The 72,089-nt window shown below is 39.0% G+C and overlaps 3 protein-coding genes across 4 annotated transcripts; 1 reads left to right on the top strand and 2 right to left on the bottom strand.

Moving 5' to 3' along the window:
* LOC109728770 (protein RCC2 homolog) lies at positions 9,198–21,473 on the bottom strand. Its single transcript, XM_020259292.1, has 16 exons — positions 21,115–21,473; positions 20,114–20,175; positions 19,982–20,049; positions 18,082–18,203; positions 14,408–14,513; positions 14,216–14,267; positions 14,007–14,124; positions 13,869–13,899; positions 13,661–13,684; positions 13,359–13,483; positions 12,598–12,679; positions 11,968–12,090; positions 11,824–11,877; positions 11,671–11,740; positions 10,519–10,552; positions 9,198–9,904 (listed from the first exon to the last, which is right to left on the bottom strand). Exons 1-16 carry the CDS (start codon positions 21,344–21,346, stop codon positions 9,528–9,530), a joined length of 1,680 nt encoding a protein of 559 aa, XP_020114881.1. The 5' UTR covers positions 21,347–21,473; the 3' UTR covers positions 9,198–9,527.
* On the top strand, positions 49,102–53,224 carry LOC109728642 (septin and tuftelin-interacting protein 1 homolog 1). 2 transcript variants are annotated; one of them, XM_020259101.1, is made up of 2 exons: positions 49,102–51,804; positions 52,817–53,224. In XM_020259101.1, the coding sequence occupies exon 1, from the start codon at positions 49,216–49,218 to the stop codon at positions 51,799–51,801; it is 2,586 nt and encodes an 861-aa protein (XP_020114690.1). In that variant the 5' UTR covers positions 49,102–49,215; the 3' UTR covers positions 51,802–51,804; positions 52,817–53,224. The 2 variants fall into 2 exon arrangements, with proteins under 2 accessions (XP_020114690.1, XP_020114689.1); XM_020259100.1 differs by having other exon boundaries at positions 52,423–53,224.
* Positions 59,710–67,876, bottom strand: LOC109728884 (probable ribosome-binding factor A, chloroplastic). Its single transcript, XM_020259421.1, has 4 exons — positions 67,393–67,876; positions 62,749–62,922; positions 61,182–61,377; positions 59,710–60,003 (listed from the first exon to the last, which is right to left on the bottom strand). The coding sequence occupies exons 1-3, from the start codon at positions 67,774–67,776 to the stop codon at positions 61,237–61,239; spliced, it is 699 nt and encodes a 232-aa protein (XP_020115010.1). The 5' UTR covers positions 67,777–67,876; the 3' UTR covers positions 59,710–60,003; positions 61,182–61,236.

Raw genomic sequence — 72,089 nt, 5'->3', positions numbered from 1 at the left:
GATTTTGGTTTCGTTTTCACACAGAATATAATACATATATAAAGGCTCACATTTTTTTTCACTGTAATTATTTTTTTGTTTCAGAGCCTTCCACTCTAACTCTAAAAATCAGTTATGAATACAAAGATTGAACAAACTTCTAATGTAGAAGCTTCTCAACCTTTGCTTGAAACAAGACAAAAGAGTATCTCCTCAAAAGATCCACACAAATCACAAAGTGATGTGGCACCACAAGCCATTCAATTGAATCAATCATTTTGGTGCATATTTATTATACACTCTATTTGGTCCTTTCAATATTTGTCCTTTAGTAACTATGTTAAGCTATTATACATGAAAGAAATGTAATGAGGTACTGTTACTTATATTAAAAGAAATAAGAAAAAAAGGTAAATATCTCACAATATTTTAAATTTCATATATATATATATATATATATATATATATATGAATTTTATAAATATGCAAATAATCACACTTCTCCTATCCTATTTGCTTTACAGCCTTATAATAGGATAAAACATAGTGCTGATCCACATCGTTTTTTAGTTTATTATTTAATGAATATTGTGTTAATTTTTAGTTTTTGTCATTAATTTTTCAACCTCTTCTTAAATGTGTGGTCTATTTATTTTTGTTTTTTCAGTTCTTCTTTTTGAAAAAAAAAAAAAAAAAAAATCTAATTCCTCAGTTTTAGTTTACTACTGCAAAGATGGTAACTGCTCCGTCAAATTTTTTTTTTACAAAAAAACTGGCAACCAAGAGAGGTATTTTTAATTACTTTTATTGTTTATTAATTAAAGTATTAGTGATATTTTGAACTTCAGAGGAGCATGGATAAATAAAAAGAAAATATTTTGGCTTTATTATTATATTATCTTTATATGCTGTTGAAATGTTGACACCTATGATGTGAAGATTTTTAATTAATTTATGCACGCATTCTAAAGTGCCACATAAATCTAGCGACGCGTCAGCAATATGTAAAGGCGACATTATAAAAGACCTGTAACACTCTAAGCTTCGTGTGAGATTTTGGACAAAATACATTACGTGCAATGAGAAAATACAATGAATATATATATACATAATATTACGTTGTGCATATCATAATGAGTCGTTTGCGATATCTTGTTTATGATCCTACCAAAATATTAAGAGCAGATTCTTGTATACTTTTGTCTTAACTTGATCTATTTATAAGAACCTTAGTACTAAATAGACCGTAAACTAGAGGTGAAAACGGTCGAATACCTTCAGATTTTTGACAAAATTATATTCACATTTATTTTTTTTCTATGCGAATTCGAATGCGGAAATGTGTCAGGATATCCGCTAAAAACAAATTCAAATTTAGATAAGAGTAGAATTTGTATTCCAATATTATTCAGATAATAACATATACTAATTTAGTTCACATATAAATACGAATTAAACTTTAGGAAAATAAGATGTATAATGCAATTAAAGGTTCACACGTATGTTCAAAATTCATACACATATATTTTATTCAATAAACTTTAATATTTTAACAAATATAAATATAATTTTAACATGAAAAATTTATACTAAAATAAACAAAAAACACGATAGAAAACCTCTTTATCTCCCTACAACATATATTTACATCTCTTTTATTTCTAAGGGATGAAAACGGTTAGATATGGCCAGTTTTTCTTAGAAACAATATTTGCATCCATATTATTTTATTTTTCTCGAATAAGAATTTAAATACGAATATATATGGAATGTTAAATTTTGATATTCACATTCACATTCCCGTTAGGGTTTGTCCGAACCACTTTCACCGCCCGCCCTAAACTACAAAAAAAATTAAAGCTTCTATCGATCGTTTCTAGAGCAAGTGGCAAAAGGCTTGGTGGTTGATACCCGAGACCCAAGTTCGAATCCTAATTGATTCATATTTTTAGCTAAGTTTATTTCTAAAATGAAATAAACGAAGCGGGTAGCGTGCTACCTATCTCTGAAAAAAATAAAATAAAATAAAATAAAAACTCATCCATAAAATTGTCCTTAAAAAGAGAGAGAGAAATAAAAAAAAAAAAAAGGAAAAAAAAAAAAGAAGTAGCAGATAAGCCTGACAGTTGAGGGGTCCGGCAGCAACGAAGCATTCGGACTCTAGTGGCAGACTAACCAACTTTTCCCACATGCATAGAAAGATTATTTGCCGAGAGCAACTACGGTGCATTTCTTATAATATATCACAAAATAGTTGATAAGAAAGTTTCGATGCAAAAAAAAAAAAAAAAAAAAAAAAAAAAAAAAAAAAAATCAACATTTTTTATGACAACATTCAATGTCTGATTACGTACGTGATTGACTATTTCTGAATTAATTTTCATTTTAGCTGTGGTTGTTCTGCTGTAATGTTATTTAACAAAAAAAAAAAACAATAATTTCCAGCTCTAAAAATAAAAATTTTAATCCGAAGCTTCCCTTTTTGTTGCTACAACAAAATATTTTAGAGCAGACCTCAACATAAAATATTTTCCAAAAATCTTATATCGACATTATATTATCGAATAACACTACATCCTACAGCAAATATTATTTTGTGGTGTTTTTTTTTTTTTTTTTTTTTTTTTTTTTGGGTGTGTGCCCAAAACATTATTTATTTGGCAGGTGACTAGAAAGAGTCACTTTAGATGATCCCATGAGTTGTGATAATGATGATGATGGATATATAATGAATGTGTTGGCTTCACACTGAAGGAAGTGTCAGTTTCAAAAACATGGTTTTTTTGTCACTTTGGTACATTAATTATTGTATTAAGTACTAATTAGACAGGAAGGGACATGTTTAGTGATTATAGCTTTTAAAAAAGGCCCAATTATTGATGTATTTGGAATCAATTAGTGTGCTAATTATATTAGTCATGGTTTTAGGAGAAAGTCCTTGTCAGAGAGTTGGGAGGCAGTGACAGCTTACTCCATGTTGCTTGTGAAAGAAGAGAGAAAGAAAGAGATCTAGAATACATCAGTTATATTGCTGATGTGGTGTCACCGATTAATCAGATTATTGTTATTGAGTTCATTCGTCCCATCATAGTTATTAGAAAAAATATTTTTATTGTACTTTTCTCTAAAATAAAGAGATATGATTGGTTGATTATAAATAGTATGGTGCGACTGTTAAGAGAAAAAGAGAGAGAGAAAAGGAGAGAGAGATTGGTCCATGAGAGAACATAAGATCATGTGTCATGTCTCATTCTATATTTTCTTTTTTTGCTTTTTCTTTTTGACATGGGTTGAGTTGGAAAATGTTCCTTGTACTTTTCTCTTAAACAAAGATTTGGCATTAATGGGAAATTTTATTTGGTACATCTAAACAATGATTTGGCATTAATGAGGAATTATATTATTATTATGATAAGTTGGATTTTCTTATTTTGGAAAATGTGATCAACCACCACTGAGCTAGTCTAGTGGTTGTTGCCTGACTTGTCCATTAAGATGCCAAAAATTTGACCCCCTGCATGCATTATAAAATGAAATTAAGACAATCGAGCTTTCTAATTCTTAAGTTAAAAAAAAAAAGAAAAAGAAAAAAGAAAAGATATGCTCTCGAAGAACTTTTAGGATACTGGGAGCTACTCGCCTTTCATATTTGCTTTTAAAAAAGTTTGAATTATAAGATCTACCCCTCTATTGGTTTTTCGCTCGTTATATATACCATTCGATCGGCTAATCTCTGGTTTTCTTTTGATTAACTTTATACTCAATCTAATCTCGGGTTAAAATGGAGAATAAGTTTGAAGGGGAAAAAAATGAAACTTTAGAAAGGTAAATTTCATCGTTTAAACTTTTCGAAGGGCACATTAATTAGAAAAGGCCAATGAGTCTTTTTGTAGAGATTATGGTTTATTTTAACATTAGACTAACAAAACTTAATCCTATAGATTTATTTGAAAGAAGCTAGAACTCTTAAGAACAAAAGGAAGGGTTTTTTTTTGAAATAATTAATGATCCCTAACTTTTATTAATGTATCAAATTGGGCCCAAAAAAACAATGTCATGTGCACACTACATTAGAGTTATTTTTGACAAAAAAAATAAGGGCTAAGAGATTCTTTTCCAATCAAAAAAGATGTAGGCATGTTAAAATAAGTTTTGTTCTTGTATCTTTATGTGCATAGATTCGTTTAAAACTAATGCCAAATTGAAAAATGAGACTAGAACATTACGAAAGAGTACATAGAGAACAATTACATTTAGGATACGTTTGGTTCATGATTAGAATATGAATGAAAAATGAAACTGAATTTCATTGGAACGGAAAATGGAACACCGAATTATCTAAAAATATATGATTCATTATTGGAATGTAAATCGGAAAGAGCATCTAAGATTTTGAGAGAGAGTTTTGATTAACAAAGAGAGTGAATGAGTGATGAATGAAGAGGAGAGAGAAGTGTTCGTGAGAGAGGGTTTTAAGTGGATTACTTTGGAATGGACCAATTCGAAATTTAAAACCGGATTTTGCCCCATTCCCATTCCAAGATGGAATGGGTCAAAATTCGATTACTATAAATAAATAATAATTATTGAAATTAATGAATCCTATACTGACTTTACAGTCTAAAATAGATAAACCAAACAATCCCTAAGCATATTTAAATAAGTATTTAAATTCATACCGACCGTCCCTAGAGCAAGCGGCAAAAGACTTGGTGGTTGGTACCCGAGACCCAAGTTCGAATCCTAGTTGATTCACATTTCCAGGTAAGTTTATTTCTAATGAAATAAACGAAGCGGATAACGTGCTACCTATCTCTCTCTCAAAAAAAAAAAAAGTATTTAAATTCATATCCACTAAAATACAGATTAAGAACCCAACTCACACTGGCCATCCCTAGTGCAAGTGGCAAAATGCTTGGTGGTGTTGGTATCCGAGGTCCTAAGTTCGAAGCCTAGTTACTTTATATTTTTAGCTAAGTTTATTTCTAAAAGAAATAAACAAAGCGGGTTGTATGCTGACTTTCTCTCTCAAGAAAAAAAGAAAGAAAGACAGAAAGTAAGAAAGAAAAAAGCCAACTTACTTCCAACTTCAAAGAGAAACCATCAAGGGCTTTCAGTAAAGAGCCCCTTTCAACCTCAAAGTTATGTAATGGAAGAAACAGCTTCTGCTGGGCCCAAAAGCCCCTAACCCATGCAACATCAACAAAAACTTGTATCTAATTTGGGATAGTAGTTTGTTGATCTTGATCTATCAAAGTTCTATATTTTAACAAGTAAATTTATTGTCCACAATTAGCTTGCTTGAATCATCAGGTTTAGTCTCTAAATGGAGCCCATAAAAGGGGAGAAGCACTTATCTTATTTTGAAAGAGCACTTTTTTATATCCATGCGAAAGGATAAGAAAGTGATTTGTGATCTGCAAAAAACAGAGTGTTTTACGAAGAAATTAGGGACTTCTCACCAAGAATAAATAGATAATCCGGATCACTCAAAAGCCTATAAGTCATTTGCAAATAAACATCGGTACAACGGTGCTATTTTTATTATTATCTTGAAAGATATATACGTTGTATTTAACTTGAATTTGATCTTTTGCGCTCTACCAATAACAAAACAAGCTTTGGGAATATCAATTCTCTTTGCGCACACTTATATGATTTCATTAAGAGCCTATTTGGTTCGCAGAATTTTAAATTTTTACAAAGAGTTATTTTTTTCAAATTATTATCCTAAAATTGAATTTCACTATTATATCACTTTTTAAAAAAAAATTCATATCTTGGAATACCTAAGGCAATATCATTATGGTGTTTGGTTCAAGAAAGGAAGTAACTAGGTTATATTAATAAATCCACCATAATAGCCCTATTGATAGAGATTGATAGTATACATTATTTTATTTTTAGTCAATTAAAATAAAACTTATATGAAAAAAAAGTCAAGAGAGGAAGTGGATTTTGAATTTCAGAGTCCTAAAATTTTAAAAAATACAACAAATTAAACAGAGCCCAAAGTAGGGGTGAAAATGGCCGAATAGGGTCGAATATTTGATAAAACTATATCTTCGTCGATGTTTTTCTTCGGGTATGAATTCTGATATAAATATGTATCAGATGCTAAATTTTCATTACCATGTCCACTAAAAATGGATTTGAATTCGTACATGAATCAGATTTGTGAGCATAAATGAAATACAATACAACTAAAGTTTTACACTCATGTTCAAATTTTATGTACCAATACTTTATTCAATAAATTTTAATATTTTAATAAACATAAATATAATTTTAATATAAAACTTATGGTAAAAGAAATGAATATATGATAGAAACCTACTTTATGTCCCTACAATACATATTAACGACCCCTAATCTCATAGTAGTGAAAATGGTTGAATATGGTCAGATTTTTTACGAAATCATATCCATTTTTATTTTTTTCGGATGCGAATTTGAATACAAATATTGCATCGAATGCCAAATTTTAACTCTCGCATTCGCACGCTATCGAATATAGTGTCGAACTCATTCGAAGTTTATCTTAACCACTTTCAACCCTATCCTAAGGCGTAGCATCCGCTTTCCATGGGTGCCCTACATTTTTTCTATTCAGAGCGACGAGATTATTATGCGATATCGAAACTTGACTCGAACTCCTTGGGTTAACGCAACCAAGATGAGGTTGATTTTGTTCAATTTCCCCCTCTATAATTTAGCGCACTCTCACTTTGTGTCACCTCTGGTTTAAAAAATCACACTTAACTATAATTTTATTTTATTTTAATTTTATCTAAAAATATGTCCTTAAACATGATAGTAATTAAAGTGATACTTTTTCATATTCATTAGTGTTATACTGCACAACTACCATGTAGTTTGCAAAAGGTATTATTTTGCTATTCTAGTTGATGGTTTAATGACTATTTGATGGATTAGCTGTTACTAAATTTATGAAGTTTGGAATCGCGGGGAGATTTGAACCCAAGGGTTGCCTATAACTTTTAGATTTTCATTGATAATTTTGCAAGCTTTGACTGCAACAGTTGCATAATCTTTTATCTCTTACAAAAGGCTGCTGGTTTGATGCCTTTTTGGTTGCCCACTTTGAGAAGTTGGGTTAGGGACTTGAGCCAGATCTCTGATAGTAGGTCACAAAAGCAATGCAAAAACATATTTTTTGTTGTCATTTCTCTAGTTCCACTAGAAATCTGAAAGGTGTATTCCTATATGTTTTTACCACAAGTCGATTTTGCCTAATAGCATAGACGAAGATATCTGAGCTAGGAAGCCGTGATGGGCCGACGGTCTAGAAAATCCAACCCAACATGACACAACCCACATTTGAGGCCATGCCGAGCCTGGCGGGCCTTTGGCCCATTTAAGCAGTGGTGTATATAGGGCTGTCAATGAGCCGAACACGAGTGAGATAGGACCGGCTCGTGTTCGGCTTGTTTAATAAATGAGCCAAACACGAGCTAGCTTGTTGAAAAATCGAACTGAAAAATCTATCTTGTGTTCCGCTCATTTATTATCGAGCCAAACACGAGCTAGCTCACGAACAGCAACTTAGATCGCCAGCCTTATTACTAGGTATAAAGGTGAAAACTATAAATAAATAATTAGAATTTTAATCTATAACATTTACAAGATAGAGGTTTCTCTACATTTGAGTTGCCCTAAAATCCAAATAGTAGAAATATATATACAGATACATATATATTCGAGCTTTATTGAGCCAAACACAAACGAGCTGACCTCAACTTGTTTATTAAACGAGCTGAAAAATTCAGTTCGTATTCGGCTCGTTTACTAAACGAGCGATTCGATCTTAAACTTATTTCGAGTCGAACATGAGCCGGCTCACGAGCAGCGAGCTGGATTGGGGAACATTGTACCCCCCTCCCATTGCCCATTACCCTGTGGGGATCAGTTTCAGCTTTCAAATTGAGTCATATGTCATTACTATTTAAAATCAACCTGACCTGGAACCAGACTCAGCCCATTTCATAGGCAAGTTTCAAATTCATCTTCTTTTTGACAAATACATTCCTACACTCTAAACTTGTGCTTTTATTTTCTGCTTCTGATGATAATGCATTTTTGAAAATTAAAAATGACATTTGTGTTACCTATACTAACACCATTATCCAACCAGCCAAAAGCAAAAATGTCACACCAAATCAACCATCAATCTCTCTACCACTTTAAAAAGATCAAGACATTGGGACACTATTTTAATGCTGTCAAAAACATTTATTTTGATAGTCTCCACAGTGTTGTAAAATTATTTACTTTATTATTGTTAACACATTCTTTTCTTCTTTTTTTCATATTGTGGTATGTAAGAACCACCACAATATTGTCAAATTATTTACTTTACTATTATTAACACATTCTCTTTTCTTCTTTTTTTTTCATATTGTGATATGTAAGAGTCAGTTTATTGTATCAGAACTACGCCCTATAGAAGATGACAAGTTTCATCCGTACAACAAAACTCGATTTCGTATGTAATGAGTGTGAAGTCGTGAGTTCGTACCGTACGCAAACTCGCCGTCTCGTGAGATGGTCTCGCGCTTACTGGCCGCGTGGACCCCACTAAAGTCGGAGATTGTGGTTACATCCAAACGCCTGCGATCTCTAGTTACAACAACTCGTGAGTTTGTCACCAAACTTCCATCCAAATTAATACGCCCTAAGTTTGTCAAGAATATCAATTACTATAATATTTAAAAATATATATATTTGCAAGTAAATTTTAAGTAAAAAATTGCCTTCGATGCGTAAAATGAGTGGTGTCAATCTCTCTTTATAGTCATACTGCTGTATTGTGTTGTTGTGCATGCCTTTGTGCATTCTTTTTCGAGACTGTAGAAAGAACAAGAATAGTAAAAATTGTAACCTTCAAATATTGTTGTTATTTTTTGTTTAATTTGCCATCACCTTTTCAATTTTTTTTCATTTTTTTTTATATGAATAGTTCCAATAAATTAGAGACTAGATTATTGGTTCATATTTAAGCACTAACCACCATTAAAACAAACACTAAACAAAAAAACAAAAAAAAAAAAACTATTAATGGAGCTGAGTGATTTACTCTTGTCTGAGAAATATAACAAACATGACACCTCATATTCTAACACCACTAGAAACAGCTTAGTGATTTGTAATAACTAAAGATGATTATATGTAGAAACTCATCGTCTTACTCAAACATGTAAAGCCACCAAACTTGAGAATGTACCTCTCTCATTGAATATTTTACCAAGTAAATGGCAATTTTCAGAAAAAGAACGAAAACAAGCATTTTGCCGAAATGGCACCCTAAATAAATGTAACACAGAATAATAAGAACATTTTACAACATACAACCATGAACTTCAGAACCTTCCTTCAGAATTACATAAAGAAATCCCCCAATTGTTACCAAAATCCTCTATGTCAGAAACAACGCTTAAATAATAATTAGAAATCAGAGATTAAAACTTTTCCCGGATGCCCATTCAGCCTTTCTCTTGTCAAAACATGAGGTGTTAAATAGTTAATCATCATCGCCTACCAGGCCTCCCCCTCTTCCCCGATCTTCCTCGCCCGCGGCCTCGCCCAGAGCTTGCTGGTTTCTCGTTAGCGCTTCTTTCAGCAGCTTTAGGTCGGCCTCTCCCTCTTTTACCGCCGCCACCGCCTCGTCCCCTGCTAGATGGCTTGCGCCCGCGCTTTGCATCTCCATTCGCATCCTCATCATCGTCCTCATCGCCATCATCGTCGTCCTCATCAGCGTCGTCATCGTCATCCATTTCTTCCTCTTCCTCTTCTTCTGACTCTGACAAATCCTTCTTCCTTCTCTTGGAATTTCTCGCAGAAGATTTAGCAGTAGTTGGCGTGTTCTTCGTAGCTGCAGCATTTGCATTATTGCTCTTCTCTACTCCTGAAGCAAATTTAACATTTGAGTGGAACTCAGTTTTGGAAGATGGAAGTCAACTACGGTATGTAATCAGAAATTAAGACGCTAGTTTGTTAATAAACATACAGTATCTTAATTAACATTTTGAAGTGACATCAAACTGAGCATATCATAGCTAGATTACAACATTACCGTAATCAATAACATCGTACAATTGTAAGTGCATTTGGGCTCTACAATAACTCATAAATACTTCACTAACTGCTTGCAAAATTGCGAAGTGTGCCGGAGTGGGTGATTATTCTTTATGTATAGAAAATGATCAAAATGGCTGATGAAATCTATCCCCATCTTGGAGAAACAAAGAGTACTAGTTCTACACCAACAAGCAGAAAATTGAATATCTGAGTATCTGTAAAAGCTTACGGCTATATTTCTCCAATCTTTAGCTCCCAGCAAACTGGGCTTACAGCGATGAGTATTACAGTCAATTTACAAAAAAATGGGAAGGGGAGTAGGATGGGAGAAAAGAATACAGATTCATAAATTTCTTGACGCAGGAATAAATTATTATTATCATGCAAAACATGGCAATTTTTTACAAAATAGAGCAAAAAGAAATGGTGCGATAATTGTACCTTCAGAGGAAGGGTCACCATCATAAATCTCCAGCTGTAAATAGAGCGAAAAGTTAAAAGGTTACGATAAATGGATTTTTGCGCGCCGAAGTATCTTATAACAAAAGTGAGCCAAAACATGCCACTACTTTGGCAAACTATTTGTGATGTTTTCCAGTCTAAAAATCTATTATTAAATAAGTATATAGACAGAAAAAGAACTACAAATTTGAAAAATGTCCGTAAGAATAAAAGACAATAACAATTTGAGATGTCCAAATTCAAACAATACATACAACAAAATCTCTATCCTTGCACTTTTCAGGGAAGGGTATAATTGAAGCAGCAGGCCATTTTTATCTTTCTATGACACCCAAGATGGAGAAACACGAATAGGCAGACAAGAAAAAGTAGTTATTAGCCTTGTTCCGAAGAGAGCCGAATCTTTGTAATAGACACTACAAAAATATTTAATTGACAAAATGTTCTTTGCTATTCAACAAGAGTTCGATTTAAAATTTAGGGGGCAAAAAAAATGTTACATACCCTCACCAAAGATTCAAGAGCACAAAAATTAAAAATTGCTATTCCTCTACAAATTGACTTGGAATGTTTATTCCATAAATAGGTTTAGACCTAATCTACAAATATAAATTGATTTCAGATATAAACCGAAAATGATAAAAAGAAACAACAAAACAGTATCAGTGGAGCTAAATATACAAACCTCAAGCTCATAAATTCTTTCGGCTCTAGTTTGGTAATGTAGTGGCTAAAAGCAGTATTTTTACACCACAGAAAGACTAAAATTTTCGAAAGTGCTTACGATCTTTCCCCTCCAAAATTATAAAATTGCAATTGCAATCACCACTAGAAAAGCAAAGCCTTTAGCAACATGCTTCTCGAGTGGTGGTTGTAACCACAATATTATAAAATGAGAGAAGGAAAGATTGAAAGTGCTTTTAGGTTTTTCTTTTTTGGGCCTTCCAGGCTATAAATATGGTGCTTTTAGCCACCACATTACCAAACAAGACTTCAGGTGTCTAGGCTTTTACAATACAAGTACCAGAGTATTCTTTTTTAAGTTCTATAAATATCGATTTCTGGTTGAACCAAAAAAAAAATGCAATTAGAAATTTAGAATAGAATAAAGTAGAGAAATTTCTCAGTCACCTGTTCCAATCGATCACCAGCATTTGTTCTGTCAACAACAATCAGAGAAAATCCATACCCACATCCCACGCTGCAAAAGTATTTCTAATTAGAAAGAAACATACATCCTAAAATTAACATTTCTAACAGAAGACCACAATACAGCATAGTTACCTTGTGACGTTCATACCATCTAGAATATCAACTTTCTTTGGATTTGCAGATGACCTGTAATCACAATTACATAGGAACTCAGAAAACAATAGTTAATCAACTAAAATATTTTCCATAATTCATCAAGGATATCAATGCACATACTTCTGTCCGAGGGGACCATATCCAAGCTCCCCATACAGGGCATGCCCCCAACTTATGCACGAGTCGTCGGCACCAACAACATGGTGCATGTTACCAGAAGCCATGCAACGTATGTTCCAACCACTGAAAGCATATTGTCAGAACTCCAAAAATCACTAGCAGATAAGCAGCAAAGAAAGAAGCAGATGAGCAATAAAAGCTTAAGTAAACCAGAAGAAAAGAGACTGTCAAACAACTCTAGAGACTAAACGAAACATAGTTGCATGTCCTAATCATCATATCAATTTCATTTGGTCACAGCAACCTAAAATACACAATTGTTCCAACTCCCATTTATATAGTAGGAAAAAAAACACACGAGTAGCCAGAAGTTACAAAACACCAAAATAATATTGCAGTAAGTCCCAAGGCTTTTGCTTGCTTTTGCATGTTGAACTTCAGATTATCTCTAGAACAATTGAATTTAATGAAGCAACACTTGCGGTTGAATTTCATGATTTTGAAAATTAAGTTACCCAATTCAGAATGCTCGATTTAATTTGATTAATTTAGTGAAAATAAAAGACTGATCTTTTCGATTTAATTAATTTGTTTAATACATTCTGAAGAAAAGAATATTCAGAGAAGAACCTTAAATCCATAAGTGGCTTAGGATACATCCAATCGTCACCAGTTGTCTTCAATTTCCCCCACATATACAACTGTCCTCCTCCTGGAAACCAAATTCAGAAGTTACCTCAACAATGAAACAATAGATCATAAATCGGTTTTGCTCATTTTCTTATGACCTGGTAAAGTAGGAATGTTGTCAGTCATATCTTATTCACAATAAAAGGACTAGCAGAACAATAATACAAGTCCAGTCCTACGTCCCTCATGCACTTGCACTGGGTCCCCTATAAACTGCCTCAATTAGGCAGGCTACACATCTAATTAAGGAAAGAAAAAGAAGAAGAAGGCGACATGCTGCTAAGGAGCTGCTGCTACCATGTTTTCTCCCAAAACAGGCCGACAAAAGCTGCTACCAATTTTTCTCCCAAAACAAGCTCAGAGACTACAGTTCCTGTGGAAAAAAAATCTGAAATTCTAGATTTGGAGTCCTCAACCAGATTGAGGCTTAGGAATCATCCTAAAGCTTCTAAATTTAGAAAATATCTAAAGATGTAATCCAATAGGTTGAAAATTAAACTGCCTCCACCGGATCAACTATAGAGATTCTTGTACTCTTTGTCAAAGGTTGAATGAGACGCATCGAACATGACGCAGATAACATGGAAAGTAAGCTGGTTTTTGTTAGTAATTACCTCTAGTCCAACAGAAAGGTAATTCTATAATTGCAAGAAGAGAAAATATATTTACTATTAGATCATGGAAGGGGACAAAAAGCATACCACCAGTGCATGCAGAATTTGTGGCACCTGCAGAAACTACAGCATTAGGAGGAAGAACATTATGCCTTTGGAAGACTTCAACAAGCCGAGGGACCCACTCATCCTTCTGTTCTCTGTGACCCAGCCTATATATCAACAGAATAGTTGTAAGCACTGTGAGAAGCAGAAAAATTACTGAAATATGAGGGTCAATGGAAGAACTAATCATCTATACTTATTCCAACTTTTCGTGCCATTTAGTTACCAGATCTAAATGACAATATACCCATAAAGATCAATCTATGCTTATCGAGTGTCCTTACCTTCCATATCCACCAAAACCCCATCTGCACAAAAGCGAACAGAGAGAGCAAGTAAGCACAGTCAAATGTTGTAATAATAGGACCCAAAATAATTGCTATATAGACAAGTCATACTTGTAGGAAGAAATAATATTATCTGGAGAGGCCAACAAGTATGATAAAATATATAATTGATTTACAAGAAACTGACTAGATGGTAGACGCTTACGTGTAAACAAAACCATTTGAATCAACAGCAACTGAACACATGGGTCAGACAATGAAAAGAAACAAAAGAATGATATTAGCTTTGAACAAGGATGCATGATAAGGTAAACAAACTTCAAGGATAAAGCAAGAAAGGAACCTGTGTGGTTTGTTCCACAAGCAACTTTGACAACAGTTTTTTCCGAAAATGTAGCAATTGCTCGTGGACGAGGCTGAGGCTCATAAGCTAGTTTTACAGATGAATCTTTAGCATTATACTGCAAGGAAAAGTTTAAAAGAAAAAAAAATCATAATACATTGCAAGTATTGAGGAAAAAGAAGGTTAAAAGAAAAGCTAGTTTTCGGGACCTCATTGTCAGTTCCATGTCCAAGTTGTCCATACTGCGGAAGACCTGCTGTCCTGCATAACATTGAACAAAAAATGTTAAGACTAAGAGAAGTGATTATTAGAACCAATTCAATACTGTTAAGCAAATAAAGAGATGTTAAGTAGGGCAAAGATTTCAATTACTGAAGAACAAATTTTCGTGAGGAACCTACAGTATGGAGGAGCCTTCCACTGAAGACAACCATACAGTAAAATCAGCTCCACAAACAGCATTCGTGACTTCAGATACCAGACAGGGCAGCGGAGAGGGTTCAATTTCTGCAGAAATTGATCAACCAAATAATCAGACAACAAATAACTACAATAGATAAGGTTCCAAAGAGTACTACAATAGATAAGGTACCAAAGTGTATTGCAGGTTCAAGGCTTTTTTCCGCAGCAATTATAACTATTAAGAGCATAATCTATGGTTATAGAGGAATTATATGTATAACATTCTCCCTCAAAAAGGGAAGCACCCATTGGTTGATAAATGCTAACTACAGGGTAGCAGGATCCATAGCCATGAGAGTACTCGCATCCGTAGTTGTGGTAGAATTCAAGTACATCAAGCGGTGAGCCACCTCTAGAGTCTAATATGTTTGTCAGGTTATATTTGACACGGTCAACATTTTATCACAAGTATGCCCTTAAGAAGAACAAAAGCCGCCTGTGCAAAGCCAAGCTTCTTAGCACAGGATGCATTGAAAGAGATACTAGACGATCGAGTCTTGATTAACTTGCAAAAAATTGAGATGTTGAGACATAGTTAGAGCATCACATGCTTGAAGTAGCAAAGATGAGACCGCTACTAGATGAGAAAAGCCGATGAGCCTCAAGCTTCGCATATTTCTGTTCTTGATCTTATCAGGGATTCAGAGTGTTTGAAAAGGCGCAAGACGCAAAAAGGCGCAAAAGCCTTCTGGAGCCCAGATGCAAGGCGCACCACGAGGCGCGCGCCTCAAGAAGGCGAGACGCGCATCTAATAAAAACAAAACACTCTTAACAAGGCTAATTTAAATGGATGTTTTACGTTAAAAAAATTTAAAATAGCCATAAAAAGAAAATAATCATAAAAAAGTAATGAAATCATATGTATAAATATTCTCAAACTAAAAAGAAAAAAATTATATTTCAACTTTCAACTTAAAAGTGCTTGCTGCTAGTTCTTGCTTCTTGTTTCTTGCTTCTTGCTTCTTACCGCTGCTGCTTATTGCCATTAGGGGGTGGAAGAGAGAATGACCAAGAGAAAAAGGGAAGAAAAGCGTTCAAATTAAGAATTATTTTTTCAATTCCTTAACATTTTAAAATATATTGAAAAATCCCAAAACCCCAAAACCCAAACCCTAGACACATTAAACGTAAATATCACAAGGCGCATTTGAGGCGCGCGCTTCACTCCCTAAGACGCTGAGACCCACCCCTCGCTCCTAGGAGCTGAGGCTCGCGCTTAAGGCGCGCCTAAATAGGATATGATCGAGAACTTCAAGTATGTGCAGGGCCCAGCAACAAGCTGATCAATGCAGCCTGTTATAGCATTATTTGTTTTCTTCGAGATTCATAGGTCGACATTGGATGATGCCATAACAAAGGGATTACAGACCACATCACGAATGTACACTCAAGAGGTAGACCTAAGCAGATTCGAGTTTTCTCGCATGTCTATCTTCCCCTTCTCTACACTTCAACAAAATTATCAATCAGCTACTAGGACCCCCACCACTGTCACCATGAAGTATGAACACAGTGAGGGCCTGTAGGGTCTGACCACGAAGATGACAATATATAAAAATCACAATGCATTTTGAAAATAAAAGAATATTAATCATTTGTATACATGGCTGTATGCCCACAATGTCTTGTCTTAATATTTCCAGAGTGTCCAAGTCTTGGAGTTGAGGGTCATACTATATTACCTCCCATGTCCACATATATGAAATGTACCTTCACATCACTATTACCACATCTGCTTCTTAAGACATTATCATCATTTGCTGCATTTTCACTACCATCAATTTTCCTGCTTCATGCATCACCATCACTTTTGTCTCTTTGTAGTGAAAATTTCAAGACTGCAGAAGCTACTATGCTAATGGCTGTGGTAGAAGGTGGTAGAAGTGGAGCTAGAAGAGTACAATGGAAGAGTGGTACCATTAACTGTGTTTGAGACAATTATGATTCTTGTATCATGTACGAGCATATTCTGATCCATTATGGTTTAAAGTGGCGAAGTTGCTAAAACAGAAAAGTTGCCCAAAATTGCAAAAACAAAAAAAATAGGAGGTTTATGCTGATCTATGTAACATGGACACTTCTCACATGTTGTCGTGTCCATGTTGTGTCCATGTTGAACAGCCTTCCTTGGCAGACATTCCACAGACACGTCCATTCTGTGTCCTTTATCCTCTTAGTCACTTCATGTGCCAATTGCATGTCCCTCTTGGCGTTGCACATGCAATACAACTTTGAAGTACGTCAATTGCATTTGCAAAATACAAAAATCTAAGAGAATATATGCATTTATTTTCCTATTTCTTATATAGTTGTTTAAGCAATCATCGGTTGAAATATTGTACTATTTTATGTTGCATAGCTGATTCTTTGAGTTAAAGATATGTTTTACATTTGAAATTCCTAAAATCGTTTAGTTTTTTATATATACCAATTAAAGAAGATCATTTTCTTTTGATAGGTGAGAAAAATTAGAATTTTAGTACTTTGGCACATCGATCAGTCTTTAGATATATAATCTTTTAAAAAATATTATATCTATTAGCTGTGTTGCAATTGTGTTCATGTCCTCATTTTTTCAAAGTTGATGAGTCATCACGTCGTGTCCCGTGTCATGCGTCTGTGTCCATGCAACCTAGATGTTGATCTATTTAACAATGGATTTGTTGCTGAAACAGAAATAGGTCACATGCAGAATTTTTTTTATAAATAATCCAATCAATTTTTATAATTGTAAAAATAGTTTTTTTTTAAAAATAATTATAAAAATAGACCTCTAAATGCGGTGAATGATTCACCGCATTCATTACTCCTTTTTAGGAGTAGAAAAAGAATAAAAACGGTGAACCATTCACCGCTCTTACCATCGTAAAAATATATAAAGAAGTTAAAAAAAGAAAGAAAGTGATGAATGGTTCACCGCTTTTAAAAGCGGTGAACCATTCACCGCTTTTATAGGACCATATTTACAAATAAAAATTTAACAGGTATATTTTTAGAATAAAATTTTAGGAGAAGACTATTGCACTAAAAAACCCTCACATGCATCTCACTAGTTATACAAAATATCAATAGAACATGTAGAATGACAGGATCTGCTATCCAAGCTATTTATTGGCTCACAATTGATAGCACATAAAACCTGTTAGATCTGGATAACTTAGTTGCCCTACAATGACTCATATTTCATTGGAGTTAGACAATTACAGCATAGATATACATATGTAAATATTGTGCAGCATAAACATATATAGTTACCCAAACCCAAATAAGACAAGTTCGAGGTTTGAAGACACTAATATGGAAAATTGACAAGAGACATCAAGAATTTGGTTGATTTTGTCATAAGTCACATACTGCCATCAATATGCTTCCAGAAATAAAACTTAGATACATTTATCTGTTCAAAGAAAAATTAGCAAAATCCTGACATATTATGTTAGCCCCATCCTTTCACCCTGTTCATAATTCATTATAAGCAATACTCTAATATTTTGACTGCCGAATATTCTTGCCCATACTGCATACAAACTAAAACCATTTTCAATTATTGGATTAAAACTTTAGGATACAGACATGGATGATAAGCGTAATTAGACAGTCCAATAGTACTAACCATTCTTCACCGAACCTGTCCCCAACTGCCCATGCTTATTCATGCCAAATGAGAATGATTTTCCATCTTCAGTTACAACTACAGTGTGGTTCTTTCCCACACTGGCTTTTACAATTTTGTATCTGCATCATCAAGAACTTCAAATCAGCCCGTATTCAGTAGAGGAATCTAACATCCTCTAAGGCTCAACTGTACTGAGGTGAAAAATTAAAGGCAAATATAGATGGGGGGTCTCAAGTCTAGGAGATTTTGAAAGACCCCTCAACCAAATTTCTTTTGATTGACACCCGCTCAACTTCTAATTGTTTTATTTAATTTAAGTTATTTTCCTAAATTGCATTGGGTGTTCATAAATATTAACTTATCAGTTAACTATCAGTTGTTACCAGTTAGCAAAATCTGCAATTCTATTAGCTGAAGAACAATTAAATATAATAGAACCACTTTTAAATCAAATTTCCTAGTTTAACTGATGAAAACAGTGTAAATCAAAGAATTAAAAGTTTGAGGGGATCTCAATCAAAAGAAAAATAGATAGGGATCTACTCTCAATTGTCCTATATTATCAGGGATATTAACTTCATGCCCTGATATATATAGTACATTAAAAGGTAGAAAACTAGAATGTAGAGAACTGGAAGGCGATAGAAACATTTGACCTTCAATTAACATGCACATAGACAACAAAAAGTACTCCACAAGAACTAATGGATCAGATGAAAGCGCACAAGATATTCTTCCTGAGAACTCTAGAAACAAAAAAAATCAATTCCCTGGGCCATCTCAAGTAAAATAATCAACTTCTCACAAGAGATTGAGTACATCCAGGCTTAACTTTCGTACTGGATCAGCATAGACTGCCAGACTGCTATTATTACTCAAAAAGATGTAAACATACCATATATTACACAAAACGAAATGTTTGTGGCATGGGAAGCTCTTACATAATTACGACATGCCATGGATCAAAGCATAGAAAAAAATAAAATACATATATTATGACAACAACTATTAGAAGAGTGCACCTTTGTTCTAGTCATAATCCACATTTCACTTCTCATGCCAAACCTCAAGCATAAGGGCAATTTTCGCAATATTTGGCATCTAAGACGTAATTTTGCATTTTGGAAAGAAGTTAGACCTACTGAAATCTTGGAAAACGCTAGATGTGCCAAACAAAGAATGTTTTCATCAAATTGAATAGCCTGTAACTGTCATTTTATGCAACGAATGCTTGAGATACATAAAAACTCATACTAATGTATCAAATTCCTCAATTTTAGCAAGATGTTGACACTAGTCGAGGTGATCAGATGCTTAATTGGAAACTTGTTGCAAGGTTATTTTTTCATGAATAATCATGATAATCTATACCATTCAAATTTGACAAATCATACTGCATTCTATGTATCATCCCGATAACAACAATTAAGACAATGAAAAGGGAAAATTTAAGTTAAAAAAGTCATGTTATAATGACTCAGATAAGGAAGGAAACTTCAAAGTGGTAAGCAAAAGAAAAAATCACAACGAAATAAAAAGAATCAAATAATGGCAAAGTTGAATGCCTTTAAATACAGAAAATAACATCAAGCCTCTATGGACCTATAGATTTTCTAGAGATTCGTTACAAAGATATGTTATCACTAGCATACAGGTACTGTACTTGCACATTTTCTGATATTTTAGAAATATCTTAAATTACATATCAGTTTGAATACAAATAAGCAAGTCAAAAAGCAGAACACAAAAGTTATATGATATCATATCCTTACAAATACAAATTGCCAAAATTTCTTCATGCTTACTTTTTAAAAAAACCATAAATATTTGATTATACATTCCAATCCAGCTTGTCACCAAGTAACAAGATTAAAATACGACGAATTAGCAATCTTACTTTGATAGTTGAGACACAATTGTTGGCAAGCTACGGTGAAGAGTGTCCCCATGCCCCAACTGCCCCTTCTGCAAGAATATCACAGAGTAAAACATCTGACAACGTGCAATTATTTTCAAGTAGTAACTCTACCTCATTTCTTCCCCAAGTATAGCAGCGACCTTCAACATCCAACGCCACACAGTGACAAGCAGCTGCAATAGTTATGCTAAATAGTCAACAAGGAGATGCTTTCGACAAAAACAATTAAACGCATGCATTTACATTTTACACAAACGACATGAAGAATTCAGTACTTCTAAAACAAACAAAACAAACAAAAACAACATAAATATCAAACTGTCGTTTCCTCAAAAGGACAGAGTACAACAAAATGAAATACGTAAATTATGCTGTAGTCCTAAACCTTTCTAGACCATTCTAACCGAAGTTAATATTCAACTGGTTCTAGACCATAGTTCCCAGTTGACACCAGCCAAAAGAAGGAACATCTCAGTTTCAGTTTCGAAGTTTCCTATCAAACTTCATGATCTGGATTGCCATTGTGTTATCCGCAGCTCCACAACTTTAATTAAAACCACAGAGGAAGTAATATAACAAGATGAGAAAAAGAAAAACATATCTCACATTTTGCAGCAATACTTCACAACTCACATCATTTTCTCACACTTCCACTTCATAACATCCTTTCTTTCAGAGTGCATTTCTAAACACCGTCATCCTCAAGAATCACAAGAATTACTTAACAGCCTTGAACTCATCCAAGCAGAACAAGTTTCGCTAGAAACATGGTATTCGAGAAACTGTCATATCAACAGACCATCAATCAAAACTTAAGCTTTAGACCAGCAAGAATCCCTCTTGATCCAAGTTCCACCACATTGAGAAGAGCAAACTAACAAGAACAGTTTACAAACACATGGTATTCAAGGAAATCACACATCAAGAACGCATCTTTACACCAACATGAAGTAAAAACCAAACCCAACTCAGCATTTCAAACAAGTTAAACCTATAAACACATAGCAATCAACACCATCATCACAACAACATCAGCAAATGTAAGAGAGAGATCGATCATCGAATGCGCAAGAGAGAGGAGAGAGAGAGAGGGGGAGAGAACACGAACTCACTGCATCCGGAGGCGACGAAGCGCACGTCGACGCCGACGAGGGGCCGGAGCCGCGTGGGGGCGACGAGGTTCCCCGTGGCCCCGCCCACGACCTTGCGCCCCATCGTCTCCCAACTCGTCCCCCCACAGTACAGCAGCTCCCCGCCGACGGCGCCGCCGCCACCTTCGCCGCCGCCGCCGCCGCCGTCGCTATCGCCCTCCTCCGCCCTCTTCTCCGAGTCGGACGCCGACATTTTCGCCCGCGTCGGCGAGAACCGTAGCTAGGGTTTCTTTGCCCTAGTAGGAGAGCACAAAACCAATATTAAAAAAAAAAAGGGGGAAAATGGGGGATTTATTGAGTAAACGATGTTTGTCGAGGGGAGAGAGGGGGGAAGAGGCTTTTATGCTTTTTTTTTTGAGCCTTTAATTTATTTATTTATTTATTTTATTGGTTTTTAGGAAGCTGAGATGTACTGTGTGGGACCCACAATATTAGTTTCGTGGTGTTGGACTTTTCTTTTGAAGAGTTTGGTGGGGACCCAAAAAAAAAAATTCTAAACTTTTCCATTGAATAAAATGAAAATGTCAATGAGTACGGATATCTAAAATATTATTTAAATTTGAATAAAAAAAATAAATTTAATCGACGCTAGACAAGTAGGCCTTCGATTATAGGAGGAATTCTATACTATCACACTTGCACCACGTCATCAATAACAAGCCAATCACCTTTTCTTTTTTTCAAACAAAAGTACAATAAAAATATTTTTTTACAATCACGATGGAACATATATTTCTAAAAAGAATTTTTTGATTGGTTTGTTACGCCATGTCATCAATATACCCATTGCATTCTAGAATTTTTCCGGTTATAGGTATATATAAAATATGAAAGCACGATGTCTTTAAGTTCAGATATGAATTTAATCTTTACAGACCCAAATTCGAACCTGTATCTGAACCGATTTATATTATATTGTATTTAAATATTTGAAATTGTACCTTGTGTTGCGAGCCGAATCCTTCAACCGCTGACCCGGTCAAAGATCCTCCTTCGTGAAGCGTGCGAGGAGGCGAAACGACTACAATAATGACTCTCGAAGTTTGCGCCCTTAATCAGATCAAACGATTCGGTTTATGAGAGATCGGACCACGTCTCAATACAATAAATCTGGTTCAGCTGGATCAACCGAGTGTATGGACTACACAGAGATCTCAGGTTCGGGTAAAGAGCCGAAAGCTCAAATATTACTCAAAATCAGAAAAATGTTTACAAAAGAGAGTACGCTATCATGACGTACGATCTCAAAGGAAAATCTACTCTACAAACTATTCCTAAAAAAGACAGTAAATGCGAAAAAAAGAAAAGAATTACAAGTAAACTACTCATAGAAAAACGATAAATGTAGAAAGTAGAAGTATTGAAAATACAGTGGTCTTCTCATTCATGAGAGAGAAGACCTCTTTAACAGGCTTTGAAATTACTATTTATAATGATGTCTTCTCAGCTTACATTATTGATCGTTTTTAATAGTGGGGGAGTGTTGTAGCCGTAATCGCGTAATTTACAACCCACTTCTCAACCTTTCCTGCCTAATTTTTTGGCATCAACACCTTGAAAATTTATATTTGAGTATGATATTTTTTAAAATTTGGAAAAGATATTTATATTATATCATATTTATGGTTCGAGTCTTTGGACTAGATTTCAGATTTCGGTTTGTTGTCAAGATCATTTTTGGTTATGGATTCTCAAAGTTCGACGAATTTGGATTCGGGTTTCAATTTTGGTAGTCGGGTTTAGATTCAGGTATTTAAAAACCTATCCTAAAACCATATTGTTTTTTTTGTTTGTGATGGAAAAAATCATGTTGTTTGAATGAAAAGAAAATATATACATATATATACTCTCTCTCTTTAAATTTTTTGGGAGAAAAAGAATATTAACAGTTATATTAGGAGATTTTCTCTCTATTTCTCTTTTATTCTCTTTCCATATTTTAAGTTCTCTTCATGTTTCAATCCAAAAGACAAATTTTATTTTTTTTTCTAATTTTTTGGTTTTTTCTCCTATTTTCTTTTCATACAAACTAGTGAAATAACCCCTGCTATGCGACAAAAAAAATATATATAGATAATTTGTAAATAATAAAATATTTTTATTTATAAAATAATTTTTTTAATAAATACAAAGAAGAGCACCGGAAGAAAAGCATCAGTATGAAGTCAATGCTTTAGTACAAAATATTTGGTTTTATTAAATACAAAAATTTTAAAGCTAATTTTGATCACAAAGTATTGAGCATCTCCTATATAATTTTTTATCAAAAATTCTAAATAAGTTTGAGCATCTCCTATATAATTTTTTATCAAAAATTCTAAATAAGTTATAGATTCAAAATATGTCTAAACTAATATATATGAAAATGAGCAGAAAGATGGTGATTGTATTTGTAAGAAAAGTTACTACTTATAATTTCAAGATCAAAAGTAATGTTCGAAATAATCTGCTTTCTTTCTATTGCTCTTTGAATCGTACAGAACTGTTGCTGCAATCAGAAAAATTAGGTTCTATTTAAAGCTTTAAATGTTTCCCTTTTATTTTTACAGATTTGTAGGATACAATTTCGTATGTAATAATTTTTTACCCCCCAAAAGAGAGAAGGACCAAATCATAAAAAATTGAATTCACCTTGGATCCTACTATACTGTTGCTTCGCGTGCAAGTCCTATCTTATTAATTGTATTATCCTGATTTTAAAAAAAAATACTTCCTTTAAAAGTTTTTATTAGTTTCGTTTATTATTTAATTCGCCACAATTTTATTTTGTATGTAAAATTAACGAATTTTGAATGTCTTTAATTTTACGTTGGTTTTTACTAGCTGATTTTACAATAAAAGAAAAGGCAAATTGCATATTAGATTTTATCAAGTTTGTAAGATCGGCTTTCTGTGGATCTCGATGTGGATCAAAATATATAAAAGCATCATAAATCTGATTACAATATTTTGCGAGTTTAGTATAATAATCTTGTTTGATTTTATGTTCTATACAATCTTACTATTTGAGACTCCTATTCAGCCACGTGGCAGGCTCTCATTGCCCCTTCTTTTGCTCCAGATCCAACGGTCTACCACAGCCCTCTTGTCACGCCCCGTGCCCCGCCTATTTGGTCGGGTTCGGGCACGTTAACAGACCGCCGAACGGACAGGGTTTTCCTGTGCCGCGGACAGAGTCTCCCCTGTACGTCCAAAGCGTCGCAATCAATACAAGAGGTTCCAAACAGGAGCAGTATTCATTCATAGATTGCATAAGGAAGTATCAAAAACATAAAACTACTAAGCTATTACAACATAATTTTCTTTTACATTAAGCTTCCGAATACAATTCCAAATCTTACAACTTGATAAAAGTTTGTTCTTGTCTTTAAACCTCCCAAGCTAGACCACCAACTCGGGTACTGCTACCTCGGTCTCTGGGGTAGGGCGCTATCTACGGAGCTACGCCCTTGCCTCGCGCCGCCGCGCCGCTCACGTGTGTACATGTAAACACCCCAAAACAATGTGGGGTGAGAACCAACTCCATGGTTCCCAGTGGGTATGGCCACCCAAGGAAAAAGCTCGGTCGATATGTCTAATGAGGCCCTGTAACAAGTTAGTCCAATAACATATAACAGATATATAGCAGATATTGAACTAAGATGTCCTGCCTCCCAAAATGCAATATGCAAACCCCGTACTTATGCAAGTAGATTACTTTGTCCTACTTTATATTCTCGGCCATTCTTTACTCGTAACATTTCTTTACTTTATTAGCTATTCTTTTACATTAGCCGTTCTTTATTCTTTTCTTTTGTTATTCTCATTCTTTAGCCATTCTTTATTCTTAGCTAGCTTTGCTCTTTACTTGCCATTCTTTCCTAAGGTTATATATACCTCGGTCACACTATGCCACCCGACTCGATCTTGAGTCAATCAACAGCGGATAAACCGCGCTCTGTCCGGCTCGAGGTGAAGGAACTCTCGCATGCACCTCAGCCTACAGACCAAGAACCACATCGCCCAACGGGTCGCCTAGCGTACCCCGTGGTCAGGGATCCCTCGGTGGGAGAGGAACATGCCACATACACCCGCAGCCGAGATCCCCGATAGGGAGAGGAACATGCCACATACACCCTAGCGCTCACTGTTCTTGCTCGATCACAAACCTCGAAGTTCTTCCGATGGGAGAGGAACCTTGCCACATACACTCGCGACCAAGAACTTCCGAGCTCATATGCTGCACTAGCAGCCGCTGCACTCGCAGCCAGGATTCCGGAATCCACTTTACATAACTCAAGGGTTGGTCTTGTAACCCTATAGTGTCGACCTACTTAGGTCCATTGTCCTTTCCAACCTAGGTTTACTTGACTCTAGGTTTAACACTTGTATCGCATATCCTAGGTTTAATTTAACGCTAGGTTCATTAACTTGAACTCTCAACCTATGTTCTCTAACATGAGGCGCAATGTCTTTCTCATTAACCTATGTTCAATGACACTAGGTTTCATTGCCACTCATCATCCTAGTTATTTATACTTAGGATTCTCAATTGACATGCCACTCGATATTCTTAATTTACAATGTCAAATTCTTTACTCTACTTAGAGTTCATTAATCTTATTTCACATTCATATCTAGGCATATGTCTTATGCATTTATCATTAGCATCTCAATCATGCACTTATATATCATCTTTTTCATGCACATAGTTCATGTGTTTACTTAATATGCATCTTATATTCGCATGCACTTTATCTAACATTCATTTCTACATGAATATGTCATCATCATGCAATTTATTCTATGCATTGTGCTTACCTGCATTATTCTAGTTTATATGCATATATATAGTCTCACAATGCTCGTCATGCATTTACATAGCATTTTACACATACTACCAACATACTTTAATTAGCATTAGCTATATGCATCCTATACATGTCCTAATTACATTTATATGCGTCAACATAGATTTTTAACATTTCTTAGAAATAAGGGCGACCTAGTCGCTTCGGTAAACACAACCCACCTTAATTTGCGCTCCGATTGCTTGTAATCACTTGCAATCGGCCTCCCGCGACAACCGTTGCCCGGTTTGGCCCGAACTCTTGCGCGTCTAGCGAACGACCTCCGAATCGCGATCCGTCTTTTCCGGTGCTTATTCCTTGACTCCAAGGTGCTCCGGTTCCGATCCCACGATTTTTATGCGTTTATTTCGCGTGCTGCGGCCATCTGTACGACAAAATACTATTTTGTCAATAACTTCGCGTACACTCGACGAATGGTTAAACCGACTTCGCCAACGCGTTTGTTAGGTCCCCAATTAGGTTTCCAAGGGGTCAAAATAGATCAAAACCCCACATGAGCAAAACCCCTCTTTGGAATGCCCTAATGTGGTATATGCTCAATACTCCGGATTCGATCTATAAAACAAGCAAAAGAGAGCTTGTTTATCACCTAGGAGCTCAACCAGGAGCATTCGAACCATTTCTAGGGTGTTTAGAACAAACCCTAGAAATCCACCATTAGAGCATCATGAGAAACCATGGATTTCATGGTGTTCTTGGCTACTAGAATGTTTCTACACTTGTAATTAGATCAAAACCAAAGATCTATGGTTTAAATCCCACTCCTTAGAGATCTACAATTAAAGAGTTCAAAGCTTACCTCAACCAAGCTTGTTCTCTTGCACAAGGAGAAGAGGATGAAGAGGACTCTCCTCTTCAATAACTTCTTCTCCTTCCTTTCCTCCTCTTTTCTTGTTCTTCCTCTCCTTCCTTTCTTCTTCTTCTTCTTTCTTTCTCTTTTCGGTTTAGAGAGAGAGAGAGAGCAAGAGAGGTGTGAGAGAGGGAGAGAAAAGAGAGGGAAATAAGAGAGGAGTGGACCCCCAGCCCTCATATAGGCATATTTGCAATTAAACCCCTCTATTTTTTCCATATCTGAAACATCTCCCGCTGTTCGGGCTCCTTGTACCGGTACACGGGGTCTTGTACCGGTACAAGGCCTGGCAGACAGCCCAACCCGAGAGCTGGTTCTCTCGGTTACGCAGGGCTTGTACCGGTACAAGGCCCCTTGTACCGGTACAAGGCCTGGCAGCTCCAACCCGAGAGCTTCGCTGGTTGTACCGGTACAACCATTGGGCTTGTACCAGTACAACATATCCAGAATGTCATTTTTGACTTCGATTCCGCTCTACTTCACGCCGTTCAATGCCAAAACCCTTCCAACTCTTTAAGAGCTTACTTTTAACCCTTCCAACAGTGTTGGAATGTTAATTGGGACTTGTCCATCCATCTTCTTCGCATACTTGAGTCGATTTGGCTAAAGTTCGATAATTCCTTCTGGGTTCCAATATGTTACATTCTCCAAACATATTTTCGAACATGTCTCCATCATCTTTTCATCCACGCTAATGCCGAACTTAGCTCACGGCCCAACATAGCCTTTCGGGTTCCGTTTTCGCGCCTACGCGCACCGAAACGCCCGAAAGCTTCCGAACTTCACCGAACCTCACTGGAACCATTCAAATAGTTTTCCAACCCAACATACACCGTGACTTCATAACTTTAGAAGTCCGGTATGTTACACCTCTAATAATCCAAAGGTGCCCGAAACGTGCCCTTTCCCTTCTCCAACAGGCGCTCAATTCGGGCCGTCCATTTTGTTCATCGGATGGCTCCCTTCCCCCTCCCCTCCACACATTCCTTGCACGTGCCTCCTCCGATACCCGAAGTGCCGCTCTCTCTCTCTCATCTCCTCTTTCTCTCCCTCTCGAGACGCCTCTCTCTCTCTCTCACCGCCTCTCTCTCTCTCTCTCTCCTCTCTTCTCTCTCACCTCTATCCTCTCCTCCCTTCGCTCCTCCGATGCCTGAGCTGTCCATCGTTAGGCATCATGATTTGGTCGCCTACACCTACCCTACTTGGCCGATCCAATGGTTCAGGTTGCTATGCTCGCCGATCCAACGGTCGCTGTTACCTCCTCTCCCTCCTGGTCGCCGGTGCTACTCTTTACTATCTTCTTTCTCTTCTCCGTCTTCCTTTGAGGGCTTTGCCAGCCCACTGATTCGACAGCAACGATGTGATAGATATATTTTTTCTTAATTTTTTTGAATCTACTGAGAGAGATGATGGACATTGCTTAAGTCTTCCTTTTCTTTTCTCTTCTGACCTTCTATAGCTTTTCTATAAATAGGCTAGCCTTTTCAACACAGTACAGATTGTTTCTGTACACAAATATAAAGGTGGGATAAAAGTCTTTTTGAAGCATAAAAGATAAAAACTGGCATTTTATTGTTACATAGCTATTAACCTCCTACACACCGCAACTTTTCTACAGTCTGTTGTTTAATCTCCTGCACACCATAAATTTTCTTCAGTCTTTTGTTACTTAGGTGTCTATAAATTTCCGCCTTTCTAAGGGTATTTTCCTTATTTTGATTGAATTTCATTTTCTTGATTTTTGAATATACTAAGAGGCTTTGTCATTGTCATTTTTTTGGGGGGGGATTTTGGGCGTCCTATTCACAGACATCCCTTTCCTGCATGTTTAGTTTGATTCCTACCAGTTTATTTTATTTTTATAATTTTTTCTGATCTTTCGTTGATTTTTTTTTAATCCCTGGTGGTTTTTTTAAGTTTTTTTAAGGCCCTGTTGATATGCAAGTGAGAAAAAAATTGGCTTTGCCGTTGTCGAGCAATTTTTTAGATTGCTGGTGGTTTTTTTAAATATTTTTTTACACCCTGTTGATGTGCAAGTGAAAAAAAAAATGTCTCTGTCATTGCTAAGCAGGTTTGGACGGCCCGCCAAGCGGGCAACCGCTCTTGGCTCCTTCTTTGGTGCTTCATTTGTCCTTTTCGCTTAGACAATCGTACATGCTGGCTTTAACTGTGGCATACTTATTCCCATAATCTGCACTAGATAACGTTGACTATTTACATTATTTATTTACTTTTTGTCTGCATGTTCTTGATGTTTTAAAAAAATTTCGGCGAGATGGTGATGTTACTTGGCAACAAGGAGATTGGGCCATGCACAGCCAATTATTTGGGTGGGGAGGTGTCCCTATATGGGCAACTACCTAGTACTGCCCTCCCTCACATCTGTGATGCACGCACGGAGTTTGGACGGCCCGCTTGCGGGCAACCACTCGCATCTGCACATTTGGTTGGTGCAGTTACGCCTCGGTTAGTGTTCGGTTAGCAGTTAGCCGCTTATCCCCGCTTTTTTATCATACTCTTGTTTGCTATTCAGCCTTGGATTTTTTTCTTTTTTCTCTTTATTATTTTTTTCACAGTGTTCTAATTAATATTGTCTTTTCTTTTTTTCTGGTTTAATGGAATTTATTTATTCTGCTGCTTTTTTCCATCTTTTTTTTTTCACTTTATTCCTTTTGTTGGTTTTTTCAACGGATGTGATGATGTGCGGTGGGGCTAAAAAATAAAAAACTAGGTTAGGCACAACCAATGCGTTTGGCCTGCTATGCTATTGAGTATTTTCGGGTTAATTTGTAATTAAAGCCCTCGATATCGGTAATGTTCATTTTGGGATTTGGTTGTACATGTTTTTGCCTATTTGTAGCTTTCCTACTTTCAAAATATTTTTTTACCCAAATTGCACAGCTGCAGATTTTCTATGGGTATCTACAAACCAAGGCCGGCGCAACTGACGAGCTTGGATGGCCCATGCGCGGACAACCGCTCCTACTTGTGGTGCGTGCGCGAATATTGCATGAAAATTGGACATATATTCGGTGGCCATTGTTCGTTTGCCACTTTAACAGTCGGTTTTTTTTTTTTTTTTTTTGCGATGGCATGTCTTACAATCCAACACAATCTGAGCCTATTTACTTTAATTGGCACCCCTACTTCCAATGTAAAATGTGCCTGCTTCTTTCTTCCCGATTCTGCATTTGCATTTCTTTATTTTTCTGGTCTTCGCATCTGTTTTTCACTATGCTGCCAGTGCATGCCCAGACCATAAACAACATCTTAATTGTTTTATAAATAGCAACTTTCGTGTTTTTTCCCTGCTTTTTCAACTCTCAATTTGATTTCTTGGTTTTTCTCCACGCTGCTGGTGCCCGTGTCACCGCGCTGCCAGTGCGTCCCCAGACCATAAACAACATCTTCATTTTTTTATAAATAGCAACTTTAGTGTTTTTTTCCCTGCTTTTTCAACACTCAATTTTATTCCTTGGTTTACCGCGGCGCTACCGGTGCCCGAGCAAAACCTAAACAACATCTTTATTGTTTGAGTTGTTCGTGGCACCCATACTTCCTTGGTTTTTTTCGCCGCGCTGCCAGTGCGTGGCCAAAACATAAACAGTAACTTCTTTGGTTTATAAATAGCAACTTTAATATTTTATTTCCTGCTTTTACAACTCCAATTAGGAATGTCAATGGGTATGGATAGCCGAAATTTTATCCGAACCCGAACCCGAATGAAACGGATATATCCGGTGGATATGGATATGGATTTGGATATGGATATAAAAAATAAAAACCTGACGAATATGGATTCGGATATGGATTTTGATTGTACCCGACCCGAACCCGAACCCGAACCCGACCCGAACCCGAATTTATTTTGTATTATGTATAATATATATATATATATATATATATATATAAATTTGATGTTATATTTGAATTTGTATTTTAAAATTTTAAATTTAATATAATATATTTTGAAATATTGAAAAAAGAAATAATTGTTTCGGGTTCAAATTTTCGGGTTCGGGGTCGGGTTCGGGTTTCGGATTTTTGGTCGGGTTCGGGTTTGGATATGGATTTTTAAAATCCGTCGGGTTCGGGTTCGGGTTCGGGTCTCGGGTTTGGAGTCGGGTTCGGGTTCGGGTTTTTAAAAATCCGCCCCGAATCCGACCCGTTGATATCTCTAACTCCAATATTATATTTCATACATTATTTACTATACTTATTGACTATTTTTTCTCTTTTTTCCCTTCCCCCTTCCGTCTTGCTCTTTCCCTATTGCATCTTTGTTCGTTTCTGTAGCTGCCAGTATGTCGAAAGTGCATCTTTCCTATGTTAGGTTGCTCCATGAAATATGTAAACAACTTCAGGTGGAGATGACGCAGTTCGTCGTGACAGTAGATGCTGAAGGAAAATTTTTAGCTTATGCGGATGTTCCGATCCAACGGTCTGGAACTATAGTTGAATCTACTCGATGTTGGAGTGCACTGAATATGTGAACTTGCATTTTCTTTGTTCTATTATTTATTTTGTAAGCACTTTATTATATGCTTACCAAATTATTATATCAGTTCTACTTAGATTTATTTCTTGATTTTTGTTTTAATAAAAAAAAAAATAGATACACTAACCATTATTTGATTACCCGCCGCGAAGTGCGGGTCCTTTACTAGTTTATATATAATTTTGTACAACTCCATTACTTTTTTCTCTTTTTTTTTAGGGAGATAGATAGCACGCTACCCGCTTCGTTTATTTTATTTAGAAATAAACTTAGCTGGAAATGTGAATCAACTAGGATTTGAACTTGGGTCTCGAGTACCAACCACCAAGCCCTTTGCCACTTACTCTAGGGACGGTCGGTACAACTCCATTACTTATTAAACATAAGTATTTATAACAACGACAGAATAAAAATAAGAAAGAGATAAAGGTAAACAATAAAATAAGACACTAATAGAAGATGAATAAATTATAATGGTGAAATGACTGAATGATTTAACCAAAATTAATTATTTATTAGCTACATGTTTTCAATTAGTATCGAAATTCACACTTTTTTCGATTGGAAAGTAGATAGATTTGGTTTTAATGATTTTATTTTTATTTCACTATCACAATAACCTACCAATAAACAGACTAATAAGATAATATATTTTATAAATAACATAATGGTAAAATACTATATTTTATTATCTTGCGATTTGTAAAATGTATACAGTGCTATCTTATTTATTGATAGAGCAATATATTGAAATAAAAATAGAATCACATAATAATAAACTGCGAACAATAATACGGTAAAAAAAATGTGCTACACAATATGAAGGGAACTCAAATTTTATCTTTACAAAGAGAATTTATCTGGCCCCACGTTATTGGTGAGAATATGTAGAACTATAATCAAACTTCAGGCCGACCTATTTCTAACTGTAAGGAGAAACCTTGGGCAGTACAACAACATTCAATTGCATTATATTTCTAGAATTCACAATAAGATAACATCTGTGCTTAATTATCTTAATATATCTTTATGTTGTAAATTATTTTGCTTATCTATACTCTTATATGAATCCCCAATAGGTAAAGCTGATGTGGCACAACATCATTTTTTTAAATTTTTTTTTAAAAAAAAGCTGATGTGGCACAACATCATTTTTTTGGATTTTTTTTTTTAAAAAAAACAGCAATAGAAATAAAGCAAATAATGACTAATTAATAATATAGTATTATTTATTACCGTACACAAAACTGTTGGACTTCTCAAATAGTTAATAGTTATTCCCTATAAATTAATCTTGGAAGTTCAATGGGTTGGCCAATTACTTACTAAATAAATTACCATATTTTTTCTTATAAAGTTAACATGCCTTTTCAAATTACTGTATCTTTTCTCATTAAAGTTTTCCTAATTAATTCTTAATTTAATGCTACACCTTAATAGATAACTATTATTCATGAGACCTTTCTTCTTCTTAAAATTACTCTATCTACTTTCATAACTCCTAAAATTTTTGAATCCTATAATTGCCATTTATATGACCCCTCTTTCTCTTTCTCCCTCAAATGTCATTTCAATTTTTTATTTTATTTTCTACTTTTAATTCAATAGTCTTTAGTGTTAATTAGTAAGACAATTGTTATTTTTTCCTTTTGATTTTTTTCTCTACTAATTTTATCTTATGAGTTCAATTATAAAGTATTTATTTAACTTATTTTCTTCCAGGTTGATTCCTACAGAAGCTTTCATGAGGATAAAAACTCATGTTATATTATATTTTTTCTAAGCAATTTTACAAAGTAAAAGCAAAAAAATACTTAAGAGAATTTCAAAATCTAATAAAAAAAATGAGAAGCACTGCAAAAGAGAGTTAAAGAAGCAAAATTATTAGACTTCCGCAAAAAAGAAGCGTGAGAATGAGCCCCTTTATTTTATAACTAGCTTCATTTGTAAATTTTCTTCCCTATAAATTTTTAAGTTTTATAAATAAAATTTATTAGATAAAAAATACTAACTTTGGACAAGTTTTAGAGAATCAAAATTTTAATTATATACTTTTTATACTTTACAAGGATAATTTAAGCAAAAAACTATCATAACTTTTAAAAATATATATAGAAAAATTAATTTAGAGATAATTATTCGTATGTCTCTCTAAAGTTTTAATTATTTTACTTGGCCCTTTGCTATTGGCAGAACAAATTTAGCATCTAATTCGGCCGCTCGATCTACTAAAAGAATTAGTTATAGAAACCCCAAAACATCATCTCAGCCTCTCCAAAAAAAATAACAACAATGCACAAACAGAAAAAAAATCCAAATATTTGCGAAAAATTGCAGTGTTCCAGAGGTTTGGATAGGATTGGCTACAGTATTAGTGACTGGTCGACACATCTGGAGAGTGTCGGACTGAGTCGGAATCAATTCTGCACGAAATGGATGCAGAAATGGACTCGTCGCACTCAAATAAGCAAAACTGGAGTTTTGTCAGATTCGGGCGCCCAGAACAGGGTTTGGGTCGCCTAGAACTTGAGTGCAGAACTGAGTAGAACTGGAAGCCAATTCGGATCCTAGTTCCGGGCGCCCAGAAGTGGGTCTGAAAATTCACTTCGTGAGTATCGTTTGCGCTGACACGTGGCTGGTGGTAGGTGAGGTTCGCCGGAACCGGTTATGGGCGCAACACACCGCGGGCGGAGAAACCGAAGGGGAACAATTGTGTAGCCTGGATGTTTCGGACGCCTAGAAAGGGTTTTTGGGCCCCCGAAAGTGGTCGTTTTTGCTGGAATCTCAGGTTAGCAATTGTTGTTCCTGAGGCTTATCCGACCACTCTAACACACTATAAATAGTTGGTATTCGACCACAGTGAAGCCTTTTCATCCCTCCTTCACAGAGAGCTCATATTTTTCATTCTAACCCCTTCAAACTCCTCAAATTGCTTCAAATTCCACAAATTGAAGCTTGTGGACTGCAGTTTCAGCAAATTCCAGCAACGACTTTCGGTGTTTTGACTCGTGTGCGACATAGGAAGGTCGGATTGAGGTCAAACTTGGTTTGTTGGATTCTAGACTTCAAGAGAAATTCGTGGAGCCCAAATTGACAGAATTTGGTTAAGGCTAGCTCAGTCATTTTCGCATTCTTCTCTGCTGTTGGTAGTTTGAGCTGAAATTGAGTTTGTTGTGGTTTTCTTGGAACAATTCTTTGAAGAAGTTGGATTGTGAACCAGAGATTGATACTCTAGCATAGCCCACTGGTTTTGGGACCTTCCTCTATCTGATTTGAGCTCTGGAAGGTAAAATTGACAGTGAAATTGAGGAAAAATTAAGCTTAAGTGCTGAATTGTTGTGGATTGATGGAATTTTAGTATTTTTGATGTTTAGATCCTTCGAGTAGCCTAGTTGTTGGTTGTGGGTGTTCTCAGCTGAGGCTTCCGGCAACTTCGTGATCTCCTCGCTGCCATGGACTGAGCGCTAGAGGTGGGTTAATCATCGGATTCTCCTCCTAAGTGTTTGCGTAGTCAACATGTATATTTTCAGCTTTTGTATATCATGTTTTAACTCAAATTTATTGATTAGCATGTTAAGCGAAATCTGAATTTGGAGCATGCTGTAGTAAGTTAGATAAATGATACATGTTGGACTTGGAATTGACTTAGGAGAAAACCAGCGATTCTACCCTGTCATATGCTTAAACTACCAGATCTAGCTCTATGAGCCGTAGTTTGTTTGTATCACCGCAGTTTGTAGGCGGTGGATACCTAGGATAGTGTAGAATGTATTTACTCTCGTGCTGGGATGCTGAGCTTATTTTTACAGCAGTGTTTAGGTTGTTCCGGATTGTCGGGTGCCGTTGAGGTTGACGATGGACCCAGATTGCTGTTTTTGCATCAGATTGTGCCGAGAGCACGTGAGTTTGGTTGTTAGACCAGTTGGACCCTGTTTACTTGACTATAGCCTGTGAGAGCCTGATTGAGCTTGACAGAGATACACTTGTATACTCGGTTGGGTAGCGCCCACGAGTGCCACTCCGGAGTCGGGCTTTATGCGTTTTACGTTGGTGTCGTTGTGTCCTGGTTGGACTTGCTCTCCACGGACTGCTTAGTGTGGAGGTAGCTGTATAGCTTCGACAGGCGGGACGGGTGTATTCACAGTCTATAGGACGGGTGTATTCACAGTCCCTAGTGAGATTGGATCAGAGCTTGTCTTATTCTACAAATAGTAGTGTCGGATCATGATAGTATAGTGGCATGTAGCTGTAGATTGTTTTCAGTTCCCTTACTATCATTTGAGCATACATCCGTAGACTTGGTGGGTGAGCCGATGAGTTTGAGGGCGATACCCACTGAGGACTGCTTATTTTTGCAGTAGTTCTCACGCCCAGTTGTTTGAATCTTTTGCAGAGCCTTTAGTTGCGGCTGCTGCTACTATGGATTCTGATCGTGGAAAGGGAGTCGTGAGTTAGATCCCTTCCCAGTTGCTGCTGATCTAGAGTATACCAACTACAGATAGTGGTAGTTTTGAGTTCTTATACATACTTATGTTGTATCTCGTTAGAACGAATGTTTTGTACACCTGGATGTTATGTATGTATAATGAACTTCTATTTTTAATTATGGTTTATTCCTTTCTAGCAGCTCTATACTACTGGTTGTAGTGTTGTATGATTACAGGTACATGTACAGCTTCGCTTCGTATACAGAAAAAATTCTTATGTATATGGCGGGTTTGTTAGCGTGCCTGGGGAAACGAGGAATCCGGGGCGTGACAAAAATAGTGGATAAGAAATGAGCACCTAAGTGAAGAACTTGGTACAAAGGTGACCATAGAGGAAAATGACGTTGCGGTGCACGAAAAGCCAGAGGCTACTATGGATTCGATCCACCATTAGTGTGAGGCTTCAGATAGTCCTATATATAAGATATAACAGGGCTAAAACTCTTAATTCGGCTTAAGCATTTTGGGCTGTGGCTATGCTCAAGAGGTTAAGAGAGTTAAGTGTGTTAGGATAGAAGTAGTCCTAAGATGAGTGGTCCCTGGAAAGTTCGGGCGCCACAATTAGGGCTTTCATTTCTCCCTCTTCGTAGTGGTGAGAGGGGGTGAGGGAAAAGAGGATCAAGAGGAGGAGGAAGATGAGGGCTTTGGGTTTGGGATTTTTTTCTTTTTTTTGCTCTAAATCTCTCTCTCTCTTTTTTCCTTGTGTGTGTGATTGATGGGAGAATGTGAAGGGAGAGGATAAGAAATGTATTGTAAAAAAAAGGTGAGGAACTATGAGAAGAAAAAAAAAGAAAAATGGGAGAGAGAGAGAAGAGAGATAGGTCGCACACAAAAGATAAGTTGTGGTGGATCTCACTCTCCCTTGAAACGCGGAGGGGCTTTTGTGGTTCTCAATTCATAGTTTTATAATTTTTTTTTGCTATAATTCTCTCTCTTTCTCTTTCTCTTTCTCTTATGTGTGTAATTGATGGGAGAAGGTGAAGTGAGGGAGAGGGTGAGAAATGTACTTAAAAAAAGGTGAGGAAGTGTGAGAGAGACTACTGACGATAGAGTGTAGAAGAAAAAAAAAGGGGAAAGAGAGAGGATAGATAGGTCCCATACAAAAAATAAGGTGTGGTGAATCCCACTCTGCCCTGAAACGCGGAGAGGCTTTTGTGGTTCTCAATTCATAAGTTTATAAATAAATAGAATGTGAAAAATAAAAAAATATAAATATAAACACAAAGAAAATAAAAAAAAAAGCATTAGAAAAGGAAGAATAAAAAAAGAAATGATTACTGCCTCTGCATCTGCAATATCAATCCACTTCATTCTCCCTATAACTAGATAAGGATACATTTGGTATGTTTTCCTTAAATATTTGACTTATATTATTAACGTGAGAGTAGAAATTAGAATTTGAATTATACCATTATTCCACAAATGATAGCCAATATGACCGTTTCTTAGTATATTGAAAATACAAGCACCGTAAATAAGTTTTAAGATATTTGTTTATCCTTTCTCTTTGGCTATTAGATTTTGGATAGTAGGAGTACTGGATATTTAATCTTATCCTCAAGAGTTCGAACATATCCTTCCAAAAATGGCTAGAAAAATACTCTAGCCCTATTATACACTATTCTCTTAGGCTTCGTTTGGTAACGGGATTACTGAGAAATAAAACTATTTATCTTTGTTATTCTCCAAAATAAGCCAAATTTTGATATAAATTTTTTATCCCAATCAAAAGTAGGTTATTCCAGCATGACAATTAAAAAAGTCTATTCCTTTTCCCCTCACGCCTCGTTCAACACACCACTTTACTCTATACCCTCTCTCCTATCTACCCTATTTTCTTCCTCTTCGTCACTTCGTTGAGCGTCTTCTACCTTTGAAAGTTAAAATTACGCCTATTTGTCTTTGTTGAGAAAGCATCTTCCATACCCTTTTTCTCTTTGTCTCATGCAACGCATGAGACGAGGAGATTAAAATATTATATGTTAAAAAAACCAAGATTAAATGTTCTATACTCCTTAGGAATCATAAAGATTTCTAATTAATTACGCCTATTCGCATTTAGGCAATCTCTGATTAAGCTGGTCAATTATAATAATTAGCAAAATAAAATATACGTTTTTTATTATTCTTGTACATATGTGTACAAAAATAAATACAACCAAAAAGAGAAAAACAAAAATTATCATCTCTCTCGTTCTCTCTTTTAATGCAAGCAATCACGAACATATAATTAATGTCTCGTCAAGATATTGCTCATAACAATGTGAGCCCATGCATCATGCATAAAGCTTTCTTTGGTATATCATCGAGCATTTGACATGCACATAGGTAATACATTATGTGCAAGCTGTCTTTGGCATTTTATCGAATGCTTGGCACTCGGACATGAACAATGCATCATGCTCAAGTTTTCTTTAACATTTCATTATGTGCACACTGTTTTTGGCATTTCGTCGAACGTTTAGCACGCGCACGTAAGCAATGCGCTATGCATAAATTCGCACATAAACTATACATCATGCACAAGTTTTTAACAAAAAGCCAATTAACAAGAGCGGCAATCAATAATTTGATTGGCGCTTTCCGTTGACGGCTAAGCGTCAAACGGATGGTGGTTGTCATTGTTGCCACCTTTCTCCACCGTCGACGGCTAAGCGTCAAGTGGATCGTCGCCGTTATCGTTGCCTTTCTCCGCCGCCGACGGCTAAGCGTCAAGCAGAAGATCGTCAAAGTCATTGTCGTCGCCGCCTTTCTCAACCACCAACGGTTAAGCGTCAAGCAGATCGTCGTCGTCATCGCCGTCACCGCCTTTCTCCACTAGCGACGGCTAAGCGTCAAGCATATAGTCGCTATCGTCGTCGCCTTTCTCTACCACCAATGGCTAAGCGTCAAGCGGATAATCGCCATTGTTGTTGCCATCGCCGCCTTTACTGCCGATGGCTAAGCGTCAAGCAGATCGTCGTCGTCGCCATCGCCTATTTCTACTAGCATCGGCTAATTGTCAAGCGGATAGTCGCCGTCGTTGTCATCACCGCCTTTCTCCACCGCCGACGGTTAAGCATCAAGCAGATCGTTGTCGTCGTTGCTGCCGCCTTTTTCTACCACCGACGGCTAAGCGTCAAGCGGATAGTCGCCGTCGTCATCACTTTTCTCTACCGCCGACGGCTAAGTGTCAAGCAAATAGTCGTCGTTGTTGTTGTCGTCGCCTTTACCACTGATGGCTAAGTGTCAAGCGGATTGTCGTCATCATCGTCGCCGCCTTTTTCTACCGCCGATAACTAAGCGTCAAGCAGATAGTCACGTCATCATCACCTTTCTCTACTATTGACGACTAAGCATCAAGCAGATAGTTGTTGTTGTTGTTGTCATCGCAGCCTTTACCGCCGACGGCAAAGCGCCAATGGATAGTCGCTGTCATCGTTGTCGTTGCCGCCTTTCTCCACTGCCGACGGCCAGGCGTCTAGCGGATAGTCATTGTCATTGTCGTCGCCACCTTTACCGCCAACGGCATAGCACTGGTGGATCGTCGTTGTTGTGGGCGCAACAACAGCAGGCGAGTGGCCACCTCCTTGGTCGATGATGACGCGACAATAGCAAAAGGGAACGTGCACCACTCCGGGATCAATGACGACGAGGTAGTAGCAGTCAGTGAGTGTCACGCCCTGGGGTCCCTTTTCAGTTTAAAACAAAGCGGAAAAGCGTCTGAAATTTTTTTTTTTTTTTTTTGAAATCCTGACCCCAGAGTATGCCAGATCCGCCACAAATACAGGGAATCCACTGTTCACACGGACAGAGTCTCCCCTGTATTTGCACGGCGTCGATCAAATATACAGCACAACCAGGATACAACCACAACCAGATGAATATAAAGATAACTATACATTCATACATTCACCATTCACATCACAGTTTTACATTCAAGGTATAAACAGAAAACCACAAAATCTTTTGAAAGCTGTTTCCTACACAGAAACCTTTATTCCTTTAAAAACGCTACCACGAGGGGTAGAAAACCTTTTATTTTACAAATCCAGAAATACACATTTTCGAATGTAAATAATTACTGAACCACATAAACCAACTAAACTATATATCAACAGAAATACCAAGGATATCAAATAAAATCGAAACAACCTGGTCGGAAGCTCTCATTCGCACGCGTACAACACGTAGCCTCATTCTCGTCCCACTACTCATCGCCGCGATACCTGAAAAATTGGTGGGGAGGTGGAACATCTAAACAATGTTCCCCTCCCAGTGGGGCGGGGGGGGCGGGGCGGGCGGGCGGGGGGCTACGCAAGCCGAAGAGGCGGCGAGTACTCACCGGATCAGGGAAGAGATAACCAACAGTTATGGTAAGTAAAAATACAGTAGCAACGATAATGAACGAACGAGATATATATATATATATATATATAGATCGAAAACACAAAACTACGCTTACTGTAAATGGTTACAACTGCAAGTAGTTGTACAGGGGTATCAAAACTATAGTAGCAAGACAACTGTAAGTGGAAAGAACTAGAAGTATATATGCCAACAACGACCTATATAGTATATGGTCACGCGGACGAGAAGTCCAAAGCTACCCAATCTAAACCGCAGCGTGTCGGTCTAAGGAACCTCAGGAAAAAGCCACTATCTACTCACAGCCTATGGCATGTAACCCTAGCCACAAAGAGAACACCGCTGGGCTCACGGGCTCGATGTACGACCACTTTTCCGGAAAAGAACCACCCTCCTGAGGTCGCGGTCAACCGCTGGTGTACGTGAAATGACCGAGCTGTGACGGATCAATCGGATATGATCAATAGCAACCGTCGGCATCAGCCGACAATCAACTGCCCTCTGGGGCACGAATACGACCGTGTAGCGTCAATCAAAGTAACAACGTGAACCGGACCGAGGATACTCAATTGTACGGAAAGTAACGGACGACCAACAGAGTCCACCGCATGCAAATAGGAAACCGAACCAACCAGTCAAAATATGTATATACGATTGTCGTCTACTCTCACCCTATACAGGATCTAACATAAAACAACCTTGGCAGATAATAAAGATGGTTATGTAGATTACTGCTCCGATGTCAACTAAAAGTACAGAACGCTAAGAACCGACCCGATAGGTCACAGAGTGTATTGCGATATAGTCCAGATACCGTCAAGCACAGCGAGATCCTACCCTAGGGTACACCACTCAAGGTCATCGCAACGACATAAGTCAGAAATGAGACCAAACCATACATAATGCACAACGACCAACCAGATGTCAACAATATAGATTAAACGCACCGATCAACTAGGGTCACTGAAACGAGAGAGAACCGACCAATCAGGTCACGGGACAAAGTACCGAGACCGACCAATCAGCGGTCACCGGATATCAATAAGGATAAACTACTCTACTCCTACATCATGATACTAAGCATGAAAACATATTGAGATAGAGTATGATAGAAACAACGGGATGCAGCTCATATATAATACTGAAAATGCAATAGAAGAATAGGGATAGAAGAAAATATCACCGAGCGTACACACTGTACCGACTATTGAGATGAAGTACCACCTGTACAACGTGTCGCGTCTGTCTCCTGACTGCCAAGAAACGTTCCAACCGGACCTAAGGGGGGTGCCACATGGCTTAGTGTCTAAAGAAACTGTAAAGCATAAACCCCAAATAACCACGATAAAAAATACAATCCGAACAACGAAAGTCCGAAAACCACATCGGGACGCCGCTCGGGACCACTAAGTGTCCCGAAACTCACGATCGGTGTCACGAGTCACCTACTGCCCCAAAACACTCCAATTGGATGTTTTGGTAGTAATATGATAACACGCCCTACACAATGTCGGCCGGGATAATTGTGCGATTCGGTTGTTGTTCCTGAATGTCAAATTCGACACCGAATGCGTCCCACCGTTCGCGCTCACCGGTCATCACCGATACCCAGAGTGTTGTGGTGATTTGGTATGGTGACTATGATACAGGCTTCCACTCACAGAGCATCAATCTTGAATAATCTCTCGAACCGAATACTGGGCGTCTTTCGGAGATTTCGCCGAAGAGTAGATTGTTGAATGTGTGGTCTTTGATTTTCGCAAAAGCTACAGATCATGGACAATCAGTCCAGAGGTCACACACATGCCTTATACACTGCCCACAGTAGCCTCATAAATCCCACTTTGCACAAAACAGGCCCCTCATACATAAAATTCCAATATTTTAATTGATGGTTTGCTCGATAACCATGGCTTCGTTCACGAAACTGAGGACTTCTAAGGTGTTCGCCAGAGACACGCACTGACGATCTCGATCGTACTGAGAGGCGTGCTCGCCGATTCTGGAGCACATATTTGTTCGTGGTGTGAAAAGCGCGTTATTGCAACCCGAAGGTTCAGCGGTGTGTTGTGGGCGAACAGCTGCGCAGTCGGGAAAAATCGCGCCGAACAGGCCGAACGACATCGTCTGATCCAATAGTAAAGTGAGTCACTGTGGATCAGAACTGAACCAGACGATCACCTAGTGCTCACCTTCGGAGTGCATCTTAACAAGCGCTCGAGTCGCCGGTGTGTGGTGAGAAAACGGTGCGCAAACCCAAAATAGCAGCCAACAGGCTCGACAGGGTCGACACCGCCGACATTGGACGGGTGTGTGTGGTTTTCCCGACAAAAACAAGGTTGGAGCACGATGATCAGAAAAGAGTCACGATATCGTTGCTCCCTTCCGTTATTGATCGGGAGGCTCGGAGAACGCTGTAGAACACAAACCCATCCTAAATTAAGCCCATATTTCGGGCTTGGCGGAGCAGCTTGCTCCGGCGGCCACCGCCGGCACGGTGTTGTGTGCGCGCGGCGCCAGGGAAGGTTTGCGGGTCTTGTGTGTTAGGAGCTACCAAGCTCACTCGGTGGGGCGGCGGAACGGCGAGAGTGGGACCGGGCGGGACTATTGGCATGCCGACGGACATAGGGCACGGGTCCGGGGTGCTGCGGCCACGGCGGCGTGTTGGCCGGGCAGGTCGGGATGTCCGGGGGTGCAGTCGGATGTCTTTCGTCCGGAAGTTGCACTGCGGCAGGGAGCGGCGGAGCTTGGCGCGCGGAGGCATATAGATGGGTGTCCCCAAGCTCGGCCCGCCTCGGGAGTGGCTGGGGCGGCTGCGGAGTCCAGGCAGGACCATCAGCAATATGGACGGCGGGAACCGCGGCGACGGACACGCCGAGTGTCAAAGGGCAAGCGGCGGCGCGGCCTAGCGCGGGCGGCGCAGGACGGCGGCAGTGCGGGTCAAGTTGGCCCGCACGCGCTCCAGATGGTCGCCAAAGAGATGTCGGCGGTGTCGGGCGCGCCGCCACCAGGGTGACGGCGGCCGGCTGATGTGCCTGAGGTCGGGTAAGGGTGGAGGCGGCTGAGGAGGAGGTTTGAGTCGCTCCCCTTTGCTCAGGTCAAAGGCCGATGCGAGAAGGAAGGTGGGAACAGAGCAGGGAGAGGGAAAGAAAAGGCGGCATGGGGTAGGTGGTGTCTGGCGTCGAGAGATCATGTCCGGCGGCCGGAGTCGCGCGCATGTGTCAGAGAGCAAGAACGTGGTGGGGTGCGGTTAGGTTAATAGGGATTGATCTAAGGCTCGGATCACAAGAAGAACCCTAGAAAACAAATTATATAAGTAAGAGCCAAAATTGCGAAGAAATCCACCTAGACTTACTATTTCAAGCTTAAATATCCTTCCCAGCCTGAGGTAAAGCGTGAATACCCCTCCACGTGCGATCTCACACAAAAACGGTACTAAAATATTGCGACTTTTGCGAAAATACGTTTTGCCATCACCGACCTCTCTCGAATCAGACGGCAGCGATCTCGCCAGAATCGAACGTCCGTCAGGATGTAGCGAAACGGATTGCACCAGTGCGATCAGTCACCTTCCGAGACAAAAAGCTTACCATTTGGTTCACCCCAACGATCACGGATTCGCGACGTAAATCCGCTTTTCTCTCCAAAAGGCCAAAATGACGCACAAATACATATAAAACATGTATTTTGGATTTCTCGAAATCCGTGCGTCAAACTCAAAACTCATCAGCCCGCCACTAGTTCGCAGAACAGCTTAAGCCGCGTCGAAACGAGCTATTGGACTGATATGAACGGAGTCCGATACGCACCAGAAGCCAACTCTACTCCGTGGCTTCCCCGGAAAACTGGAGTTACTATTCACTTAAGTGAAAGCTGAAAATTGCGTATCTTCTCCATTTAGCTCAGTTTCTCCTGAAACTTGACGAGTGCTTATGTAATTAAATTACACACATAAACATCATCAACAGAGAGTTTAGTCGCACTGTCAAAAATCTCAGTCCTTACAGTGAGGAATGGCGACAAGCGGTCGTCTCTTATTGGTTGACGATGACTCGGCGGAGTAATGGTTGACGACGGCACGAACTGACTTCCATGTAGTCTGGTGCGCGTAGAAAGCTCGATATAGGGAGTACCTTGACTAGGAGAGAAGAGAGAAAGAAAATGAGAGTGAGAGAATCTAAACCCACTTTCCTATTTGACTCATTTTTTAATCCAAGTTTCTTTTCTTTTCTTTTTTGTGAGTAGAAACCTCTCCTTTTTTTGTTCACCCCTCTTTATATAGTAAGAGGGTGGTGGGGGTTTATGGTGAAGAGAATAGTAAATGATGGAGAAGCGAAGGAAATGGTGGAGAAGTGGAGGGAATAGTGGAAAAATAGGAGAGGAGTGGGTTTAATGAAGTAGGAGAGAAAAGAGAAGTGATCTTTTTTTTCCCCTAACAATGCCAATATAGATCTATTGCTTTTCTCCCGCCTAGCTCCAAAACCCTCTTTAATTGCAATAGTTAGAATTGGAGCTCCAAAACCCTCTTTAATTGCAATAGTTAGAATTGAAGCTGCATCACTTTTCCAATAATTTGGCAAAAGATGGCGGAAGCTCGGTGCCTGTAAAGATCGTCCATTAATTATTGTGATCTCGCTCGGCTATAAGATTTTTCCTTAGATCTTGTATTTGCTTCGACTTGTTAAGTCACTCCATTATTTTTGCTTATCGCCTACCACTTAACATAGTTAAGTCGCATTGTGACCTTTTAAATAGCAATCTTTGTGAAAGCTGCAAACCCTTCTCGAGAAAATTGGGCTTTGAGGAATACCTATCCTTTCTTTACTGCGATTTATATAGTGAATACTACCTGCACTATTTGATATTGCAGAGGTAAGCCATTATGTTATTTTGTGGGTTTAAATTGTTACTTGTATCTGATTAATGCTATATATGGAGCGTGATGTGGATTCCGATGTATTCTTTGGTTTATTAGCAATGATGCATGATGGAAATTGAACGTTTTGTCGCTTGGAGGTATGGGATTAGTTTTATGCAGCCGCTGGTTTAAAATAAATAATAATTCATACATGCTAAGCCATATTGTTGGTGTTGCGTGCCTAATGTCCCGACCCTTGACCCGGTCAATAATTCTCCTCGAGAAGAACGTCGGGGTGCGAGACGGTTGCGGAGTATGACCCTCGAAGTATGCGCCCACAGAGGATTAAGCGATTAGGCCGATGAGGGATCGAATCAGCCGGGTTCGAAAACCTTTGCAGTAGAGTCGCTTCGGCAGGATGAGCCGAATGGAGAGGGGAAGCCCGGAACTCGACTAAGAAACGAGCCGAATGGCCAGACAGACTTGTGATCTGATCGGCAGGAAGAGCCGAAGGTGACTTTCTATTGAAATGCGTAGGAAAAAAGTACACAAACAAGGGAGTGATGCCCGTAGGGCAGACAGACTCCGAGTATGGGAACAGGGGAGTGATGCCCGTAGGACAGACAGACTCCGAGTATGCTAAATTACAAGAACTACTCCTAGAGAAAGCGGTAAATGCGAGAATAGGAAAATACAGAAAATAAAGGTGGTCTTTTGTGCGCAGGGGCGAAGACCCTTATTGCAAGCTTCAAAGTTACTATTTATAACCCACATTATTAATTGGTTGAAAGTAGTTGGGGGGAGTGGTTGTAACCATGATCATGGAAGTTACGCTAACTCCTCATGGAAGTTACGCCCCAATCTTCAACCGTTCCCGCCTTCTTGTCCTTTAGGCGCCTTATTGCCGACTCCTGGTGTACCACGTGTCCTTATTGGCTCATACGTGGGTTAGGTCGGCTCAATTTTGGTATCAACAATGCCCCCCCAATAGTCTTTCGAATGAACATTCGGATGACTATTGGTGCCAAATCGACTGTTCAAAAGCACAGCCGAGACCCAAGCTTTAGTTTCGCTGATCTTGGTCGGCTTTAGGAAAACGACGCTTTATCATCCCAGCCACATATATCTCGGCTTCATCAGCCGATTCTTTAATTTTATTCGATTAGTTCAGCCCTTCTTGAACCGAATGTTTTTCTATCAGGAAATTCTTCTTAAAGGAAGTGGCTATATCTCGGCTTCATCAGCCGATTCTTCACTTTCACTCGATTGGCTCGGCTCTTCTTGAACCGACTGTTCTTCTAGCAAGGATTTCTCCTTGCCTTTGCTTTGATTTTTATATCGGCTCCATTGCAGCCGATCGTCCTCACTTTTCTTCTGAAATTGCTCGTATTGGGCAACTCGAACACCTAGATCAAATAGGTTAGAAAAATACTTATCTTCAAAATGGTCTTTTATCTTAAAATGTAGACCATTTAACGTCATTTTGGCGAACTCTGATTCCGGCATTCTCATAAAGCACCGGATTTTGGCTATTTTGAAACGGTCCAAATACTCTTCGACCGTTTCACCTGACATTTGTCGGTACAAAGCCAAGTCGGCGACCGATAATTGTGGCTCCGATCTATAGAATCGCTCATGAAATTTTCTTTCCAATTCGTCCCAATCTTGGACGGAATTGGTTGATAAACTTGTATACCAAATAAACGCCGTTTTAGTTAACGACGTATTAAATAATCGAAGTTTCAAAAATGAGTCAGCGGCCGCTTCTCTACATTGGGACGTGAACCGGGCTATATGCTCGACCGTATTCTCGGTCTCATCGCCCAAGAACTTGTCAAACTTCGGCATTTTCCAGTTTGCCGGATACGGATGCTCTGTATATATATTTGCTGGATACGAGGATCGAAAAACAGGCCGCATAGCCGGCCTGGCCCCTACTCCGAAGGTATTCCGAATGACTTCCTCAATCTGAGCATACAGCGAAGCTTGTGCTTGAGCCGAATTTGGCCCTTGAGGAACTCCAGAATTCTGTATTGCAGGGTTCGCTCCTTGCATATCATTAGGGGCCTGCCCCCCAGCTCTAGCCCCTACATTTTGGGGCTGGTATGTTGCCATCGGCGGAGGTGGTGGCAATCCCCATGTAATTTCTGGCTGTTGACCGGTATTAACGACGGCCGGTCTGTAAGCCGCTTGGAATGGTGCCCCCTGGTATTGGGCCTGTCCATTTACCGGTGTCGCAGAATTTTGCAACACTGGTGTCATCATAGGCCTTTGTAAGCCTGTCATTGGTTGCTCATTTCGAGTCAATAATTGCCATATTCGTGCAATATTTTCATTATAAGCCGTGATAGCGGCCAGCACCGCGTCTAGTCGAGCGGTACTTTGATGGATATTTTGATCTAAAGTTTGCAGGACTCGGCTCATCTGGCCGAGTGCCTGAGTTAGACTCGGCTCTTGATGAGCCGATTGTCCACTAATTTCTCCTTCAACTGGCAAAACTGCTTGACATTCGCCAGCATTGTCTGAATCACTAGGTTGATCACTCCCAGAATTTCTAGGAACAACCCTATTACGTAGATCATCAGCCATAATTTATATAAAATATAAATTTACCTAAAAATGTGTCCCATCGGGAGTGCCAAAAAATTGTTGCGTGCCTAATGTCCCGACCCTTGACCCGGTCAATAATTCTCCTCGGGAAGAACGTCGGGGTGTGAGACGGCTGCGGAGTATGACCCTCGAAGTATGCACCCACAGAGGATCAAGCGATTAGGCCGATGAGGGATCGAATCAGCCGGGTTCGAAAACCTTTGCAGTAGAGTCGCTTCGGCAGGATGAGCCGAATAGAGAGGGGAAGCCCGGAACTCGACTAAGAAACGAGCCGAATGGCCAGACAGACTTGTGATCTGATCGGCAGGAAGAGCCGAAGGTGACTTTCTATTGAAATGCGTAGGGAAAAAGTACACAAACAAGGGAGTGATGCCCGTAGGGCAGGTAGACTCCGAGTATGCTAAATTACAAGAACTACTCCTAGAGAAAGCGGTAAATGTGAGAATAGAAAAATACAGAAAATAAAGGTAGTCTTTTGTGCGCAGGGGCGAAGACCCTTATTGCAGGCTTCAAAGTTACTATTTATAGCCCACATTATTAATTGGTTGAAAGTAGTTGGGGGGGAGTGGTTGTAACCATGATCATGGAAATTACGCTAACTCCTCATGGAAGTTACGCTCCAATCTTCAACCGTTCCCGCCTTCTTGTCCTTTAGGCGCCTTATTGCCGACTACTGGTGTACCACGTGTCTTTATTGGCTCATACGTGGGTTAGGTCGGCTCAATTTTGGTATCAACAGTTTTTTTTTTCTTCATATTATTACTATGCTGATCCATTTAGTTGATTTGAAACCTACCTTGTTAATCACAAGTAACGGCATGCATGTAATAGTTATTGACCCAAATTTAGGGGTGTCAACGAGCTGAACATGAGCGAGTTAGGGCCGACTCGTTAAAGTATCGAGCTGAAAAATCAACTCGTGTTTGACTCGTTAATAAACGAGCCAAACACAAGTTGGCCAACGAATAATAAGTTAAACAAATTATATTTGATATATATAAAAAATAAATTTATAAAATTTTACTCATTGAACTTTGATCTAATGGTTGAAACTTTACATATAAATGAGTCTTTTTATAATTGAGCTCATCTTTATATTTTATTTGCTAAAAATCAAATAATAAATATTATATATATATATATATATATATTTATTTATTTAAATATAAAATAAATAAATTATATAAATATAAAATATATGTATTCGAGCGGTGATCAAATCGAACACGAACGAGCTGATCCCAGCGCGTGTTCGGCTCGTTATTAAATGAGTTGAAAAATTCAACTCGTGTTCGGCTCGTTTACTAAACAAACGATTCGATTTCACGCTCATTACTCGTTTCGAGCCGAACACCAGCCGATTCTCGTGAACAGCGAGCTGAATTGTCACCCCTACCCAAATTCATGTAATCTAATTAAGTGTATGTCGGCTGCCCGACCGAGCCCAACCCGCTCCGATAAACAAAAGAAATCGCGCGAGCCGCACCCTTTGTCGTTTTCGTCTTGGACTCGGAGAAAACCGCGTCCCCGTCGAAACCCTAGATCTCCTTCCCGACGCCGCCATGGAGGACGACGAGTACCAGGGCATGGAGCGCTTCGACATGGAGAACGACTTCGAGGGGGGGCGCTGGATCGGCGGCGAGTTCTACTACTCGCGCCGCAGGGACCGCCCCGTCCAGTCCAAGGACGACGCCATCCTCGGCGTCTTCGCCGCGGGCTCCAGCGACTCCGACTCCGACTCCGGCGGCGGCCGCCGCCGCTCCCGGAAGCGCCGCCGCGGCGACGTGATCGGCTCCAAGGGGGACCTCACCAAGCCCGTGCACTTCGTCTCCACCGGCACCGTCATGCCCAGCCAGGAGATCGACCGCAGCGCCGACGACGACCCCGACCCCGCCGACGAAAACCCTAACCCTAGCCAGGGCCTCGGCTTCGGCCTAGGGTTCCGCCCCGATCCCGAGAAGAAGAAGGCCCCCGCGGGGCGCGCCGACGAGGACGAGGACGAGGACGACGACGACGAAGAATCTTTCCTTCCCACCGCGTTTGGGCGTAAGATCAAGGAAGGGGCGGAGCAGAGGAAGAAGGAGAGGGAGAGGGAGAGGGAGAAGGAGAGGGAGCGATCCAACTCCGCGAAGAAACCCTCGGGGAGGAGAGACGTCGCGGGCGCTCAAGAGATGGCTAGGTTCGAGAGCCACACGAAGGGCATCGGAATGAAGCTCATGAAGATGATGGGTTACAAAGAAGGGACCGGTTTGGGAAAGAACGAGCAGGGCATCGTCGCCCCGATCGAAGCCAAGCTCCGGCCCAAGAACATGGGCATGGGATTCAACGACTACAAAGAGGCCAAATTACCCGTCCTCGAAGCGCCTTCTACGCAGGAGAAGGCCGCCGCGTCGGCATCCGACGGCCGGTCGAGGGAGAAGCTGTGGTTGAAGCAGAAGCAGGGGAGGAAGAAAGCCGAGGTCTTGACCAAGGACGAGTTGCTCGCCAGGAAGCAGGAGCAGAGCGTTGAGGTCGTCCAGAAGGTGCTCGATATGAGGGGCCCCCAAGTCAAGGTCTTGGCGAGTCTGGAGCATTTGAACGTCGAGGAGCAGATGCTGGAGAACGAAGTGCCGATGCCGGAGCTTCAGTACAACGTGAGGCTGATCGTCGACACGACGGAAGTCGACATACAGAAGCTCGATAGGGATCTGAGGAGGGAAAGGGAGAAGGTAGTGATCCTGACGAAGGAGAAAGAGAAGATTGTGAGAGAGGAAGCGAGACAGAGGCAGCAGTTACAGGTCTTGGAGAGTATCGCCGATGCCCTCCAGCGCGTGAGAGAGGCGAATTCCTCGGGGGACTTGACTCTGGATTCGCTGTTGAGGACCTTCGCTGACCTAAAAGAGAAGTTTGGCGAGGACTACAAGCTGTGCAGTTTATCATCGATCGCCTGTGCTTTCGCCTACCCGTTATTGATTCGCGTGTTCCAAGGCTGGGAGCCGTTGCAGAATCCGTTACACGGGTTGAAGCTCATGTCTTCGTGGAGGGATTTGCTGCAGGGAGATCAACCCGACGGTCTGTTCGCCGTCTCCCCGTACGCGCAGCTGGTCAGCGAGGTCGTCTTGCCAGCTGTTAGGATATCGGGGACGAACACGTGGCAGGCGCGGGACCCGGAGCCCATGCTTCGTTTCTTGGAAACGTGGGACAGATTGCTGCCTCCCGTTGTTCTTCATTCCATTCTAGAGAATGTGGTTATGCCGAAGCTCTCCGCCGCGGTCGATTCATGGGACCCGCGCCGTGAGACCGTCCCGATTCACGCGTGGGTTCATCCCTGGCTCCCCTTACTCGGTCAGAGGTTGGAGACTCTCTATCACACGATTCGGTACAAGCTCGGTAGCGTTCTTCATGCCTGGCACGCAAGCGATGCGTCTGCCTACGCTATCCTCTCTCCGTGGAAGGACGTCTTTGATGCGGCTAGTTGGGAGGATCTTATGGTGCGCCACATCATCCCGAAGCTCAAAATGGCCCTGCAAGAGTTTCAGATAAACCCGGCCGATCAGAAGCTCGACCAGTTCAACTGGGTGATGATGTGGGCGTCGGCTATCCCGACCCACCACATGGTCCACTTGCTGGAGGTCGACTTCTTCAGCAAGTGGCAGCAGGTCTTGTACCATTGGCTCTGCTCGAACCCCGATCCCGGCGAAATCCTGCAGTGGTATCTGGGATGGAAGGGGCTCTTCCCGCCTGAATTGCTCGCCAACGAGCGGATTCGTGAGATACTAAATTCTGGGCTCGGCATGATGGGTCACGCTGCAGATGATTCGCAGTCGGTTCAACCGGGGGCTAGAGAGAATGTTAGCTTCCTAAGAGCAACCGAAAAGAGACAATTTGAGGTTCAGCAACAAGCGGCACAGTTTTCTAGCGCTGGCACGCCGGAAATGAGCTTCAAGGAGATGGTACAGGCGTACGCTATGGAAACGGGGGTGCTATTTATGCCTAGAGTTGGTAAATTCTACAATGGTCTTCCGGTGTATGAATTTGGGGGCGTAAGCGTTTGTATAGATTCCGTGAAGAAGCGGCTATATGCGCAAGTGCAAGAGGGGGCTGAGGTGTGGACCGCAGTGAGCATGATGGAGTTGATGGAAATGAATCGCGGTGCCAGACCCCGTTGAGAGGTCGTCTTTTTTTTTTTCTTCTTCCCTGGCTGTATATTGTTTTTGTCTTGTATTAGCATCTCTAATTTTGATGTTTCTTTGCAATGCTAACTGCACATTTGCTTTGGACAGAGACACTGATTTTTTGTGGACTCATGTAGCTGAGCACCCTTGAGTGAACTTTACTTGGAATTTACTTTCTGCGAAAATCGATAGTTTTTATAAAGGACTTAATTTAATCCCTTTTCTCTTCAAATGCCGCCTTATAGTATTTGCCATATTTAAGGGATTTGACCTTTGTATTTTCATTTTGTAATACCTATGTTTGATATTAATTTGTCTCCACATTATCATTTCTCTGGTTCTACTGGTTATGCGTTGGTCGTAGGTAAACATTTGTCTTATGTGTGCCCTTTTAGCAGCAATTGATGGGAAAGATTGTCGTGAGATATACTTGGGCGATTCCTATTCTCAAATCCGTCCCCGTCCGAAAAAAACAAAATGTAGTTTTAGCAAGCTATTGTTCCGTGTTTGTATGAATAATGAATCATTGTTATGCTTATCCTCTCATATTTTCCCCCTTTTTTGGTGTAAATTTTATCAAATTATATAGATTTATGAATCATTTTGACATGCCAGATATGAGGAAGCTCCTGCTCATCTCCTTGTCACGAACGCACAAAAGAGAAGGAACAAAGATGCTCATCTCATTGTCACACACAGAAAAAGAAGGAACAAAGGGATTTGAGATTGCGGAGTTTATTTCGCAACTAAGTAAATCCAACCCAACAGTAGAAAATGGCGCGGGTGAGGTTGTTAAGTTCCAAGGTGCCACCATTGAAGAAAGGAAGAATTTGTTAACAGAGACAAACACACTCTTCCGGATGGGTCTCAATGTGTTGCTCATTACATAAAACGTCGAATATATTTGCTTGGAGGAAAAATTGTTCAGACGTTTGTCGTATAGTTTTAAGTATTGAATCTTATATCCTTCTGTTCGAGCGTGCTGACAGATACTGGTTTATCTTCGCAGGGAAAGTTGGGTCCAGATGAGTACAGCTACGATGTGACTTGCGTGAATTGCCGGCTGTAGGTGTAGCCCTAATTCGGAACTCGTTTAGGATTCAAATGGTCTACAATTGGAGACCATTACATGGGCAATATCAGTTTATATGTATTGAGCATCTGTCCCTCTCATACAGTGTAAATGAAAGTTTCAGCAATGTGATTAGTGAAGATGGTGCTTGCTTTCCTCATGGAAATGACCATTTAATTATACGAAAAGCTTCAGATTATCCTATTGTGTAGCCTGAAATTACTCTGCTGCTTGATGGTTTGAATTGTAATGATAATCTCTGTGAAACTGCATGGGGCGCTTGTATGCGAAATTATTATATTATCTGATTCTTTCTGGTTATAGTTTATGTATTAATTTTGGATTCGAACCGAGCCTTGAAATAATTATTATCTAATTAGTACTGAATTATATGTTCATCTTTTTATTGGTTTGTGTAATTCTTGCAAAAAAAAGGGTGAAAGAATGATGTTTGGAGTGTTGTTCTGAGTTTGCAGGTGATGCTCCATTTCTCTGTAAAATCAAACAAAACCTGGTTTCTGACAATTCTGAATCATCCGCTATCGATTTGCAGAATCTGATTACAAATTCTTTTCATGTTTTCAGGATGAACTTCAAAAAATGCCCCTTATGATATAATGCAGTTTCACGGGGGAGACTTATCCTTCAGTAATCTCAGTACAATTTAGGGGCTGTTTGGTTCAGAGTTGGTAATATTTTTAAAATATTGTATATTTTATATTTGGAGTGGTAAGCTTGTTACTAATTTATCAAGCAACTTAGGTTGAGAGTTTGTTAGGAATTAGTATAATCTTACTATGTATTACTAGTGATTTCCATCTAAGCATGAAAATGAAGGTATCTCCTACCTCCTGATAATATAATATTTCTATCACCTAAGAATCTATAATAATTTAACTACACTAACACTTTTTATTACTATCTAACTGGAGTTGAATGGTGATGATTTGATTTTTTTTTTTTAATACAAAATATGAAGGATTATCGAAATATTATAAACTGTGAATCAAACAGACCCTAAGTAACTACACAAGCGAAATCACATAAAGCATATGAAAATATATTGCAAAATAAGGACTGTTAATGAAGTTTTTCTCTTTCTTTTTATTTTCTTAATCTTTGCTTTCGTTTTTTCATCACGCTTATATAATACAGTTTCATCACTTCGTATAATGCCCATATATCTTAAAAAAGGAAAAAAAAAAAAAAAAAAAAAAACTACAATCCCATTATTCTACTCTAATCCATACTTTCCATCTCCATATTCCACTTTAGAATAACTTCAGAATAACACGTCATAACATATCTGATAACATTTGATTACTAAGCGTACGTTATTTATTTTCACTGATACTATTCGTGCAAACTCTAGTGTAGCAGTTTTGCACAGTACATGCTAACCTCTCAGCACCTTATATGTAACTTGACATATACTGTCAAGCCTAAGGATTTTTTTTTTTTCCTTTGAGAATTAGATAGCATGCTATTGCTTCATTCATAGTAAACTTAGCTACACGATGAGGCAACCAGGCCTCAGAAAATAAAAGAAGAGCAGAGAAAGGGACAAAGGAGGAAGAATATAAAATCCCCTAGGGAAGAGCAAAAAAGACGATAAGAAAAGACACCCCGCCGGAGGCCCTCAGGGGTAGGAACTACATTGCACCTAATTTGTCAGATCTCAGGCGTTCCAAACGGCTTATAACATCTGCTGTTGTGAATGTTTTAACTTTTGGAACGGCTTATAACATCTGCTGTTGTGAATGTTTTAACTTTTGGAAGATACGCCTATTTCGTTCGTTCGAGCCTGATAACCCACTCAAGCCTATAGATCTTAAGATTCGATTTGATACCGTCTCATACCATCTTCAAATCATCCGGACGGCTTGTAACATCTGCTATTGTGAATGTTTTAACTTTTGGAAGATACGCCTATTTCGTTCGTTCGAGCCTGATAACCCACTCAAGCCTATAGATCTTAAGATTCGATTTGATACCGTCCCATACCATCTTCAAATCACCTGTGTCCCGACCTACTAAACTCGGTGTGCATCAGGTCATCGTATTCTACTCTAAATCTCCACTCCAAAGGCCATCATACCCACAAGACACGAGCAATCAAAAACGTCCGATCTCCTGGTCAATATCAACATGTAACTAAATTATAATGCCTCAGGCTCTTGGTCTAGTCCACAAAATCAATTAGCCAAGAGAACTCAATCAGGCAACCAAGAAAAACCAACCTAAGATCCCCACGGCAAGGCTTACTCAACCATTAAAAACTCAACTAGACCAACATACACTCTCAACTAGGAACTCATCAATACCCGCCACAATAAAAATACCAAATCCATACAAATGTGATGAAGGACAACACAATAGGATGTCAATTACACATTTTTATGTCAACAATCAAGTTAACAAGTGCCAATGTCTACTAAACTTCAGCTATTGAAACTCTTCAAGTTTCTTATGATTGAAAAAGCAAGTGATCATAACAGTCAAGCAATTTCCTAGGAAGTGTTCAATCCGGTAATTTCCGAGGAATATGCATATAAATAACAGTGAATGCAAGAGCAATAATGGCAAACAAATCGTGATCATGAAGCTACGTGCAGTTTACCGAAATACAACTTACATGCAATTTGATATGAATATGTGAATGATTGTTATGATGATTTAGCAAAAATGATTTATTTTACTTTCATGGAGTAATTCAAAGAGATAGCTCCTACTCACTTAAAACGGTAGGGTTCTAAACGGTAGGCTGAAAGTGACATGGAGGAACTCTCGATCAAGCCTAAAAGAAAATAAAAGACCATAACTAAATCAATAAGGAAGATTTTTTACAACTCCTAATGAAGCTACCAAGAATACCACAAGACAAACCATTAAGTCTGGGATAGCTAAATGGACTGTCTCTACCTGAACTTCACTAAACCAAAACCAAACAAAGAGAATACGAATCCAAGTAAAAAAAAACAAGCAAAAACTCAATAAAAAGCCATCAAAACTTACTTGACATCAATCCTAAAGGCTTTCAAAAATTTTAAAGCAAACTATCAAAAAAAAAAAGCCCAAAAAAGGCAAAAATATTAAATCTTTGGATTCATTGTGCCCATCGACAGCAGACCCTCAGCATAGGGTCAGTTGACCGTCTAGTTGATACCATAGGTGAAACTCGACGTTATGCGATTGTGGAAGCATTTGTGAGGCAAAAGTTGTTTGGAAAGAAGGCATGAGAATGGTACAAGTACTCGCAGACTTTGTGAAGTATTTGATTCTTAGGATATTCTTATCATTTGCCATGTAGATTGGAGTTCGAGCAAACGAACTCGCCGTATAAAAAGAGAATGTCATATCAAGGATCTGTTGACTTAACATGCGAGGGGCGCAAAATTGGTTATCATTAAGATATTTTGGGGTGGAGAAGTGAAGGCGAGCTACGAGCTGATTCGCTTTGGACGCTTTAAGACGTGGGAAATTTGAAGTTTGACCTCGATGGGGGCGAGGAAGGGCCACTTTATCGAGCTTAATTAGGAACTTGTGCTTGAAAATTAAGGAATGCTTGAGGCATATGAGCAGAGCACCAGGCTTTGTGGTGACAATCTGGTGAGGGATCGTTAGTCAGAGGACTATTTCCACGAGATGGAGTCACTAGGTTGGTTACTAGACTCAAAAAAAATGGGTTAAGTCAGGACAACATGGATGCTAAGACCAAGTGGTTCTGATGGAGATGACCAAATTGCAGTGTTAGTGCAATCTTGGTATCTGATGGATTATAAGATCAGAATTCTAATTTCGCGAAGGAGTTATTGTGGTGCATGGAAGGCACCAAGGCCAAGGGGCTTTAACTCGAAGAGACAGAACGTGTGTATGAAGTGCTAGATTGAGGAGGATTGTTAGGCTTTGGGGAAGCGTCGTTCAGCAAAACTGACTGTTGGCAGATCAGCATGGCATGATTCCAAATTGGTTGAGCATCGACAAGCACGTCGACAGCTTGAGTAGGAACGCCTGTCACGTGCCAATCAGTAGGACTCAGCCGTGACATCCTTGGAGACCACTTTTGAAAAGCATTAGGATTGACAAAAGTATGGAGTTGCGAAATTGAGACACTATCAAGTGTGCCGTGGCAGACGGGTCAACAGAGGCAATTCCCTAACAATGGCTCATGTGGTGGCAAGGATATTCGTGCTGCATGTGGGGGACTAGAAATGTACCCCTAGTACAGCACCTTTGAACCCATGAATCCAAGGGAGACTTTGCTAGGTTTATAGAGAGGAGGGATAGGACACTTGTGAAGTGGGCTCGACTCCCCCAATGGTCTATAAGATATAGATCACCCCTTGGTAAGCGGACACGCCAAGCCTAGTATTTTGTATAAGCAAACCAAATACAGCAGAAGGTATAAAAGCTTAGGATAATGTCGAAGACACGAAGTCAAAGACATTACAAGCTAGTATTCCGTGAAGTTTTCTTGGACTCTGTAGTGGAGTGGACAAGCAGATTAAGGATAGTCTTAAGACAAAATGGTCCTCTGTAAAAGGCAAGGCTCGCCAGGGCAAGTGTGCCAAGCAAGGATTCATGGTGCAAGGTGACCATAAAGCTCATCAAGTGGGAATGATCGATGTTAGGATTAGTAAAATAAACCTCGGGGCTAGATCAAGGGTGCTGGCAATCATCCTTGGTTGGGCAATGGAGGTTACCGGATGGCTAGCGGAACAAGATGAGCCCGAATCGAGTAAGTACCTTATGGTAAGGCGAATCGTGTGCGCAGAGCGCCATGGCAAAGCAAAAGGTCACGTAGACGGCAAAGAGCACAGTGGGACATGTTGGCTTTACTCGCCAAAAGTGACAGTGACTCAAGTCACGCGGGCAGAACACGAGGTACGAATGTGCGAACCGTTGACGTGCGAGGTGTTTCACAAAGTCGTTGAGCTTGAGAGTTTTATCAACCAATAGCACACCCTTAGGTGGCTTGATAAGGTAATACAGTTGAATCTAGCGAGCAAGCCGTGTAAAGTGTCAATTGATATGGTTGTGGACGTCGTAAGGCCACGATATAATATTGAGGACGGTTATATTTAGGAGAGCCCTTTGAAGCGTGAGACGTTGCAGAGCCTTGACTCAGAGCCAGTGTTTTAAATAGCGGCCGCTATGCCGCTATAGCGGTTTTTAGGTGTTACCGCTATGCTACAATAGATAAAGCGGTATATAGCGGTTCGGGTTCATAGTGGCCGCTTTAGCGGCGTAGCGCCCGCTAAAGCGACCGCCATAAAGCGGTAGAAAAGCGGGCGCTATGAGCCCAAACCTTTAAAAAATGCAAACGGGTTAAAATGGCTTATCGGGTCGGATCCTTAAATGAAATAAATCCTGTTTCTAAGGGTTTGGAAGATAAAAAGGTGATCCGTTTTTAAAAGAGAATCAGATATCGTCATCTTTTTGGTTTGCTAAATATTTTAAAGTTAATTTTAAATTCTTTAATAGATAATGACATTAAATATATAGGCTTGCAATACTAAAAAAAAGAATGATTAGTTGTCTTTTCTTCAAAATTATATGTATTTTATAAGAAACATAAACATATTAAATTTACTTTTATGAAACCCGCTATGGGTTCATAGCGCCCGCTATAGCGCCTGCTAGCCGCTTTCCGCTATGAGACTCTCCAAACGCTATGTACCCGCTATCCGCTATTTACAACCTTGCTCAGAGCCTTGTAGCGTGTAGGCCAAGTTGTAGGAGCAAGACGCGTGAGAGCGAGACGCTTGGCTATAATCAAATGGACTTTATTGGAGAAGACTTCGTAATGTCCTTATGGCTTACTTTAAGGGCAATGAGGCATTCAACTGTGCAGCACTCTAGAGGAGGGTTTGTCTGGTAAGACAGAATGTACTCAGCTTTGTAGCCAACCTCCTTGGTAGGATTGTCCGTTGGGATCTAATATAGATCGACAAGAGATCCGATATAAAGCGTGGTGCCGAGCAATAAGGCTCATGGAGGAGCAAGCTTGGTTAAAATGTTAAATTGACATTCCACTGCTAAGTTTGGAGGCGCCCCTATGCTAAGAACTCAGGAAAGTTGGCCTAGACGCGTGATGCTAGGATGCCGCATGAGAATTCTCAAGGTAAAAAAGCTAATCCCGTGACAGTTGGCCCGAAGATAGGTTGGACGACAGTGGGATATCGAGTGAACAAGGAGAGAAGATGGAAAACAATGAGAGATTAAAGAAAGATAGAGTGGAGGAAAAATCTCAGAGAGAAAAGGCAGGGCGACCATAACAAACATTTTTCAATAAAAAGTTTCAAAAGAATGCTAACCGTCCGATTTGGGAGGCGTAAGATATAGATTCTAGATTGGGGTGTACAACCAACACTGCTCCTTGGAGGGGTGTTGGCTTTAGTTTGTTTTGGGGTTTAAAAAAATTACTATATGATTTTTGGTGTAGTGTGGAAAATTGGGTGGAAGATCACTTTTTCCTTAAAATACATGAAATATTAATAAAATTTATATTAGCTTTTATTTATATGAAATATATAGTAATATTTTTATTAAATTAATAGTTTATATATAACAAACATTTATTATTATATTAAAAATATTATATTTATTAGTCGTATCCTTGTCGTGTCTATGTCCTCATTTTTTTGAAGTTGTCAAGTTGTCGTGTTCAAGTCATGTCGTATTCCATGTCTATTATCTGTGTCTATGACGTCTAGATAAAAAATATACTTCGTCTTATTTGTCAACCTAATACTGAGCTGCAATGCATTAGGTTTAGCAGAATGTAATATCTATAGTTGAAATTGAACCAGTACTAGAAGCCAAAGAAATTTCCAAATTAAATGCATTATTATATATGGGGAAACAATCATTTTGTGACAATTATAATTTCCTTTCAACCACTTCACCTATTATATCTCTTAATACATTTCATAGAATTAATGGCAAATGCTCAGTTTATGTTGTGGTGAGACTTGAGTGACAAACTTAAATGAGAATTGCCAGCAAAAGAGAGTTTCCTATGAATTGTATAGGGATTAAAGGAGAGGAAAATTTACATCATACAATAGCTAGTGTTAGCACATCATAAGCTTCCAGTTCAATGGCATCCAGATTTAAAGCAACTGCACAAAAGAAAGGAGAAAAACGAGTTAGGATTTACATAAAAACAGGCGCAAAATATACAAACTGAGGAATGTAATTAGTTTAGATAGAATTTGAATGCAGAAAGTAGAAAACCATGATTTCATTTCATTTTATTTCGTTACTAACAAGAAAACTCATGGCAGAACATTTTGTCGCTAGGATCGAGCATGTAGTTCGAACAGCCTCTTTCGACAACGATGATTAGCTTTAAATTGAGTATCTAGCAGGCATAGATTTAGCTGCAAAAATTTGTTTCTTGCAGCTGCCTCTTTGAGAGCGATTCTCTGCAGTTTCGAATGGTGCATGGCATCTCAGCAGAAAGCTATTTATCAAAAGTCATATAACCAGATGGTTCCTTCAATGCAATGGAGAAGAGACATATCAGCCCTATAAGAATTCAACACTGACTTGGTTCACAGATAGAGTGGTTGTTCACAGTTTTTCCAAACTGGCATGAAAACATGCATTTCACAGGGCCACACAGGGAAGCACAGGAAAACAGGCCCTAAAGCAGGATTGAGTTTCTCGATATGCACCTGGTTCCAGCAATATTATTCTGTTGAGAGTTACAGCCTATATGAACTACAAATGACAACAACTTCTAGGTCCTAACGATTGGAGAGCTCGTATTCTTTAGCTTTTTTATACTCAGTTTATGACTGCTTCTCTTCGGCTGAAAAATTGGTACTTTGCTGAGGAACAAGAAAGGTCCTGGATATTTTGTGATTCTTGAGAAAAAAGCTTAGAGAGGGAGTAGGTACCATGAGCATAACTTCAGTTACACAAAGTGCCAAAAGGGAATTTCTATGGAAAGAAAAAAAAAAAAAAAAGAAAAGAATTTGACCAGATTACCAATGAACACTTTGTTACAAGGAAAATAACCCCTGCTGGGCTAACTTATACAACATCCCACTAAAACAAAAGGAAGATAACCAACTGCCTGAGGTTCCGACAGGGAGGATATTAACTGGACATGCCAAGAGGTTATTATCCATTGTGATTTGGACCATGTTACCCAGGTTGCAGTGAAGCAACCATCCAGAATAGCAAAGTGAGCTCATAGGCTCAATGTGAAAGAATATGTTCAAGGATTAATTGCTTTCAAACATCGAGTTTGTTTTCAAAATACTCTTATGGAAAGTTTTTGGGCACTTACCAGCTGAATGTGAAGCCTCATTCAACTTCTACGAGTTCTCAACAAAATGAGCAGGCTATTTCACATAAATGATTCTTTCATCTGGTTCATCCTTGTCATCTTCATCTTCTTCAGATATGTTGGATTGTTCAAATTGTTCATCGTCTTCTTCTATGCGCTTCTTCTCATCTTTCAATCTGTCCAATATAGCAAGTACCTGTGGTTGACAATTTGAGCAATAAGAAGTGTTCAGTGCTACATGACAAGGGCATAAACGAGGAAAATTGATTTACAAGGAAAACGATGCCAACATTTGATTTGGACTACAATATATGCTTTTTAATGGGAACATAATGATGAAAAGAAATTGCATTATTAGCATATTTCTATTTGAACGACACAATCTAAGAGCTGGCCTACAGGCTCTCTCTCTTAAAATAATGCATAAGCTTGTTACGATCCAATTCAGATGATACAATAATAGGCAGAAGCCTATTTACTATTTCAACAGTATAAGTTCACCATTGCCTATAGCATCTGTATGTGTTATTTTTCTATCATGTGAATCATAGTAATGACGATTAAAATAGCTAACCAATGAAAATCCTAAAGCAGTCAAAAGAAGCAGATGATAACGTGAAACACAAAATTGGATTCAAAAATTACAATGAGACAGAATAATACTGTCCGTTAAAGTTCAGCTTTAAGACTATCCTATATCGCAACACAAGCAAATCAAATAATCTCTACTACTTTATGGGCCTGTAATGAGTATAGGTTTTGACTTGGCCTTTCTCGAAATAAACCTAAACACCTGAATTAAAGTAGAAAACTCAACCTCTTTTACCCATTTTGCACTCAAACCCAGAATCTAAACAAGGACTAGGGGGTTTCAAAAAATCTCAACCGACATAAGCTGTTGATAGACAGCTTTGTACAGGCATTACACAAGACAGCAGTTTGTCAGGAAACAATGGTAAGCAACTTATATAATTCAGTTATGCAAGCTTAACATAGCAGTAAACAAGACCTGTTTTATGTACATAGTTTTTTCTCTGTTCTCAAACATTAGATTATTATACAGTAGTGAAGCTTGATACAAAGGGGGGCATTTCATAGAAGCTGCATGTAACTAAACTTCAAAATTAGGCACACGTGATGCAGAAGAAGCACAATTCTTATGGAAAAAGTTCCTAAACTAATTCCTGCAGGCAACTATAATCACCAATAGGAAAGAAAAAAATTAAAATAAGGCCACGAACAAACACCTCCTTAAGACAGGTTGATGGATAACCACCTCATTGGACTATTTCAATTACTCAGAAATGCTTTATTTTAGGATAGGCCAAATTAGGCATAACTAGCAATGTCAAGAAATATTCAAGAAAAACGAGGCAATCTACAGTAAGCTATACAAAAAGGCAATTAAATGCGATCATTCATTAATAGATAAAAATGTAAGAAAATGTGCTCCAGCAGTTAATAAACCTCCAGAATATATCATTAAGAAGCAAAATGATAAAAATAAATAAAAAAAATCTATCGTGCTGTGGAGAAAAATCCAGGATTGCATAAAAATAAAGCATACCCTGCTTCCTCTCTCCAAAGAGTCATCTTCTATGAAACGTATTTCAGGAGTCAGTCGCAACTTCATCCGCCTACCCAGTTCGCTCCGTACATACTTGGCTTTTGCTTTTAGCCCAGCAATAGCTACCTCTCTTCCTCTTTCATCACCAAAAACAGATACATATACTTTTACAACCTACAGAAAAAAAAATAAATAAAAAAAAGGTGCCTTAAGTTCTATGGAGATGGACAAACTGAAACTATTAACAAAATTGACATGCGATAAACCGTCCATTAACAAATTTGTGCAAACTAAGAGCTGTTACAATTTTCAGATTGGACCCATGTAATACCGCCTTCTTGGTCAGGATTCTGGAGCTCCTTCTCTACACCAAGAAGCAGTAGCACATTTTCGAATTTCCATGTTTATTTAAAGAAAATGCCAATGTAGTTATCACACTCACAACAACATAGCAAGCTTCTGTCGGTACCTCAAATGGAAGGTTATGAGAATAAAAATAAAAATAAAAAATAAAAAATTAAATAAATAAAGACTTGCATTCATTTGGGGTGTCGGAATTCTATGTTTAAATATCAAGGACAGATGTGGAAATTAGATTATAGTTTTAAGGACTAATGGTGCACAAGTAATCCTTTATCCAGAAGGTTACTCAGAAACATCATATGTGCATGAAGGAGAGACTGTTGTGCCTAGCTCTCTAATTTAGAGCATGGAAAAGGTGATTTTGACTACGATGTTCACCAGAATAAGCCAAAAGGTTAAATCTAAGGAGTTCATCAAAATAATCTTTTAAGAGAGATTCTTTCTATAATCATATCATTATCAATCTTAATTAATATTTGTCAAAGTAGAAGGTAAAATCAACTAGTATGTTGGTTGAATCAGTCAAAGATGATGATCTGAAATTAGTATTGCACATATGAAAAGAGAAACAAAAGACTTTAGTAGTTAATGGACATGTCTTCTTCCACCTGCTCAGAGTGAATCCGGAAGACCTTGAGAGAATTTAAATTATAGTTGTCTCCTCAATACCTCTTTTTGTCCTTTACTGTCCTTTTCACTTTTTCTACACCAAGCAATCATCATCCTAAAACACCATCCTTTTTGCTACTGTAGACTATACCAAAACTTCCCCAAATCCAAAAATCAACAAGGACTGCAGCTCCCAAAATTTAAAAACCTCAAACAACCTACCTTTACTGAACATCTGTAAACATCAAAACAATAAACCTTAAGGCTTTCTAGAACTTGAGAATCTTGCTTTCTGTGGATCAAGAACAACTAACAGTTCCGATAGATTTAAGAGCTAAAATACAATGAGCAAGGAGGCAAAAGTTGGCAAAAGGAGCTCCACACTATTTTTCTTTAGGATCGAGCGTGCTATTAATGGTCATGTGGCTTGTTGCCCCATTCAAGCCCTTTTAGTTATTTGTTTCCTTCTCATAAACCTAAATGTTAGGGCTCATTTAGTCATGCTTACATATTTTCATTTTCTTTCCATGAAGTTCTATGCAATCGAATATTCGAATATACCAATGGATGGTAGATAACTTGCATTCTATACATTTATGAGGTGTGTAGGCAATCTAAACAAAAATTTATTAATTGCTCTTTTTTTTCTTTTGCTGCCTTGTTTTTTCTTAATACGATAAGTTTGTAGCTAACCAACAACAACAAGAAAAGAGAAGTTGATTTTCGCAAATCAAATTGCATATAGTGTGAGTTTCTAAAAGACAAAAAAAAAACATAACCATAGAAAAAGAAAAACATAACCATGGACAAACGAGGCCTTAACTTCTAGTTTCTTTTATCTTGGTGTTGGCGCAAGAAAAATAGCGCCAGCTGGTCGACGGCTCAGCTCACATGGTTGGCTAACGTGGACAGATAAAAAGATGACACGTGGTGCACTAGGAGTTGAGAAGGAATCGTCCAAAGATGAACAAATTTTGAGCAGGAACGGTTGAGAAGGTGGGGAGCAATGCCATAACCAACGGTAGAGCACTCTCCACGACACGAACTGTTCAATAACCGCAGGTTAACTGAGGACTGACAAGAGTTCTATAAAATATAAATAGTGAAAAGTTGCATGCAATAAGGGTTTTTCCGCACACAAGACTACCGCTTTTTCAATTCCTTTCTATTCCCAGCACTTCTGATTTCGTAGGAGTAATCTATAATCCTTCCATTTCCAGCATCTATTGTTTTCCTAGAAGTAGCCTCTAGTTTTAGAGTTCTAATCCTTAGTTCCTCTGTAATCCGAGCCTTAGTGTCCATGATCCCTGTAATTTTCCCCTATTGATAAAATATAATTAGTTCGGCAGCTACTTCAGCTCGAGTTTTAGCCAAATAAATTCTTAAGTCCCAAAGTTCGGTTCATTTTACATATTGCTAGAGAACCCGGTTGAGTCGATCCCTTCTCAACAGAATCCCTTAATCTTGGCGCAATCGAGGGTTGTTCAAGAAGCCAAATCGCAATCGGAGGTGCTTTTGACTGATCAACAGCTTGACTTGGCTAACCTCTTGGAAATTTGGTTCAAGCACCAAACGCTTGGTTAAGTCATTGACCCCAATGACTTGCCCTACGCTGGTAAGGGCTCTTCCAGTGGTGTTATGACTACATGGTAGTTATGCTGCATTGTGGTTGGTGGAGCAAGATGAGGAACTGAAGTGTGTACAAGAATAATTTGGATAGCAGACTAAAGTAAACCACATGAAGACAATCCTATTCCCACATTTAGGTGATAGCAGTGATATGTGATGATAGGTTTCAATGGTTTTTCATGATGGCTAGCGAGACTTAGAATATAATCCCAAAAGAGCAGAAATGATATAGTGGTTCATCAAAGCATGATTCTTGCGTTAAAAGTCACACATCTAGGAAAAATAATCGACTATAGGTTAGATAAACAACACCAAACTACAACAATAACTCAAAAAAGGAGTGAATGATATGATTGGCAATAGTTACCAATGCACATGCCATTTTTTTGTTCCAAACTTCAATTTGCCCCTTGCGGTATAGCGTATTTTCAATTTGCCATTTCGTGATTCAAAAAGTTGCACTTGACTACCCTATGATTTAGCGTGTTTTCACTTTGTCACCCCATATTTCAAAAAGTTACATTTAACTATTTTGTAATTTTTTTTTGTTTCACTGTAAGGTCTGCTACCAAAAAGGGTACCACCCTATGGTTTTCAAAAAAAAATTTACTTTACTATCCTATTTGACAATAGATTTCTTTGTTGGTGAAACAAAAATAAAACCACAAAATAGTTAAGTGAAAATTTTTTAACCATATGATGATAAAGTAAAAGTACATTATACCACGGGATAGGTAAGTGATACTTTTTAAACCACATGATGGTAAAGTAAAAGTATGTTATACAGGGTGTCAAATTAAAGTTTGCCCAAAAACATAAAAGGTGACGACCATTGTCAGGACCAAACAATGTTGAACAAAGCTTCTGTGTTCCAAAATATACAAAACATAACTAAGGTCCTGTTTGGTCCTGCTGTAGGGCACACTGTTGTTTGATGAAGTACTGTGAGCAGAGCTATTACGAGAAACACTACATTAAGGGTGTGTTTGGTTACCCTGAAAAAAAATTTTCGGACTTGAAAATTGCTTTTCCAGCGTTTGTTTTGATGTAAAAAAATTTTGCCGGAAAAATTATTTTATGGATTCTATGTAAAAGCAAGCTTTTTGTTTTCCGCCAAATCGCGGCGGAAAACGAAAACTCACAGTGAAAAATTGCGGCTCAGGATCGGGGTCCATGAGCGGCTTAGGATCGGGGTCCACAAGCTCATGTAAGAGCTCGTGGACCATGTGAGTGGTCCACACCGACTCCACACACACACACACACACACACACACACACATATATATATATATATATATATATATATAAAATATTTTATTTATAAATATTATTTATAAATTTATTTTATAGTATTAAATATATATATACTATTATATTATATTATATTATATACTTATTGTACAATATATTTTAAATATATTTTATTTACAAATATAAATTATAATATTAGTAATATGATAATTATTATATATTAATAATATATAATATATAAAATAAAAAATATATATATATATAATAATATTTTATTCATACCTAACTTTTTCCTTCTTTTCCTTTCTTTTCCTTTCAACCAAACAACCGTAATGGAAAACTACTTTTTTTTCCTATAAACCAAACGCTAAGAGCGTAAAATTTATTTTCCTCCGAAAAATTTTTTTCCACCGAAAATTTTTTTTCCGTAGTTTTACGTCAAACCAAACAGCCCCTAAATCCCCTCAACAGGTTCTCTCTACAGGAAATTAGAATCTCCACATTGGGGCTTCTACTTCTGGCCCTCAAAATTACAGTTCTGATTTCCGCTACAGCAGAAGGTCCCAAATTTTCTAACCCTGCCTCCAAATTTTCTTGTGCAGAATCCCAGCGGCATAAACACAAACAGTTAACGGGCAACCCAAATAAAAGCTCACAAATTTACACCCTAGAGCCTAAAACACGCTACGATTTCGTCTCCAAAGAGGCACAACAAACTAGTAATAACTAATAACTAATAACCAAATTAATCGAAACAAAATGGATCATGTTAGGGTTTGGGCGGATGCGGACCTGGAGGTCGCCGGAGACCTCGACGTCGCTGATGGTGGTGAGGGAGGAGAGGTATCGGTCGGCGCCGAGGGAGGCCTCGGGGAGGACGGCGTATTGGAGCACCTTGTCCGTGAGGAGCATGTCGGAGAGCTCTCTCTGGATCTGCTTCGCCACCATGCGCACCCTCCGCTGGTTCGCCATGCACGTCACCTCCAGACCTCCCCTTCCTCCTCCGCTTCGTCGTCTTCTTCTTCTCGTTCCCGTCGCCGCGGCCATGGAGTTAGGAGGGGCGTGGAAGGGGAGGAGGAGGAGGAGGCGGTTGGGGTTGAGATCGCCATGGGCGAGGGGAGAGCGGAGGGAGAGGTTGAGGGGAGGAGATGGGGGAGGGCGAGCGAGTACGAGCATTATTAATGACGATGATATGTTTGCTCGTTCTCTCTTTATCACTAGCGACGGGCTATGACGAGCGAATGATGGGCGCGATTTGGTTACTGGGCTCGTCTGTTGAGCACACAAGTTAAAAGAATTTGTTTCATAAGAAAAAAAAAAATTGACAGAAATTAATTATTTTTGTTTAATTATTTTTGTTGTCTGATTGAAAGTAATATTAGTACGATCGAATCGAATGTTAAGTTCATCCAAAATATCGACATTGACTTCACTTCATCATGGAGCGAAGTCAATTCTAGTGAAGTGAAGTGAGGGAGAAAAAATATTAATACTTATATCAAAGCTTGAGTTTTGGGAGGGGTTACGTGTCGTCTGACCCGTTTCTTCCGATCCATTTCCTCTCTCTTACCCGCAATCCGTTACCCCCCTCTATTGCTGAGAGGGCTTACATGTCGCCTGCCTTGTCTCTCCCGATTTGTTCTCTCTCATCGCCGATCCCTTCCTTCTCTCTCATCCGCGATCCCTTCTCTTTCACCCCCAATTTCTTCCCCTCTAGAGCGGCTCAGATTTAGCAAGTACTATAACATATCCTCTGTCGTACGCCTAGCTCCACAGATCACACAACGTGCGAAGGGTTGTCACACTCACTCTATCATGACCTTCCGCTTCCTCCGTACATACGTTCCAAGGGGTTGTCAGAGGAGTGTCGGAGTACGAGAAAACGTTAGCGTACTCCCCTCCCCCGCTGTCTTCTTTCTCTGTTTGCGATGGGCATCCACCTCCTTCTAGCAGTCCATCCCCTTTCTCCCCTCCTCACTAGACTATCCTATACCACCTGAAAAAAGCTAATGTTGTGGCGGATGTATTAAGTCACAAGTCGGTGGAAAACTTGGCAATGCTAATAAGGGTCACTCCCTATAAACCAGCACTCCGGAGTTGGTCTTGCGACGACAGATCGCCCATACGGGATTGGGCGCCAAAATAGATTGCCGTGGGAAAGGCTTATTTCTAGAGGGGGAATGTTGACTACCACGGGGTCAGACACGGCACGAGCCGGAACATTTCCTTATTCATTCTTTTAATTGTTTATTGTAGACTCCTTGTAGGCACCGGGAGCCACCTTGTGCATATAGTGGGTCTGTACACGCATTAGGTAGGCTTCCGCTGAGGTCCGGGCGTAACACTCCCTATCATCCCCACCGCCGCTAGGGGTTGGTCACCTGATGTCCATATATATGGATGGTAATCATCATAGCCTATTCTAATCTCTAACCTACCCTAACCTCTCTCCCCACCCCACCCCACCCTAACGATGGCTCCCCTTCCCCTCCCTGCTTCACTGTCATTCTCCATCCTCCTTTCTCTTTCATCCCGTCAGAAGTACGGATGGTTATTATAGCAACCTACCATACTCCCCTCTTCCCTATTTCTCTCTCTCTCTCTCGGCACTTGCCAATAAACTTGCCTACATCTATATAGAGAGAGCTCAATCACCCCGGACGAGATCAGCTATGATATTTTTGGAAGCCATTTCAATACATTCAAAAAGAGATTTGGATATTAGGTACATTTTTTAAAAAAAATAACAAGATTGAAATATTATTCCTCACACAATAGGATCGAAAATTTCGCTATACTTGTAAGCATCACCCAGTGTTGATTCAAAATATTACAAATTTATTAATTTTTCTATAATTTGGAACTTATCCAAAATATTGAAACTCATCAATTAAAAAAAAAATACATCCTTCTTTTTTAAAAAAAAAAAGTATTTTGAGAACTTATCTGTCACGCCCCGGATTACTCGTTTTTCTGGGCACTCTGACAAATCTGCCGTATACAAAGGAATTTTCCCTATATATGAAGCGATAGTTGTAATTGTACCTGTAATCATACTACACTACAACCAGTAGTATAGAGCTACTAAAGAGAAAAGCATAAATAACAACAGAGGTTCACTATACATACAAAAGCATCCAGGTATCCAAAACGCTCGCTCCAGCGAGATACAATATCAGTATGTATAATAACCCAAAAACTTGTTGTATCGAAACCTCAATAGCGATTATCGAACTTTAGCCAAATTGGTTAAAGTGTCGAGAGAGATAGATGGACAAACTCCAGTTGACATTCCAACAACGTTGGAAGGGTCAAAGTCGAGTCCCGAGGGTGTTAAGCAAGTTTTAGTATCGCTCGGCGCGATTTAAAATGTGAGCAAAGCGAAAGAAATAGTTGGGTAAGTCCCATTTAGCATTCCAACAATGTTGGAAGGGCTAAAAATGAGTTTAAGAGGTGTTAGAATGGTTTTAGCATCGACCGGCGCGAAGTAGAGTTGAATCGGAGCTAAAACAGTATTATGGGCAAAGTGTACCGGTATAACCAGCGAGTTGTTACCGATAAAGCATTGCAGCCCAAGAAGAGTAACTCTTGGGTTTTGAGAAAAATTGAAAGTGTACCGGTGCACTTTGAAAATGTACCGGTACAAATCCCGCGTAACTGAGAGAGCTGCTCTCAGGTTTGCCTCTGCGTAATCGTGTTACCGGTAACACCCTAAAGTGTACCGGTACACTTTGGGTCTGACAGCAAAATAAAAACTACTGCAAATACAAATATTTGGAGGGTTTTATTATAATTGTTACAACATGTTAAGACCCCAATAGCCCTCCTCACTCTCTCCCACAGCCATTCCCTCCCTCCCTCTCATTTCTCTCATTTTCTCTCTCTAGAGAGCTCTCTAAAAGGTGGAATTGGAGGGGATTTGAAGGAGAAGCTTGATTTTGGTGGCTTGGAGAAGACCTAGGGCTCTCCTACAAGGTGGACTTAGGGATAGCTTTTGGCTAAGGTGAGTTTTAAGGTAAAAGCTCATCTAGGGTTTGGGTTTATGTCTTAAAAAATTAGGTTTTGATCTTCTAATGAGTATAGCAACCTAGTTGGAGCTATAGAACACATGAAACCCTAGTTTCTTCAAAGTGCTCTAATGGTGGATTTTTAGTGCTTGCATTCTAAGCCCTAGAATTCGTTTGGATAGTTCTAGATGAACTTCTAGGTGTTGGACAAACTCTCTTTTGCTTGTTTTAGAGATCAAAACCTAGGTTTGAGCCAATAGTGGGATTAGGGCACTAAATTTGGGGTTTTTGCCTCCGAAAGTTTCTAAGGCAAATTGACCTTATAGAAACCTAATTGGGGGTATCCCCGACGCTTGGGGCAACTCCGTTTGACGTTATGAAAAGGTCTAGATAAAGTTATTGAGAAAAAGCCTAATTTGGCTTCGTTTTGCCGCAGGCGAAAAAGTAGGGCTTCAAAAATCCCGAGAAATTCACCGTAGCATCCTCTGAACCATCTAAGGTAAGTGGTGCATACCGAGGACCTCGAAATTCCTTTTATGTCTAAAGTGTAATATTTGAGTATATGTGTATTAAGCATAAAATTGCATAGTAGGGTTATATGTGAGCATTTCATTGCATGTTTTGAGTACAAATGCATGCGAGTTATTAGCAAGAATGTGAGAATTTTATAAACCCTTTTATGCATGACAAGTGACAAGAACTTAGTGGACTTAGTAAACAAATGTGACATCTTGACATAGAAGTAGAAAGTGACAATGATGAGTCGAGAATGCTAGAGTTGGAACACTTAGAAAATAAGTGTGGCATGTGTACAAGAATATAGTAGTGTATATAACACTAGTGAAAGTAAAAGAATGCAAGTAAAAGTGTGATAGCGACATTATGACATAATAACCTGAGAGTTAAGGGTCATATGTGTATTGTTTCCTTATAGTTAAGGAATGGATTGAACTTGACATCCTTATAGTTAAGGATTGAATCATACTCACCTGTAAGTCATTACTCGAGGGTGGTAGCTCCCCCTCAGGCGATGTGCTCCGGAGTTATCATCACTGTGTAGTAGCCTCCCCAGAGGACGGTCCCGTCGGGTGTAGTAGCCTCCCCGATACTGGGATTTGAGTTGGTGAGTTGTTAAGGGCGAAACCTACGGGTTAGCAAGAGATTGAGCAATGATATTATGACCTTGCATTCATCATGAGCATACTATTGAGCATTGCATTATTTATTGTTCAGGCATATTAGCTGCATTTGTATAGTTTGGTTCCTATCTCTATCTCTTTTCTTCTATTATGTCTGATTTAGACCCAGTGGGAAAGTCGACGTGGTCGGTTGCCGAACCCACTGGGAACTTTGTTGTAGTTCTCACCCCACTATTTCCACAGAGCCGGAATCGAGCGAACCAGCGGACGATCGCTGTAAAGGTATCGCGCCATAGTTAGAGAACACCTGAGTTGGTTTCACATTTTGGTTTAGTTGCATACC

This window comes from Ananas comosus, linkage group 24 (assembly GCF_001540865.1).
Source record: "Ananas comosus cultivar F153 linkage group 24, ASM154086v1, whole genome shotgun sequence".
Classification (NCBI taxonomy): domain Eukaryota; kingdom Viridiplantae; phylum Streptophyta; class Magnoliopsida; order Poales; family Bromeliaceae; genus Ananas; species Ananas comosus.
The sequence above is the reverse complement of the archived record's forward strand: the minus strand, read 5'-3'. Positions and strand labels throughout refer to the sequence as shown.

Coding starts and splice junctions, on each gene's coding strand:
- LOC109728770 (XM_020259292.1), bottom strand. CDS start 21,346: ATGTCGGCGTCCGACTCGGAGAAGAGGGCGGAGGAGGGCGATAGCGAC. Junction 20,050..20,113: donor ATACTTGGGGAAGAAATGAG/GTAGAGTTACTA, acceptor ATATTCTTGCAG/AAGGGGCAGTTGGGGCATGG. Junction 14,125..14,215: donor GACATGGAACTGACAATGAG/GTCCCGAAAACT, acceptor TTTTCCTTGCAG/TATAATGCTAAAGATTCATC.
- LOC109728642 (XM_020259101.1), top strand. CDS start 49,216: ATGGAGGACGACGAGTACCAGGGCATGGAGCGCTTCGACATGGAGAAC.
- LOC109728884 (XM_020259421.1), bottom strand. CDS start 67,776: ATGCTCGTACTCGCTCGCCCTCCCCCATCTCCTCCCCTCAACCTCTCC. Junction 62,923..67,392: donor AGGTCTCCGGCGACCTCCAG/GTCCGCATCCGC, acceptor TTTTTTCTGTAG/GTTGTAAAAGTATATGTATC. Junction 61,378..62,748: donor CTTTGGAGAGAGGAAGCAGG/GTATGCTTTATT, acceptor TGTCAACCACAG/GTACTTGCTATATTGGACAG.